This window comes from Sebastes umbrosus, chromosome 6 (genome assembly GCF_015220745.1).
Source record: "Sebastes umbrosus isolate fSebUmb1 chromosome 6, fSebUmb1.pri, whole genome shotgun sequence".
In the NCBI taxonomy this organism is placed as follows: domain Eukaryota; kingdom Metazoa; phylum Chordata; class Actinopteri; order Perciformes; family Sebastidae; genus Sebastes; species Sebastes umbrosus.
In genome coordinates this window covers 30,383,630-30,455,422 of record NC_051274.1, presented here as the reverse complement: position 1 = coordinate 30,455,422, position 71,793 = coordinate 30,383,630, and the positions used below count along the sequence as shown (strand labels likewise).

The 71,793-nt window shown below is 39.9% G+C and overlaps 5 protein-coding genes across 8 annotated transcripts in view; 1 reads left to right on the top strand and 4 right to left on the bottom strand.

Annotated features, from left to right (window-relative positions):
- The window catches only part of gpr61 (G protein-coupled receptor 61), a 15,064-nt gene extending 14,511 nt beyond the window's left edge, over nucleotides 1–553 (bottom strand). The window contains 1 exon segment of the mRNA XM_037773693.1: nucleotides 374–553. The gene's annotated coding sequence lies outside the window, so the exon portion shown is untranslated.
- A 17,596-nt stretch (nucleotides 554–18,149) lies between these two features.
- Nucleotides 18,150–24,021, top strand: amigo1 (adhesion molecule with Ig-like domain 1). Of its 4 annotated transcripts, none has more exons than XM_037773927.1 (2): nucleotides 18,150–18,419; nucleotides 21,132–24,021. In XM_037773927.1, the coding sequence occupies exon 2, from the start codon at nucleotides 21,236–21,238 to the stop codon at nucleotides 22,763–22,765; it is 1,530 nt and encodes a 509-aa protein (XP_037629855.1). In that variant the 5' UTR covers nucleotides 18,150–18,419; nucleotides 21,132–21,235; the 3' UTR covers nucleotides 22,766–24,021. The 4 variants fall into 4 exon arrangements, with proteins under 4 accessions (XP_037629855.1, XP_037629854.1, XP_037629853.1 ...); XM_037773926.1 differs by having other exon boundaries at nucleotides 18,150–18,636; XM_037773925.1 differs by having other exon boundaries at nucleotides 18,150–18,853.
- Nucleotides 24,022–30,371: 6,350 nt separating this feature from the next.
- atxn7l2b (ataxin 7-like 2b) lies at nucleotides 30,372–39,254 on the bottom strand. The gene is made up of 10 exons (XM_037773883.1): nucleotides 39,097–39,254; nucleotides 37,329–37,394; nucleotides 36,924–37,236; nucleotides 36,244–36,488; nucleotides 35,907–35,989; nucleotides 35,504–35,712; nucleotides 34,571–34,751; nucleotides 34,220–34,341; nucleotides 31,839–32,498; nucleotides 30,372–30,693 (listed from the first exon to the last, which is right to left on the bottom strand). Exons 1-10 carry the CDS (start codon nucleotides 39,191–39,193, stop codon nucleotides 30,687–30,689), a joined length of 1,983 nt encoding a protein of 660 aa, XP_037629811.1. The 5' UTR covers nucleotides 39,194–39,254; the 3' UTR covers nucleotides 30,372–30,686.
- Nucleotides 39,255–40,640: 1,386 nt separating this feature from the next.
- sypl2b (synaptophysin-like 2b) lies at nucleotides 40,641–47,357 on the bottom strand. Its single transcript, XM_037771501.1, has 6 exons — nucleotides 47,144–47,357; nucleotides 46,945–47,022; nucleotides 44,745–44,863; nucleotides 44,429–44,636; nucleotides 42,917–43,108; nucleotides 40,641–41,938 (listed from the first exon to the last, which is right to left on the bottom strand). Exons 1-6 carry the CDS (start codon nucleotides 47,159–47,161, stop codon nucleotides 41,813–41,815), a joined length of 741 nt encoding a protein of 246 aa, XP_037627429.1. The 5' UTR covers nucleotides 47,162–47,357; the 3' UTR covers nucleotides 40,641–41,812.
- A 2,772-nt stretch (nucleotides 47,358–50,129) lies between these two features.
- si:ch211-180f4.1 (uncharacterized protein LOC100144405 homolog) lies at nucleotides 50,130–65,030 on the bottom strand. The gene is made up of 13 exons (XM_037771498.1): nucleotides 64,895–65,030; nucleotides 59,628–59,802; nucleotides 59,392–59,537; nucleotides 58,529–58,630; nucleotides 58,171–58,355; nucleotides 56,948–57,190; nucleotides 56,748–56,870; nucleotides 55,690–55,812; nucleotides 54,865–55,294; nucleotides 54,511–54,640; nucleotides 54,204–54,394; nucleotides 53,857–54,015; nucleotides 50,130–53,140 (listed from the first exon to the last, which is right to left on the bottom strand). The coding sequence occupies exons 2-13, from the start codon at nucleotides 59,707–59,709 to the stop codon at nucleotides 52,640–52,642; spliced, it is 2,415 nt and encodes an 804-aa protein (XP_037627426.1). The 5' UTR covers nucleotides 59,710–59,802; nucleotides 64,895–65,030; the 3' UTR covers nucleotides 50,130–52,639.
- Nucleotides 65,031–71,793: the final 6,763 nt, after the last annotated feature.

Here is a 71,793-nt window from a genome sequence, read left to right as displayed (position 1 = left end):
ATGAAAGTACACTTTGATATTTGAGGTGTGTTATAAACAATCAAGGTTTCAAAACATGTTTGGAAACCAGAAAAATTATCTCAGGTGACTAACAAGTTAAAACATCTTAATTTAAACATGTCCAGAAACCAATATATTTTGATTTAAAAGCAAGTCTTCATCTGCCTGTTTAGAAATAATAAAAGTTGAGTCAATTTGGAGAAAATATACATAATATAGCCAGCAGCTGGTTGGCTTAGCTTAGCATAAAGACTGGGGGAAAAAAGTATATAAACATTGAGCTTTAGGTGTTTACGGGGATAAGAAGACTCTGACCCAGACGCAGGTAATGATGAGGAGATGGCAGCAATGATTTTAATGAGGAAAAACTTACGGGAAACAAAACAAATGCAGCCGATCCAGGCAAGTACAAAAGCCAATCCACCCGGTACGGTACAAAAGCTATCTAGGAATACAAAACACTTGAAAACAGACTCTCTAGGGTGAAAAATCACACTCAAGGAGCACCGCCAAACTGAAGAAACAGGGGGAACACAGAGACTAAATACACACCAGGAGAACAGGCTGATTGAACACAGGTGGAACAAATCAGGGCGGGGCAGACAATCACAAAAGGCGGGAAACAAAAAAGACAGGAAGTAAAACCAGACAAGACACAAGAGGAGTGAACTTATCAAAATAAAACAGGAAACACTAGAATGAATGAAAATAACAGAAGATTATACACGCTGTACAGAGCCAGAAACAGGTTGAAAAATGGGTGAAAATTGGGAGAAAAATGGATGAATTATGACCCCGGGAGGAAACCGGGAGGAAACCGGGAGAGGGCGATGAAAAACGGGAGTCTCCCGGGAAGATGGTAGGTGGATTTAGTCACTCACATATGATTAAAGATACAAACAGCAAACTCGAAGGATCTCTCATAGCTTGCTGTGTAATTTTCATAGAAACCAATCAGTGCAGTCAGTCAGTTGATTAACGGCCGTCTCATCATCATGAAGCAGAACAAGGCCGAGGCCTTCACATCCCCTCCCCTCCTCTCCTCTCCGGAGGTTACCCATCATCATACATCACGCGTCTCTTCTCCGCTGATGAAGACGCCATATTTGCGTTTACACTCTCTTTCCCTTCCTCAGCAGCATTAGCTGTAACATCAATATCCACCATGAATGTGAGCACTAAGTGCATTTACTGTCAGTGAGCATCAGTGCAGTTGAGCCCAGATGTGTCTTCACCTAGCCCACCTTTCAGTTTTTGATATATGGGAGTGGGTGTAATCTTTTTTATTTTTCATAAGAGGATTATTGTCTTTCTCTCTTCAGAGAAAAATGTATAGTTACATAACAAATGAACTCATTCTTTAAAAAACAACAACCATAAATCCCCTTATTTTTTATAAGATTATTTTATTATTTGTTCTGTAAACAGTAACCTGGAACATTATTTAAAAGAGCAGATGGCAATCCAAAACATTTCCATCCCCTTAGCAACGCTGCCAGCAAATAAAGTTTAAAATCTCAAGAGAAAAATATTTCAAAACATTTCCATTACAATTCCTTTCTTGCAAACATCTGTGAGACTGCCTTGACAACAACTGGAATTACACTATTTCACTCTGTGTCACATTTTTCACTTGTTCTGAAGAAAATAAAACTGCTAATGAGGAGTTTTTGCTAAAACAGGCAGATGGTGACAGGAAGTGACAATGTAAATTACTGCTCAGTGTGTCCGAAAAGACACATATTACTGTTTATTCACACAAAAGTATGTTGAACAAGAGTACATATATTGAGTATGAACTTTTGCCCAATGATGCCAAAAATGTTAAACGTTACGTGACAAAAACTACTTAGTTAGGTTTAGGAAAAGATCATGGTTTGGGTTAAAATAAGTCTGGAAGTGGCATAACGTAAGTACAGAAGTTATGTGACAAATAAATCAATGTTGACTTCTGGTTTCACACGGGGTACAAACGCTGGTCTACTGAGCAAAACCAAGCCCCCAGGAAGAACACCGGTCGTCGATCCGGACTTTCGTAGTGGCCAAACGGCGGTACTACAACTTCTGTGTCCGTCACGTGATGCCATTGGGCCCAAAAATACTTTTTCCCATAGACTTACATTGGGAAAGAGACGTCTGTAATTCAGCAGATATTTTTTGTTTGAGGTGAATAAACTTCCCAGTACGAACACTTGAATAGCCCTAATTTAAATCATAAGGTCCTAAAAGTTGTGAAACTGTAAAACTGTAAAACTGTGCGCTGAATCCAGAGTTATTTTCCTTCCTCTGTTCATGTGAATGAGACCCAGACCGAGGCTGGAGCGAGGGTTGGGAGGCGGAGTTAGCCAGCCGTGACGACAGTGTGACGGCTGTGACCTCGTGACCTCGTGACCGAGCCATGTGACCGAGTGGACGCTACTGCGCCTGCTCCATGGGCCCAATTGATGCGTAAGCTCGCCGGAAGACCCGGTACTTTTCCATTCGGAAGTCGAGCCATTTTGGCTTCATGCGCCACTGAGCAACGTTCATAGGAATGAACGGGGCCCCGCCTCCAACGCTGTATCCAGTTCTCTTAATACATCCATAAGCAAAACCCACACCGACCTCCTCCCTGCACGGCATTTGTCGCTCTTTATACAAATGAATTTTGTGGGATATATATGAATTGCAGTGCATTACTTTACATATGTATATAGGCCTTATCTATGTACGGTGTATGAGAACAGCCTGAACGTGGAAGCATGCAAGAAAAACAAGAATTCAAGGTAACACGGGGTGAGTCATTGATATGCAAATGTTCACTTTGGAGGTGAATCACTCCTTTAACGACATGATAAAACTGAATTTTATATGGTGATATATTTTCATGCAAGGACGTCGGTTTTCAAACCAGCTTAAAGGCCACAGAGTGATGAGTGAACTAAAGAGTTATTGTGTGTTAACATCACACTGGCTCACAAAACAAGCTGATGAAAACGCATTACTCACTCTAACTGTCCAAATGAACATTAGGTGACAGAAATAGTCATGACATACATATTTATGAGAACATTACAAATGCCGCAGGTCAGTCTGCAAAAAGTGAAACACTGACGCAACAACTTGTCTTTAGTACAGTTTGCTTTTCACATCAAATCAGATGCAGCTCTATCAGTGTGGTGTTTCCTCTAGAAACCAACAGCACCAGACTGCAGTCAAACACCAGAGCAGTATATACAGTAGCTTTTTTACTCTCCACTGCCATCTTGCTCATGTCTCCTGTCCTCATTAGAGCCAGAGAGAGCTGAGTCCTGCAGGCGGGATGTTGTGAAAACCAGACAGATGCTGCACAGTTAATAATGCAAGCCAGCTGTCAGCGTTCACAAGGGTGAGAAACTGGAAATCAGCCAAGCAGCCTTCAAGCTGGTCGGACACTCAGACACAGCGGTTCAACATCCTAAAACACATTTTGACTTCTGCCACAGCAGCACAAGCTTTCATGCCAAGAGTTAGATGAAAAGATTGATAGCCTTCCGCTCTAATGTTGGTCTGTTAAATAAGCCTGTCGCACAACGTTATTGACGTTTGTGATGTGACATTTTTTCCGCACTTAAGTTACGTTGTTTTCGTACGTATTGTACTTGTGCTGTTTTCGAAACCGCATACTATACTGGGGTACGAACGGATTTGGCCAAAATGTAGCATGTAGTATGCGAACAAAAGCAAAATCTACAGTATGGCAAAAATACCCGGATGTCGTACTGATTTGGAAAAAATCTCCAGTATGCATCGGACCAGTCTACCATTGCCTACTGTATCCCACAATGCAAAGCGCTGGAACGGAACAGGCTACGGTTACAACAACAACAACAACAGCCAAACACGGCTCATTTTTTAATATTTTTTGTAGCTATTTTATCACCAAATTCACTTCTGAACGTTTTTGAGGCGAGAAATCAACTGTGTAGATTTTGAATGTTTACAGGTTTACTCCAACGTTTTCAGAGTTTAGAAGCACCACAAACTGCAGTGACAGCTCGCTAGCCCCTGCCAGGGTCGCTACCTCGCCAGCCGGGCAGTCACGCTCACAGACCGCTATGAGCTGGCTGGAGCTCTCTCTAGAGACCGGGCTGTTATTTCCTTGTTGACGGACAGTTTGTTTAAATATTGCAAGACAAATGTCCATAATAAATTAACGGGAACCTTGTTTATCTGCTTTTTTGGAGTGTGAAAAGCTCCACAATCGCCAGCCGGGCAGTGACGCTCACAGACCGTCTACAGAGCAGCAGAGTGGTGAGGGAAGAGGAGAGGGAAAGGCCTCTGACGGGGCAGAGAGATACCTGCTGAGTCAACATGACCCTTTTTAACATTTCTCTAATCTCTGGAGGGAGATCAGTCCACTGTTTAGTTGCTGTAACTGAAAAAGCAGTTTGAGTAACGTAAATTTTGTCGAGCAATGTTTTATATTTCCCGTCTCCCCTCGTTGATGATCCTGTGTGTCTCACTTCACTATGAGCTGTTAGAATAAATAGTTTAAACCTGCAGTATCTTATAAAGTAAACAAACAACATAAATGACATGTATTTTTGTATTTTTCCATAATATTGCGATAATGGTACGAGTTATTTTTTTATTTTTGTCCAGTGCTTTAAGAGCTGCATGGTTACTCTACTGCTACTATACGTTTGTCAGTAGTATGCAGTAGGCTGTTTTGAATACAGCCTTAGTTTACGTACTTATTTTAAGCCCAACCATGATGCTTTGCCTAATCCAAAGTGGTTTTGTTGTCTAAACATAACTGCGGACATTACCGTAGTTTTGTTGCATGGCGTAGGATACAAATGACACGTGAAAATCCTAAAATGCGTCCTCCAGACACGTGGAATGTCGTGCTATTTTGCCAATACGCCTTCCCATGAGGCGGGGTTGTACAGCCGGTAAGCTTAGCTTAGCACAAAGACTGGAAACGGGGAAACGCTGTGCTCACAGCTCTGCGGTTTGTCGGCGAACTGTCGGTTTTTGTACAGATCAAACAAATGAGATATAACTCATAAGTCAATAGGAGCTTAACCCAAAGCCTTTCGAATTACAAAATAATAATACCGTAATACAGTATTAGAGAAAATAAACGTGTAGATTTGTGTGTTAATCAGGGGGGAAGGCAGATTAGACAAAAGGATAAATCTTTTAGGACTTCTATTTCTGACACACAAGCGAACTAAAGGGATCTTTCTTTCTGTGTTTACAGCCGAATCAGATGTTAAAATAAACTCATGAGTGGAAATCCATTAACGAGGTTACAGAGCGGACAGGGAAGTGCTCGAAGGCACCGTATCGTCTAAGAATCACAATGTTTTCACTGTAAGAGGAAGAGTTTTATTTGTGCTTGTCTCCAGCTCACAGCGCTGTGGTAATGACAGCAGAAAACAGGATGGAGTTGTAATAATGACCCTGCATTAAACCCCTTGTTTCCCAGAAAACGTCCTCACACTACAGGGAACAGAGGGCTGTGATTAATTGAGGCAACAGCAAGAGAAGTAGAGCCTTTTAAATCCCTTAAAGCTCGCCACAGGGCTGTTCTGAAGATTATTACAGAGTGACAAATCTGTTTAATTGACAATAGCCGTCTCTCTCTCGTGATCTCCAGAGCACCGGGCCTTTTCTCTTGATTGTGGTTTTGGTTGCAGTGTGTAGGACGCCCCTGGATCCTGGATAGCCATTATCATGACACGGATGTCAGACACCAGATCTGATGGTGTAGTTGCATTGTAGCTTTCCAAATGAGTCACCCGATGCCTCTGAAAGCTAAAGAAACCATCATTTAATCACTGGGAAAAGTAAAAAAAGAGTGGAACAAAAGGAACAAGCCATAGAAGTATTCAGAGAAGTATAATTAGCGATACTACAGTGTAAAAATATCCTGTTACAAGCAAAAAGTCCTCCATTCAAAATATGAGTTGCTGCTCTAATCGATTTTAAATCTGGATCAAATGACCACACGAAAGGCGTCGCTCATCAACCCGATATCACGCCAAAGCGAGTAATAGACCCGCCAATCCACCAGAGGATAGCGTGTCAGTGTCTCGTTTTGAATATTACACGTGTATGAAGGTGCAGTACCAGCAGGGGGAAACAAAACCACTCACTTAGGTTTAGGAAAGAATTGCATGGTTGGCCTTAAAATAAGTAAGTAAACTAAGTAAAAGATGTACGGAAACAACGTAATATCATTACAGAAAAAACGTCACAAATGTCACTAAAAACCATGTGACACTCGGGCCACACAGGGAACGTCAGCAGAAAGTGTTTTATTTCAGCGTCCATCTTAACAAGTTAGAGCAGCCACACTGCTCGCGCGGCTCAGCTGCGTTTCTTCTAGAGATTCGAGAAGTCTTGCCGATTTTGACGTGGTTCACAGCAACAACAGACAGTGAAAGTGATCGTTTGACAGTATATTGACATCATACCGGCATACCTGCAGAAGACGGCACATAGGAGAGCACCCAAGGGCGAGCCTGCACCTAAATAATAGATTCATCCTCCAGCACCAAAGTAACTGACTCACTCGCTCCCTCATCATACAGTGTCATCAACATCAGCAGCCGTTATATAACTACTGCAAAGGCCAGTTCCAGCTTAACAGGGTCTGTCTGTCTGTCTGTCTGTCTGTGTGTCTGTCTGACTGTCTGTCTGTCTGTCTGTCTGGAGCTGCTGCTGAATTGGCTTTTTGGGCCGACTTCCCTCTGATGCATCCTAAGATTGAACAAACCACACGCCAGCAGGATAGACAGAGCTGTGAATGACGTACATTAGATTGGGGGAAAGTTTATTACACTGTTTATAAAATCCTCTTACTCGTATTAGAGTCAGTGCAGTGCATTCATGCGTGAGGGGTGTCTCTTATGCAATCAGGGCAGTCTGCTTTTGTTTTGGCTGGCACTGGGAAGGCCAGAGGTCAGGGGGGAATGAGAGGAAGTATATCAGATAATAGTCAGCCAGCTAATGATGGGAATCGAGAAGGTGCGAGCGCGCCTGAGCACTTTGAGCATGATGACTAAATTTAGAAGCAGCAGAGAGCATCGACGCGTCCGTTAATTGAAGAGAAGAGCACCCAAACAGACACACATACGGGCAAAAATAGAGAATTGATTCCCCTCAGCCTTCTGTGTCTTCACCTCCGCTGACAGGGAGTGTGTGCTCCATTATTCACAGCCCAGAGCTGAATAAATAAAGGCGCGCGGTAAACACGGCTGATCTAATGATGCAACGGGACACTTGTTTTAGATTCAGTACAACTATTTCTCGCTCTGCCACCCTCCCTTTCTTCTCCCATCAACGATCTCCCCTTTCAGCCCCGTGCGTCGCCTCTCCTGCTCCATCAAGGCCTTGTGAACGCCTCCCTCCGTCCTCCTCGTGATCCCGCTGCTTGCTTTGCGGTTTGGAGGACATTTCATCAGCATTTCACACGAAGGTGATTTATGTTTTCGGGCTCCTTAATCTCTTCTGGGTTATGACTTCTGAGGTAAAGCCACTCAGCCTCTCAATTACACTCCCTTCCTGTATCATATAGCACTCAGCCTACACAATGTAATGTTTCCTTATTTAGTTCCCTGAGGAGAAAATGATCTGCCATTTACAATCTCATTCATGCACATTGTGAAAAAGCATCCTAATTCCATTTGAGTGCTGGTGGGTATTTTTGTAGGCCAACCAAGAAGTTAGTATCGCCCTGGTTCCCTCGATAAAAAGCCAACAGGATTTTTCCACATTTCATCATCTCTTGGTATAAATAGATATTCAGGACTGCACACTGTTACTTATTTGCATGCTTTCCTCTCAGCCTCATTACAGCACTCCACTCCAAAACGCAGATGCAATTTTCTGCCTGCCCCTGGAGCACAATCATTGCCGTTTGACTGGAGAGCTGTTACAGAAGACCTCTTCTCTGCCCGGGCTTGATGTGCCACTAGTGGCCACGGCCACAGGCGCTGAGGAGTGAAAAGTGAGGGGGGGGAACGAAAGCCAAGTGCTCAGCAAACAAGGTCTGCAGGTCAGCGTTTTAACCTGTCCACTCTGGCTTGATGGGCTCTTAGCAAAGACAACAAGAGGGACTCCGGGTAGTGCACAGTCTCAGTCATTCGTGAAGGGATGGGAAGTCTTCTTTGCCGAGTGATGTTGACTGCTGCTGCCAAAATGGCTCCGGAGCAAACTTGCCAACCTTGAGACATTAAAAATAGGGAGGATTTCATAACCACAGCGGGGGGGGGGGGGGTCCTCCCCCAGAAAAAATCGAGTTTCAGAGACTTCGTTCCCTGAATTCTGGTTCGGTGCAACAGAATTTATATGTTAAACTTTTCATTATACCTTTAATTCTCAGGAAAGAAAACTGAATAAAACACATTTTGATCTTTGTCGTGCCTCAAAAACTGATGTGTTATGATCCACTAAAGCCCGATACAAGATGAATAAATCCAAGTTTTTATTATCTTAACCGCCATCTTGACTGTAGGGAGCCAGGAGGGACAATTGAGTAAAATTCAACTCTTCTTTGTTTGGGCACCCCGATTCGACTGTTATCATGCCATTAAATAGCCGTTATCAGTCACTATAAGCACCATACATGTGACTCGTTAGGGTTGCTTTTAAGTTTCACTTTCACTTTTACAACATAGTAGGCCTATGTTGTAAGAGTGAAAGTGAAACTTAAAAGCAACACGGTCATGTTGTAAAACTGAATAAAACCTCACGTTTTGAACACAAACACTTCTAAAACTTCTTTAGGGTTAGGCAACAAAACTACAACTTCTTTAGGTTTAGACAATAAAACTACAACTTCTTTAGGTTTAGACAATAAAACTATAACTTCTTTAGGTTTAGACAACAAAACTACAACTTCTTTAGGTTTAGGCAACAAAACTACAACTTCTTTAGGTTTAGACAATAAAACTATAACTTCTTTAGGTTTAGGCAAAAAAACAAAACACTTGGTTCAGTTTAGGGAAATACATAGTGTTTTGGGTTAAAATAACTACGAACACAAAGACAACTACACAGTGTTGGTTTCACATGGGTGAAAGTCCTGTGTTTTGTACTCTCAATTTCTTTCTCTGTCTCTCACTCACTGAAGGTCCTTTCAGAAACAACATGACAACACCACTGCGCTCTGAAACCCGTTATTTCCAAAGGCTTGCGCCGCGCCACGACACCTTTTCGGTGCAACGAGCAAAGCCCAACTTTGAGCGCTACACGCAGTGATGTGTGCTGAACCCAGCGGCGAGCGCAGCTCAAACATGAGCTCAAACTGCGCTGTGTCGCGAGCATAGACTGCTCTCTATCGCCAAGAAACCACATGTGTTGTAACTCTATTGTCGTCTGTGTGAAAACAGTAGAGCTTATAGATGATGTACAGTGAAACAGGAACATAACAGAACAAAATGGAAAAAAAAAAGTCTGACAATTTGTCGTAAATCGGAAGAAATACAGGAGAATCGTGACCCTGGGAGGAAACCGGGAGAGGGCGATGAAAAACGGGAGAAAAATCGGGAGGGTTGGCAAGTATGCTCCAGAGCAGAGGGAGCTATAAGAGACAAGTCTAAGAGGCTAGTTGTAAGAGACGCTGAGTGAAAAACTGAACATGAGGAGAAAACACAGAAAAAATGAGTGCTAAATACAGGATGTACTGCAGGTGAAAACCAGCAGCACGGACATCCTCATCCCCGATCAACAAGCCATTTCTTGATTCTGACACAGGGAGCCAAACATTTTCAAGGCGGTGAGTCACTGACTATTTAGAGTCTTTTCCTGCCTTCTCCAGGGGACCTCGTCTTATTGGCCGAGTGCAGGGGCACGGCTCTTATTGCAAAGACAGCGGATCGGCGTTGTTTTCCCACATAGTTAATTAGTAAGGAATCATCTGTTTCCTTTGGGAGCAGCTAGCATGCATCAACTCCTTTATCTTTTCCCTGGAGGAAGGGATTAACGGGTATTAGAGACACAGACTGGGAAATGCCTCGTCGTCATTCTGAACAGAACTAAATTACATCCTCTGTTTTGTGCGTCTCTACAGTACACAGATTTAATATTTCCCCCAGCTATAAATAGATCCATAATGGGTCCTCGGCTTGACAGTTTCACCTGACAGATAATTATGGCCAGTTATTACAGCAAAGCTTGTAACTGCATTAGTGACAGCGTTAATTAGTGAGTGAAAACAATGTGTGCCCTGCCTCTTGATTATACCCATTGTTAATGCTCACAGTGTAGGCTGACACCTGCAGCCCGTTCTCCGTGATTTAAGAGTCGGGGGTCTCCGGCGTCGCCACAGCGGGGCCTACGGCCTGTTGCTAAGCGATGGGAGAATAAGACGTGCCAAGATTACAAACAGCTTTGCTTTTATTGAAGCATGTGGCGTCCATGTGGGCTTCTTCTCTGAGATATGATTGTTGAGTGACCTTGTTTCATCCCTGTACTTCTGATCAAACACAAAACTGAAAGTGTTGCCATGGAAACCAAGAGCAGTCCAGACGCAGGCTATTTTACGATTAAATTTTTTGTGTTTGCTCTTTATTCCCCTCGAAACCATTCCTGCATCCACATGTCTCAGATATCTTTTTTTCAAGCCAGAGGGAAGTGATACTGACCCCTGATGAGCTAAACACCTCACTTAGCTACAGTTACCTGCGTCAGACACAACTACAACTGGACTGATTTATTCAGAACTAATACATTATTAACAACGTCTGTCCTAGTGTTTACCTGCACGCTCAAATCAGTTGTAAAAGAATCACACTCGAGCCAATTAGCATCTTTAAATGAACCATAAATGTGTAGTATCATCATCAAGTGTTCTTACAAACCATTCGGCATTTTACATTTCAATTACTTGAACTAAGGTGAGTTGGCGTAAAGTGGGACACCTAAGCTCTAGTGGGTTTAGGTCTTCCTCAAACAAATAAAGGTTTTAGGCAACAAAACTACAACTTCTTTAGGTTTAGGCAAAAAAAAAACACTGAGTTAAGTTTAGGGAAAAACATTGTGTTTTGGTTTAAAATAACTATGAACACAAAGACAACTACACATTGTTGGTTTCAAACTTAAGAGCAACACGTTCTAACGCGTTGTAAAACTGCAAGAAACGTCACGTTTTGAACACAAACAAAAATACTATATAAAAAACTAATAAATCTATAACTTCTTCAGGTTTAGGCAACAAAACTACAACTTGGTTAAGTTTAGGGAAATACATAGTGTTTTGGGTTAAAATAACTATGAACACAAGGACAACTACACATTGTTGGTTTCACACAGGTGAAAGTCCTGTGTTTTGTACTCTCAATTTCTTTCTCTGTCTCTCACTCACTGAAGGTCCTTTCAGAAACAACGTGACAACGGCACCACTGCGCTCTTAAACCCGTTATTTCCAATGACTTGCACAGACAAAAAGGTTAGGTTTAGACAACAAATCTATAACTTCTTTAGGTTTAGGCAACAAATGTATAACTTCTTTAGGTTTAGCCAAAAATAAAACCAGTTAGGTTAAGGCAATAAAACTACAACTTCTTGGGTTTAGGCAAAAAAAAAAAAAAAGTTAGGTTTAGGCAATAAAACCACAACTTTATTTAGGTTTAGGCAATAAAACTAAAACTGCTTTAGGTTTAGGCAATAAAACTACAACTTCTTTAGGTAGGGCAATAAAAGTTAGGTTTAGGCAATAAAACTAAAACTGCTTTAGTTTTAGGCAATAAAATACAATTTGCCTGGAAACTTCATAGTGATTTGCTGAGTGAGGTGGTGAGACAGAAAGTTTAGTTTTTACTCGCTGTTAAGTTAAATGTCTGTGGAGAAGAAGATCATTGTTTTAGTTTCTAAGATCCTTCTTTTGTATGTATTGCATCCAAGATTGCATATACAGACCAAACAAAGTGCTGCTTGGCACAAAGACACACACATTGTTCGAAAGTGTTGTTGTTTCTTTTGCAAACAAGCAGGCTACCTGCTACCTTGCAAGCATTCACACGTCCACAACAACGAGCGAGAAGTGTCTGGCGCGCGATTTGTTTGCTTCCAGTTGGTATTCACCGTTACTGAGGGTTATAGCGAGATTCACAGCGTCTTTTTCACCGCAGCAGAAGATGGTAGGGACCAAAAACAGCCTAACATTTGCCAGGTGGTCAGAAACACAACTCTAAATGAGTTATAATGTTGCTTTGTATCGGCTGGATGCACAAATTCATCATATCAACTCAAAAAGTGATGATACAAATGTTATTGCAGGTTTAAAACTTTTTAGCTATTTTGTGCCATGTTGTGGATGCAGCTGCAGGTCTATAACGTGGGCAGCCTGCAGCATGGAGTGTAGTTGCATCCAGTTGTGTAGGTTATGTTGCTGTCGGTGGGTGTTTACCATGTCAGCAGAGACGCCAGGTGGAGCACAGAGAGAGCCTGCTGTATGTAAACATCATTTACATCGATGTGATCAGGAGGTTGTGCTGATAATCCTCTCAGGCCGTAGAGTGAGGTTAACGGCTTTCAGAATGCAGTTTCCATATGTGAAATATGATCGGGTTACAAGAGCTATGGCCACTTAACAATGCTGCAACCACTTAATGATTAATAGGTGGTGGAGTCGGAGATTTCTACTGGCCTTGACTAACGGCCTTGCAGAGAAACACAAAGGTTGTAACGACTATTAAAGAGCCGCTAAGAGGCTGAAGTCGGCTCTTGACTGTGACTCGTTCTAAAAAGTCCAGATGCGTTTTACTGTTTATTAAATGAAAGGAATTACAAACAATAAGGCTAACTGGAATAACTAAAGTATGTAACGTGAAGTCCCGCGGTCCAAGTGAGCAGTTTTAGTGGGCTCAGTTTTAAAACTACAGCGAAGATACTGGCATCATGAAACTAGAAAAACCTAAGGAATCTATTGGTACCAACCATGTCATACTAGCTTGTTGGAAATAACGCTCCGAAGTAATGGTACATTTTTGCGAGGAAAAACTGGCATTGCCATTTTCAAAGGGGTCCCTTGACCTCTGACCTCAAGATATGTGAATGTAAATGGGTTCTGTGGGTACCCACAAGTCTCCCCTTTACAGACATGCCCACTTTATGATAATCACATGCAGTTTGGGGCAAGTCATAGTCAAGTTAGCACACTGACACACTGACAGCTGTTGTTGCCTGTTGGGCTGCAGTTTGCCATGTTATGATTTGAGCATATTGTTTTATGCTAAATGCAGTACCTGTGAGGGTTTCTGGACAATATCTGTCATTGTTCTGTGTTGTTAATTGATTTCCAATAATAAATATATACATACATTTGCATAAAGCAGCATATTAGCCCACTCCCATGTTGATAAGAGTATTAAATATTTGACAAATCTCCCTTTAAGGTACATTTTGAAGAGATAGAAAAAAATGTGTGATTAATTTGCGATTAATCACGATTAACTATGGACAATCATGCAATTAATTGTGATTAAATATTTCAATTGATTGACAGCCCTAATGATTACATATGACATATCATTCACAATATTTATTTGAATAGAGGAAGTCAGATTTTGCAATCGACACCAACTCTGGGGACGGTTGCAACGTGTTAAAAATACAGAGAATTTCACAAATTCACTTTTGCTTTTTGTCTCAATGAGCATATAGTAGTCTGAAAATATGTATTGATTTACAATAATATTATGGTATTACTTACTTATACCATAATATTATAGTATTATTTATTTGTACAATAATATTATATAATAATAAAAAATATAATAATAATAATAATAATATATCAATCATAATAATATTAAAAAACTAAAATATATATACAAATATATAATATTGTACATTTGCATAAAGCAGCATATTTGTCCACTCCCATGGTGATAAGAGTATTAAATACTTGACAAATCTCCCTTTAAGGTACATTTAATTAATTTGCAATTAATCACGATTAAATATTTTAATGGATTGACAGCTGTACTCTGTCTTCATGAAGAGACTACTCTTTTTTTGTTTACAGAGATTGAGTCATCGATCTGTGCTGGAAACCCCATCTGAGCAGGTACACAGAAATAAACAAGAGAAGGAAGGCCATCTCAGATTTGCCACGGAGCCAAAACAGTCAACGAAAGGCCGCAGGCAGTTGCCAGGCAACACTATCCCTATCACAGCAGGAAGTGGAGTCGAACATTAATCACTTTCAGCTCCATCTCACAGGAGTCACGGCGCTAGAGTGCTCCGGTCAGACAGAGGTTTCTCACTCCGTCCAGTCACACTGGTTCACCTGTATTTACTGCCATTTTACTGGAGGCCAGCAGGTATATTTATTAATGGAAAATATATCTGACGATTAAAGCTGCAGTGGGTAGAAATGGAGCAAATAAAAAAAAGTTATTTTTATAAAACGTTTGCTATATCCTGACAGTAGTGCATGAGACAGGCAATCTGAAAAAAATCATGCGCCTCTGTGTCCTCCGGTGCTCCTAACGGCATCTGCAAGATTTCGCAGAGGAGGAAAACAAGCAGTAAGAGCTGATCTGGAGTCTACCGTCTCTGAACAGCTTTCAATCACTCGCCAACTCTGATCAAACGGTCAAACTAGGCAGCGCTGATCAAATATGAATCGATATTCTGATAGTGTAATGCCTATTTCTCTCCTCAAATGTTCTCAGAAACATCTTGTAGTGTACTGTTTAGCTGTAAAATGAGAAAGTTTGTGACGCGGCACCCATGTTGAGATCAGTTGAGGAAATACCAAGCACTGCCCAGCAGCTGGAGCACAGCCAATAGGAACGCTCTCTCTCTCTCTGAAATGACCTGTGATTGGTCAAAATCTCCCGTCACAGGCTAGATTTTTTTAAAGCCTGAAAACAGAGCCATGAGGAGGAGCAGAAGTCTAGTTATCTCTCAGAACACTTGAATTACAATATGCTGAAAGGTTATTATGGAATTTTTGCCCAATGATGCCAAACATATACTGCCCACTGAAGCTTTAATATCATATCAGTCCATTTTTGTCCCACTTTATATTCGAACTCAAGTCTGAGTCCAGCATATGAGGAAGTTTACATTCTATTTGTTTTCAGAGGGGAAACAAGTTAAATCCGTTTAAAATGATTTATCTAGCGCTTGGAGGATTTATCTGGCACCGAATTTCCTTGAAACAAATCATGAGGGACGTCCGCCTGCAGCTCAGTCTGCTTCAAATCTGTTTGTTTCACCTGCCAAAGCACATCTTTTCAAGGCAACTCCAGCTCCGACTGAGTTTCTGAAATTATATCTACTCTGCCATGCTTGTCTGTCTGTCTCACAAGGGTTGGATCCAGCCTTGCACCGAGACAAAAAAACAAACATGATCCTAATGTCTGCAAAACGGGTGAAATCCAAGTGTCATTTGAAGCAGAATATAAGGCATAATAGTATCCTATGTGGTCTACTTTTTCTCTGCTCTTGGTCAAACGAGTCTGAACTTGGGATCAAGTCAGCGAAAAGACAGTGACATCGTTTTCGGTCTGACTAATATTGATAAAAATCCCAGGGGTGTGCGTTATCCTGATAAATCTCTATCTAATTTCTCAGAAGAGGGTCACACACACATTCATCTTATAATGAGGTAATAATAATTCATATGACATTAAAATGATCCCCTGTTGATGTAATATTCATTTATTAAATGATTTCTGGTGGCAGTTTGAGTGGGAGGCTACATCAGTGTAGCAGCTTATTGGCAATGCACAGGTTCTCACAGCGCTGCCAGAGCCAGGCTCGCTGCAGCAGACCTGTGAATCGAGGAAAACCCGAAAAAATCTCGAGAGGCAGCATGTGGGCGGATTCCCTTGAGTAAAAAAAAAAAAACGACAAGGTTTTCCCCGCTCAGTCGGCGCTCATAAACAGACCTAATCAAATATATAAAGAGCACATTGAGCGAGAATGGAAGGAGCAATGTGGGGAAATCATAAAGCTGGACAGGATGATCTCATCCATAAAATAACGTACTGATGTAAACAGTAAAGCCAGTCTATGTTACCCGGGCTAATCAACAACTAAATACCCACAGAAATAGTATAATTTAACCCTCTGAGACCAGCAGGTTCAGTTTTAGAGCTAGAGTGAAGCTACAGATATCATATGAAACTAGAAACCCTGAGTAATCCATCGGTCATGCTAGCTTGTCAGAAAGGAAGTTAAATGACGCTCCGAAGTAGGGGTAAATTTTGGCGGGGAAAAATTGTCATGGCCATTTCCAAAGAGGTCCCTTGACCTCTGACCTCAAGATATGTGAGTGAAAATGTGTTCTATGGGTACCCACGAGTCTCCCCTTTAGACATGACCACTTTATGATAATCACATGCAGTTTTTTGCATGCAGTATAAATGTATTATTTTCTCCTATTCTAAAATGGTGTTTGAATATTTCTGCATACTGGGGTCCCTAAACAGTCTTGAATTACATACATTGTGTATCACTGTAAAGCTGAGACTCTGGTGGATCCAATGAGCCCAACTGTATTCATGTGTGATGATGTTAGTCCCCATAGGAGACATTTCATTGTAGTGAGACCATTTTTTTTAAACTTGACCTCACTGTATAAAATGACCTGTGGTGACCCACATATATGGTGACAAAACAAAAATAGTGTCAGTAGTCAGAATATGTAGTGGTTGCTAACATAGTTAGCTGTCAGATGACGGAGAGAAAAATGTCAAAAATGTGGGACAGTTGCAACGTGTTAAAAATACATGGAATTTCACAAATTAACTTTTGCTTTTTGTCTCAATGAGCATATAGTATTCTGAAAATATGTATTGGTTTACAATAATATTATGGTATTAGTTATTTATACAATAATATTATAATTGATTTATTATACAATAATATTATAGTATGATTTGTTTATACAATAATATTACAGTATTATTTAATAATACATTAATGTTATAGTATTATTTATTTAAGCAATAATATTACCGTAGGATTTATTTATACAATAATATTAAAGTATAATTTATTTATACAATAATATTATATTATTAATTTATAAAATATTGTTATTATTTATTTATACAATAATATTATAGTACGATTTATTTATACAATAATATTAAAGTATTATTTATTTATACAATATTATATTATTCATTTTATAAAATAATTATATTATTAATTTATAAAATAATTATATTATTTATTTATACAGTAATGTTATAGTATTATTTATTTATACAATAATATTATAGTAGGCTTTATTTATACAATAATATTAAAGTATTATTAATTTATAAAATAATATTATGGTATTACTTACTTATACAATCATATTGTAGTATGATTTATTTATACAATAATATTATAGTACAGTGTACTTATTTAATATTGCATTTATTTATACAATAATATTATAGAATTATTTATTCATACAATAATATTAAAGTATTATTTATGTATACAATAAAATTATAGTATGATTTATTTATACAATAATATTATAGTATTATTGATTTATTTTTGTAATATTTAACAGTTATTTAGTTTAGTTTGTTTGTGCGTAGGCCTATGCCTTGAGTCAATGTGCAGATGTTACAGATGTTACTCAATTCCTTTATATTTCAGTGTTACAATTTCTACTTTTAGATGATTTATTCACTGTATGTCAAACAATGGCTTATTGTTTGTTATATACAGCCATTATAATGGACAGTGAATAACATTTATATATTTATATATATTATCTATATTCAGTTTTAACAGTTTTCTTCATCTCCTTGTATTTTTTTATCTGGTATATTTTGTTGTACTTTGTACTTTGCACTACTAACTTTTTTACTGCCTTTTTACTAACATGTATTGCACTATGGAACTGTGATGCTGGAAACTTGCATTTCCCTCGGGATCAATAAAGTTACTATCTATTGTAATGGAAAATTACATTGTATGTAATGATGTCTCTTTATGCAACAGCGGAAAGTTACTGTCTTTGTCCTCTTCGTCTCATGTAGTGGGAAAGTACTGAGTGTTTACTTTTACTGGAACACTGTCTGAGTAAAACAACTCCTTTTCTCACATGCAGTCCCTGTTGTAGATTTCTATATAATCACATTGTAATAATCTTCTGCAGACTTTGTGTGACTCTGTATAACCAGTGCCTCTCCTTGCAAGAATAAAATACAACAAAGACATTTCATCTGCTTGAGATCCTTATTTCAACGTCCATTAGGACTCATCTTGGAATATTGACAGAATTTCCATTACACTATCTATCTATCTATTTCCAGCTGTCTCCTGATGGTTTCCAGCGCGTCTCCGCAGCGCATCTTTCAAAGTGCGCCACCTCCAGCAGGTTGGAGCGCAACAACAACGTTTCCTCCGCAGAAAACAGCAGCAGCATCAGGAGACAGCAGACCGACTGCTCCTCCTTAATGATCTCCACTGAGCTGCTGGTGAGACCCGACAGAAACCTGCTCCTCCAAATGCGCCAATGATCCGGATGCTCGTCCGTGTGCGTTGCTATGAGCGACGTTTGAAAGCATCTTCTGTGATTAGTCGCTTTATTGTCAGCAGCTAAAAGGACGTCTGCTCTGCTCTTTACGTAATCCTTCTTTTTTTTTGTGTGCGTAATGTTGCACTGGGTATTTGGATGCCGCGTGGATTATTTTGGTGAGGATCTTCTCTAGTGCTCTCCTCCTCTTCCTCCTCCTCTTCATCCTCCTCCTCTTCCTCCTCCTCTTCCTCATCGCATCCGCTGTTGTCCTCATCGGCAGCAGACACACACAGACTCATTCAGACTGGGGACTATTTGTCTGGAGCGTCGTTGTAATTGTAAACAGACTTGGAGCTTGTGTTTTTAATGAAACATCCCGGTTGAAGGTTGAAGGTTGAAGGTAGGCGGTTTCCTTTCTCTCCATCTCTCTCAGCTCACGTTTCCATGTTTGTGCTCGTTTGTTTTCCAGCAGAATGGTGCAATGCAACGTTTAGCTCTTCTTCCACATAATGCATCAAGACGCATCGGAATATGACATAACGTACATTTTGCATGATTTCACATTTTGATGATATTTGTTTTTGTATGATTTAGTGGAAGGCTATTGCATTTATTTACTGTGTCTCAGAGAGATAATGAGGGAGAGAGGGAGGGAGAGAGAGAGAGGGAGAGATGGGAAGAGGAAGAAAAATCAATGCATGTCTTCCAGCAGTGTGAGTGCACATGGGTTAGTGTTTTAGAGGCAGATTCGTATATTGTGCAAGCAGGGGAAACTTTGCATTGTGCACAGTATGTGCATGAGGAGGCTAGAGAGACATGTTATAGCCTGCATGTCCACATGGGTGCAGAGGTGGGAAGTAACTGAGGACATTTACTCAAGTACCGGGCAGTATGCACACATATAGATATTTTATTTTTAAGTATTTTCCTTTAGGGTGACTTGACATTTTAATACTAATAATAATCCTTATTGTCCACAAATGTGGAAATTTGGCTTCACAGGTTGGTTAAAACACATCAGAGTTAATCACAATAAATAGCACAACATTCACGGTACAGATAACAATAACGGACATGGTCCCGGTGTGAACGGTGTTTATGAATTTAGTTATGCAAAGTTATTGCATTTGGTATGAAAGACTTTTCAGCCGATTAGATTGTTGTCAGGCTATTAAATAGGAGTTATCGGTCACTATAAGCCCCATAGATGTGGGTCAATAGGGGTCTACTACTACACCCACTAATAGGGTTTATCATATATTCAGATGGTAGATCACTGAAAGAAGGTATAAAATAACACAACAGCGACTTCTAGCGACCGTAGTATTTATAACAGGAGAAGAAGCGGATGTCAGGCACTTAAGAAGTTGTAGATTTATCGCTTAAACATAAAGAAGTAATGTATTTATTGCCTAAACCTAAAGAAGCCTTTTTGTTAGTGTTGAAAACATGATGGTTCATTCAGTTTTACGTGTTAGAACGTGTTGCTTTTAAGTTCCGCTTTCACTTTTACAACGTAGTAGGTGTAGTAGGTCCCCAATGACCCACATCTATGGTGTTTATAGCGACTGATAATGGCTATCTAATGGCCTGATAACAGTAGAATCGGGTAGATTTTTTGTAAATGTTCTCGGTTGCTGCGGCGGATCTATAGCGTGGCAGTTTTATAAATTCTTTAAAGTAGAGGATGAATGGGATCAGGCACAATTTGTCTGGCTTTTTGTTTCGCCTGTGTTTGTACACACACCTCCCAGTTGTTTTTTGCTCTTTCCCAATAATTTTACCGGCCGTGTTTGTGATTCTGGATAGTTTCGTTTTGTTCTTAGCCCACAGGTGCCCATATCAAATTTAAGACAATTTCAACAAGACTTTTGTAGACAGTCTCTAAGATGTTCTTGTATGAATCTAATTTCCTGATAATATATTCATGCGCTGTTTTGTTTTTTAACAAATGTATTCTGTGTTGGCTGTAAAATTTAAAGTACAGTTAAAAAAGGTTCCTAAATATTTAAACTCCTCTACCGTTTCAACAGTCTGAGAGAATAATGGCTCACAATAAGCAGCTCCTTATAGTCTCATTTAGAGGGAGAGATTTAGATTCAGAAGGAGTCCATGCTGTGCATTCATTGCAAACTCCTTTATTTGCATATTAAGCTGCAAAATAACGAATAAGCTTCTAAAATGTGATGCTGTTATACCATTTATATCTGGTTAAAAGGGACCATTCTTCTCAATGAATACAATTTCTTTTAAATTAAAAACAGCTATAGTGTGTGTTACTTTGCAGGTATATTATAAGAATGATGTGAAAAATCAGCATTTAGGTTTGTCTCAAGGGATCATAATTGAACATGTTTTATACTTGTGTTTACAGACGTTACTGATGTAAACAAACAGTTAACAGCATCTAAATCAGCAGCGTCAGTTGTTCTTCCTCGTGTTAAAAGACTTGTTCAATGTGGGAGTGACAGCGAGTTCATGTGTTCACTGTTTACATTTGTGTCACAGATTTCCACTGTGGTGATGTTGGGATTTGAATACTTCTCCCTACGTGGCATAAATGTACACCTATCTATCTATCTATCTATCTATCTATCTATCTATCTATCTATCTATCTATCTGTCTAATAATAATATCTGTTTATTGCCTTTTTTTCTGCCTTTTTTCCAGCCTTCCAATCAGCAATGCCTGGGAATCCTCCAGCTGCTCTTCCGTGCTCTTCTCTGAGAATGGGATCGTAGTAAACCTCTCTGGGATTTAGATCAACTGCCAGCATGTTGCAGCCCTCCACCGGAGCAGGTGACGGCCTGTTGAACACGTTACCTCACTGGAGTAAGCGTCCGAAATGGGTCCTCCCCTTCTCCCTCTGCGTGGCTCTCCTCTGGCTTCCAGGGGCAGCGGCGTCTACACTAAACTGCCACAAGACGTGCATCTGCGCCTCCAACATCGTGAGCTGCTCCAAGATGAACCTGACCGTCGTCCCGTCGCGTCTGCCGCTCTACACCGCCGTGCTGGATCTCAGCTACAATGAGATAGAGCGGCTGCGGTCCGAGTGGACCCCGGTCAAACTCACGAAGCTCCATAACCTCCTCCTCAGCCATAATGGTCTCAGCTTCCTGTCTTCGGAAGCGTTCCTCAATGTGAAGCACCTGCGTTACTTGGACCTGTCCTCCAACAACTTGCAACTGCTGGATGAGTTGGTCTTCGACCCTTTGGTCAACCTGGAGGTCCTCTTGCTGTACAATAACCAAATTTCCCAGATTGAGCGCTCAGCCTTTCTCTGCATGGTCAACCTTCAGAAGCTCTACCTTAGCCAGAACCACATTTCCCGCTTCCCCCTGGAGCTGGTCAAGGACAAGTCCCGCCTGGAGAAACTCAGCCTCCTGGATGTGTCCTCCAACAAGATCAAGATGTTACCCATCGATGAGCTGCAGGCGCTGCCTGCGTGGTTAAAAAATGGTCTCTACTTCCACAATAACCCTCTGCTGTGCCACTGTGATCTCTACACGCTCCTCGCCCACTGGTACATTCGAAAGCTCAACTCCGCCGTGGACTTCAGAGACGACTACACGTGCATTCTGCCCGGCCCACAAAAAACCAAAGTGGGTGTTTTTGATCTCAGCGGTGACAACATGAACTGCAGCACATTCAAGGAGGAAGATGAAGAAGCTTTTCTGGATCAGAGGCTGATCCTTGGCTGTGACACCAAACACAGGAACATGTTAAAGACCTGGACGATGCCCGGTAACGTGCCGGTGACGCCTGGAAGCAACCAGACCGCCAAAGTCTTGCAAGATGGAAGTCTGCAGATTAGTCCGGTGAGGACTGAGGACTCTGGGACCTACACCTGCTTCGCGACGAGCGAGGCCTTCAATGAGACGATCTACGTGGTGCTGAAGGTTCACAACTTCACCATGAACGGCGGGGGGGACAGCCTGAACACAGCGTACACCACCTTGGTGGGCTGTCTGGCCAGCGTGGTGCTGGTGCTCATGTATCTTTACTTGACGCCGTGTCGCTGCTTCTGCTGCCCCAGAGGCAAGGCTCGGGGCGAGGACAGCATCCACTCGTCCATGCTCAGCGTGACACCGACCCACGAGGACCCGGCGCTCAAAGCCGAGTTGAACAGGCACGTGGCGTTCATAGACTCTAAGGACTTGCAGGGCCAGAACGGCAAGCTGAACCCCAACGGGGACGAGGACGATCTGGACGCAGAGGCCGGCTCTCTCTTGAAGGGGAAGAGGAAGAAGTCAGTAGCAGAGTCCATCAGCTCCGTCTTCTCAGACACTCCCATGGTGGTCTGAGACTGGCAAAGACCACGCGACTGGATGTAAGCGGTACAACGTGAGCCATGTTTTAGTTAAACTGTGACTGTGACTTTGTGGGAGGAAACGGAGGAAGGATGTTCATCTGTAGCTGCTGGCGGGTGGAAATAAGGATCTCAAAGGGAGTAAAAAAAACTGTCTTGTTGCCGACAAGGACAATAAGCAGGACTTTTTCCAGCATTTTAATCTGTAGCACTTAATATTCATACTGTGAAGGAACGGCAGCGGAAACTACTGAAGTCTTATGAGAGCAAAACGTAGATGATATATTGTTGATATCAGCACTCAGGAAGTGATCCATTAAAATGCTTAAGCGTGGGAAATACACAGGTTGAAATTAGATTTGAAAAAAACGTAGTATATATTGAAACCATGGCTGGCTCATAATTATATTTATTACAAGGACTAGAATAGATCCCATCTGACCTAAACATTAGATACCCCTCCTCTATCAACACAGGGACTTAGATAGACAAGCCGCCGTCACCGGGCTATGATTACATCTGTCATTAACCTTTAGTCATCTATAGAGAAACAGCATGCCATAAACCCACATCATACGAGGCTGAAGGAGAAAATGTGCATTCATCAGACGTTTAGTCATTTATATTGAGAAAGCAGTAGCACATTATATTATATAAAGAGGCCATCGCAGGTAATTTCCATCCTACTTCATACTTAGTTGCGCTCAGATATAGATAATCAGACTGATCTTTATTCATATTCATAGTCATATGTGTAGCGATGTAGGCGAAAGCTATGTTAAGGGATCGATTTAAGTAGATGGTATAAAATAGTTAACCAACTCGAGGCAGATTATTGCTTATGAATTAACTGTATATCAAATTAGTTGCCTCTTAGTTATTGCACATCTACAGTATAACCCAAAAGAAGCTTTATGCAATTAAAAACATGGGACGCCTCTAGCAGATATACACGTAATAGATGCAGGGAATTATTTCGTCTTGACTGATTATCAACATAGTGTCTCAATTCTGTATATGGACAAGGACTATGGTCCTTAAAAAGGAGTAATACGAGCTTCACTCTTCCTCTTGGCCAAGTTATAGCCTTTGTTTTTCTCAGTGACATTAACAGGAAGTTAATTACCAAGTTAAAAACTGCCAGCTTGAGGTTATTTTAATTCCTGTACGTAAAATGTGCACACAATCCAGAATATTTTGATGTACATTGCTAAAAGAAACATAAACCCTGGTGCATTCATATGTCAAAAATGATGTAGTAGATTTTAGTATTTGATCTTGCATTTTGCTCAGATTGGAAAGTTGTTTTGCTAGCCCAACGTAAATGCTAATAGGATCCTTGATGGGGACGCAGCTTCCCACTGATCTCCATGTCTTTGTCTCTCAGAAAGGGAGGGGATAGGTGTGTTATCACGAGTCACAGCAACACAAAGCCATTCTCTCTGGCTCCCCGCTCACTGACAGCCTCAATTCAGCCCAGATGTGTTTGCTCTGTTTGTGTACCTCTGTCGTTACGAGGCCGTGCTCGCTTAAGTTCAATAGCAATCATTCAACCAGGCAATGAATGTGATAGCCTTTAAGTAGTCTCTAATCTGTCTAGGAGGGAAACGCCCGGAGCTTTCATTGAACATTTGCTCTCCCACTGCTCGGAAAGTATAATACAAGAAAGAATAATGTTAAAATGTATTGCTCAATGCTTTTTTAGTTTTCCACTTCAGCGCCACAGCACACATAGGAACAGATAGGTATGTCTTGCAATTAAACATTTCTGAGTGCAATAGGTTTTTACGCAAAATTAATGTTATATTCACAGTTGCAGTGTGCAACGCAGTGTCTTCTGTGAGTGGGTGAGAAAAGGAAGTCACACTTATCAGAGAGGTGGTGTGTGAATCATTCCACTCTCGCACACACACGGTATTCACCAGGTGGAAAAAATAGCAAAAGACGCAAGACGCATTAAAATAAAGCCATATTTAGCACCCAATTCAACTGTGATCAGGCCATTAAATAGGCGTTATTAGTTGCTATAAGCACCATAGAGGTGGGTCATTAGGGGCCTACTACGTTGTAAAAGTGAAAGTGAAACTTAAAAGCAACACGTTCATGTTGTAAAACTGAATGAAACGTCACATTTTGAACACAAACAAAAAGACTTCTTTAGGTTTAGGCAACAAAACTACAACTTCTTTAGGTTTAGGCAACAAAACTACAACTTTAGGTTTATGCAACAAAACTACAGCTTCTTTAGGTTTAGGCAACAGAAATACAACTTTATTAGGTTTATGCAACAAAACTACAGCTTCTTTAGGTTTAGGCAACAGAAATACAACTTTATTAGGTTTAGGCAACAAAACTACAACTTCTTTAGGTTTAGGCAACAAAACTACAACTTAATTAGATTTAGGCAACAAAACTACAACTTCTTTAGGTTTAGGCAAAAAAAACTATAACTTCTTTAGGTTTACTACGGTCACTGTCGTCTTCTTTTATACCTTCTTGCGGTGACCTACCATGTAAATAGATGATAAAACCTACTAATGGGTGTAGTAGCCCCTATTTGCCCACATGTATGGGGCTTATAGCGACTGATAACACCTATTTAATAGCCTGACAACAGTCTAATCGGCTGAGCTCTGCTGCTGAGTGATTGCAATTAGCGAAGAATCTATTTAGTTTTTAGGGATTCAGTCCCAAAGTGTTGACCTATTGAAATTAAATATATGTGCTGTTCACTGCTTTCTCATCATGGGATCGATCTAAAATCCTCTTGGATTTCAAGCCTTGCATGAGAAGTTACTAAATGCCAGTCTCAGAACATATACACAGATATTACGGATGTTGAATAGCCCACATTGAACTGGCAGACCATCAAGGAATAGCATGTGTTTGCCCCGCAGAACCAAGTGTCAATTGAGTTGAATCTGACACGTATAATGGGCGGTCTTCTCTCTGGGTTGTCACTCAAAATACCTGTTGCAGTTCCGTACAGAGAAAAAGTGCTATTGCGAAGGTCCTAACAAAGACGAGAAGAGTGGCTTCAAAGCAAACCTGCCCTCCTATATATATATCTATATATACAGTATATATATATGTATTAAGACTCACTTTTCTGTGTTCAGTATTGATTAGTTGTGTACTGCTATGTTCTACCAGTGTACTGACTGTATTCTCGTATAATCTGATGTTGTTGATCATTTCGTCTGCCGTCGTGCTACTGTTAGTCGTTCCAACATTCAAGTCTTGACCATAAATGTTTATTTTTTAAGCGGGGTTGGGGTTAAGTTTTTTATTGACATGGGACGTATTTTACACCGCTGAACAATATGGTTAAACAGAAAATATATATTGTGGAAAAACTGCATAGAAGGAGTTTTGAAATAGATCCTAACGGGCAGCGAGTATGTAGCCGCCGGTTATATAGTCAGTATCATAAAGCCATAAGGAGTTCAAAGAGGAAGCACAGTGCTTTATCAGATTGGTGGCTATAGAGAGGTTAAATCCCGCCCCCTTCCGGTGGACCGCCATGGGGCGTTATTCTGGAAAAAATATGAAGAGTAGTCAACGGCGAGTGATAAATATTTTGAGTTTGAATTGTGCCATGAATCACACATATGATGTTTGTACAGTTAAAAGATAATTTTTCAAGTGCAGAAAGTCTCAGTTTGTCGTAGTACCATTTAGTTTCATGTGAAACCGCTCAGTGAACTACATCTACATCTCTCGTCCGACAGACCGTGTGTGTGCGTGGCGGCGGTGAGTGTGGGGTTGTCGGTGGCGTTATAGCTGTGAACATAGCAGCGCAGTTTGTGTAGTTTATTTGTCAGTGAATAAATGCTACAACTCCTCAAGACCCAACCCAAACTCCAGTGTCTTGCCAGCCACCAGCTGATTTAAAGTAAAGGCCGTTAGCAACAACTCCAGCTCAGGCTCATTTAAGGTGGGCTGTTAAGGTGGACCAGCTACTCTCCTTAAAGTGACAAGCCGCTCCTCTGAGTTTTGCTCAGCTTTTTAGCTATTTTTTATATTTCTTTTAACCGTTCAACCGATAGCGTTAATCAGTTAAAATTCTTATTGACAGTTAATTAAACGCTTAATTACTAACATCCTTAACTGAAACTTTATTTGACCCGATGTGTTTTATCCAGCGACTCTTGGTCTTTTTATCAGCCGGGAAGGGAAAGAACGAGCAAAACTCGTAGCTCGTGTGAATTCATCCCAGTAGGAAACACACAGGCATCGTAGCTTCAGAGAGAGAGACGTCACTACGCAACTTTTGGGTGTGTCGTCTTTCCAATTACGTATTTTCATAGCCTAATACTTCAACAGTTTTACAACAAACTGAGACTTTCTTGACTTGCAAAATTATGTTTTAAATTGACAAACATCAGATGTGTGATTCATAGCGCAGTTCAAACGGGATCAAAAAATGATTTGTCTCTCGCAGTTGACTACCGTTCATATTTTTGCCAAAATAAGGTCCTATGGTGGTCAACCAGAAGGGGCAGGATTTCGCCTCTCTATGTCTTTACAACAAATTAAGGCAACAACTTTTCTGTCTACAAGAAAAGTCAAAAAATATTTTTTATAAAAGAAGCCAGAGATCTCTCCACCAATGATTTCCTGAAACATAACGGGGTTTTGAATGGATTTGAAGAGAGATGGTAAATAATATTCTCAGGACTATGTCAGTTTTAAGTTGTAATTCGATGCACAAATGTTTTCATATTTGCAGCATCGATGAAATAAAAATCTTTGGTTCGAGATCTGTGCAGTTCACAGGCCCTTTGCTATTTGCAGTGATGGTACATTAACTGGTCAGCTCTCACAGATTATAGGGAGGGGTCTCTGCCCGACACACATCTATCTCCGTTCATCCGACTATGTCGTAGTAATCACAGAAACATCCTTGAGGTGCTGGGGCTAAAAGCTCTCTGCTCTAACAGTGTGCAACTACAAGTGTCCACAAGACAAGAATGGAGCTTTTAACAGCATTAAAAGCACCGAGTTCATCGACCACTGCCTCAAAGATGAGCTGGTTGGTCACTGCCATAAAATCTGAAAGGTCTCGCAGCTAAAGTGGAATGGCTTTGCATGGTTCGCTTAAGAGCTTCTCTGACTGCAGGATAGGTGCAACCTAGTAGGCATTAAAGATAAAGAATACTGATCATTTGACTCAATAAAAAGATCAAGATTTACACTTTTTGCTGACTCAGTTTTTACCGTTGTCTCTTGCTATTTCCAGAAATCATCTGTTCCTGTATTAATTTGCTTCTAAATGTCTGTGGCTGATATCTCGTGGAGTATTTTAAGGACGGAGCGGTGACATTTTGCCAAACTTACTATGACTAATGTGGAGTTGCTAACAAAGTAAATATAGAGAAGCCACTTTGGGAATACTTTCGACACAACACCATGTATTTCCTTGATTAGTAACTGACTGAATTTAAGCTTCACTTCATCAAAGAGCTGTATGGCAAGATTTTTATTAGCTGTCACATAACAACAATTAAACAGACTAACCTCTTTTACTCGATGGACCTGGCACCGGGTTCGGCTGAGCTGCCTTTAAAAACGTCATAAAATGCTGTGGTGGTCTTTTTTTCTGAATAGTTTCTAAAAGACGAGGCTTTAACGCTACTAAAACAACACTCCAAGTGTATTTTGTCCAAACAGTGTTAGTTTGGCAATGATTTCAATATTTTAGTTACAAAATCAACGCATAAGAAATTGTATTTTTACTTTATAATATTTTGTTTTTTTATATTAAATGTACATACTTGACTTTGGATTCTTTTTTATCTTATTTACATTGTTGTTGATTTTATTTATTATTATCTAAGTTTTACTTGATCATATTTCATTATTTTAACAAAACTACTCCATTTGGAGTCAAAATTATACAATTTAGTTGATTTTTAATTGATTTTATACTGTGCACAATGGTAGAATGTGATGATGCACACGGTAAATGTCATGGCCAAAGGCTCCATTGTGTGCACATCGCCTCCTGTAGGGGATATCAGTAGCATTTTAGAGCCAGATTCCCTTTCAAGAGGTAGAAAACCCATTTGGCGCACTAAGTATCCAAGTGTGCCAAATGGTGAGTCCGCCTGGTCCTATTCTCACTAAAACCTTTGTAGAATCTATGTACTTCGTGTTATTTATATCTGCTTTAGCACAGTTGTAGTGAAGGAGTTGCTGAATGAATTCAGTGGCATCTCTGTGCATGGCATCATTGCTATAATGGTGTTATCTACTGTCTAATCTAGAAAACATTTTAGGCAAGGATAAAAATGTTAATTCTTCCTTTGGTTAATCACCATTTACTCAGGCATAGTAACAGTCAAAATGTTACCGACACTGGGGGTGAATTCTCTGAGGTCTTACCTATCCATAGAGACCAAGATCATGCATATAGACCTGGTAGTTGTAGAGCTATTCTTGATTTATTTTGTCTGTCTACGCGAACCACACCTTCCAGCACCCTAGGGCTTGAGAGGCTAAGTAGGTTTATAATATATACAGTGTGTGCTTATATAACTTGGTGGAAATGGCTAAAGGTTCATCATGCTGCTTTTTCTGAGGAGCAACACTGATGTCTGGACACCATCTAGTGGTGAAACTCTGTGGTGCACTACTGTATGTAAACATGATATTTACTGGCCAAATCGAAACCATCAATAATCAAAAGAGGAGTTAACAAATTTAAACAAATTATTTTCCCTGTTTTATATATCTGTACGAATAGTAGACAATTAAAAATTAGGGTCAGGTTTTTCAAAATGTCCATGAAACTACTGTTGATGTAAGAATCTAAACTAGAAACAGAAGCATAATGTTACTGGTTCCCAACCTTTTTCCCTGAAGGGACCCCTTTTTCTATCACTGAGTAAACCAAGTTAATTTCATATTATATTCAATGCATAACAATAACAGTACAGAACAACTTATAAACTGTACAATTATCCCAAATAGAGAATGCATAACTGCAGGAAGTTTGCGCGATTTAGATGAATTTTGAACAGATTTCCTGTGAATATTTCATCAGAGATGAGTTTTCCTGTTATTTTTGGGAACTTTTAATACAATTCTGTCTGTATTATGTATTTTTTCTGTATTTTTAACAATCATACATATTTAATAGACTTCTTTTTTGACAGATTCAGTGTTTTTTTCTCCCTGACACTTATCCATTGTCCTATCAGCTCTTTGGTTGTTTTAACTGTGTACTTTTCTAATGCAGGACGAGGCTGTTTAGCAGAGAGGGAAGGCTCTGGGAATATAATTTGTGTTCAGGTCTTCACCGTTATCGCCCTTATGGCTTCCCTGTGCTGATTAGACTGTTGTCAGGCTATAATTCCCATAGATGTGGGCCAATAGGGGCCTACTACACCCACTAGTAGGTTGTATCATCTATTCGTATGGTAGATCACCGAAAGAAGGTCTAAAAAGAACATGACAGCGACCTCTAGTAGTAATTATGACAGGAGCAGAAGCGGAAGTCAGGCGCTGTAGTAACAAATTTGATTGATTGATTGATTGATTGATTTAATGCTCCATTAGTACAGAACCACAGTAAAATAACAGAGGACAAGGTACTATACAGATTCAAGAATGTTTTTATTGTTTTGCCATGAAATGACGTTTCACTTTAGCAGCATGATGAGTAGATTGAGGTATTTTTTACGTTCTTACAACAGGTAACAAACTGAGACATTTAGACACGTAGAAAAATAGACAGTTTTTCAAAAATACACACGTACGGTAACATGCAGACAGATATTTATTCCTGATGTCTGTGCATAAAAATGTGAAGACAGACATAAACATACAGACATACACATCACATACATTCACACACTCATACTATGCAGGCAACAGCTGCAGGCCTCTTCTCCTTTTTAAGGCTGGCCTCCTTATTGGCTGTGAAGATAAGACGTAAACAACAAATGTCACCTAAAAATGCAGTCATTGTTGTTAAACATTCATGTCAATTTAGGCTTAAAGGTTTAGATCCACATCAAAAAATTGATGATGTGCGACCTAAAATATTCCATGTCTACTATAGCAAGTCGTTTTAACGTTTAATAGCTAGACAGGATATTCATTACAGATATCCACAATGTGAATTATCACTAGTCGAAATTCCAGTTTCAGATATCTACAATTTAATCTAACATTAAATTATGACTAGTCAGAATGACGTTGTAGATATCTCCAACTGGAGTTACGGATAGTCAAAATGTAATTACAGATATCTAGAATTAGAGTTTAGGTGAAATGACGTTGCAGATATCTGTAATTACGTCAGAAGGGAGCGGGAGGGGACGGGAGGCGGAAGCTATTCAAACATACTATGGCCCTGCACTGCAGCCGAATGGGTTTATAAAGTGTGTCTGGAGACAATGAATCTACAATACACTGTAAATTTCTACCACAACTCTCTAGCGAACAAAGCTCTCGTTGGCCACAGATTCCTCGATGATGAGCTCTTTTTCTATTTCATGTCGTTTTCTAACTATCTGATCCACAGCGGTCCCTGATCCACTCGTCTCACAGCCCGCTGCACATAGAGACCGATGTTATGCGTCCAGCACGGAGGACAGCTGATTAAAATTAGGTTATAGCTCGTTGGCTACCTCACTACGGTTAGAAAAAGTCGTCGTTTGTGTTTTAACAACTTATGAGTTATTGATCTGGTAAGTTTAAATCTGTGAATATCTTTCCAACTTTACCGAACTATCCGAGTTAGCAAAAGCTTCTGCTGACACTGTTCAGATGCTTCGTTGGGCCGATATCCAATGAGAAGCCTTGCATGAGCAACGTCATGACAACAACTCTGACTAGTCATAATGACATTTGAGATATCTGTAACTGTTATTTAGGATAGTCAGAACTGAATTACAGACACCTCTAACTGTCGTTTTGACTAGTCAGAATGACGTTATAGTTATCTGGAATATGAATTCTGACTAGTCTAAATGTAATTGTGGAGATCTCTAATGTTAATTCCGGATAATCAAGCTCATCTATTAAATGTTAAAATGGCTCGCCGTATGTCTACTCACTCTTTAGGAGTCGGATCTTTTCTCCAGGCCCAAAGCATGCCCGATATTCTCTCTCCTCTCCGGGAAGGGGATGACAAGCGTTGACACTTTGCTAGCGCGGTGCTAAGGGGCGGTGACTCATTGCTGCCTTTGCGCTTTTGGTCGAGACCCCTGTGGTCGTAGCCCACCACCTTCTGCTGAATCCCTGGCGGCCTCCTCCTTCTGCTGCTGCTGCGGGGGGAGCAGTGGGGAGGAGGGCATGGCTTCTTTCCGTGTGAGAAGGAACCATTTACTGGTCCTTGAGAGGAGGGGACGTGTGGCTGGCCCTTCTCATTGAGGGGGGGGTCCCTGATGTATTTGGAGGATTTGTCCTCACCGCTGTGTGACACCTTGGCAGCTTTCTGCACTGCGCCTGCATCTTGCATAAGCTTGTCCTCGCTCAGCCGAGCGGGGTTGCGCCGTCGGCCAAGCCCGAGTCTCGCAGACGTGGCGGAAGAAGGCGGTTTGATACCGTGACAGTTGAGCTGACTGGTTTTGGTTTCCAGTTGTCCCAGCGAGGTAGACTCTAGGCTGAGGGAGACAGTGGATTTGGGGGGTCTGGCCCCGGTCCTGACAGGTGATCCTACAGTTGGAGGTGTGACATGACATGACCTGAGACCTGATGATACTTGAGGCATTTTCCTGTAAGTTAAAAGGAAAAACATGAAGCTTATTAAGATTTATGTAAATAAAAAAAAAAGCAAAACATCCGAGCACAAGATCCAAGTCAGATAAAGTCAACTATAGCTCAGCGCTTTGGGGCAATGCAGCCCAGAATAAGGCAGCTAGAATGGTCTTGTGGTGCGCATATGACACCCCAGTGACTGAATTACATAGTACTCCAGGGCAGTTGACTGTGAATGACACCATTGACATAAGCCTCTTAAGTTTATGTTATAACGTACATCACACGACGAAACCAAGAGCTATTTAGGAGCGATTCCGTTTGGTGAGAGACATTCTGTCAATACGAGAACAAGGTTTAATGTTGTCTTTGTGATTTAAAGTAGCCCTGTGCACAAGACAAATTTCCCCTCGGGGACAATAAAATCTGTCAATCCAACAACCACAGGCTCGAATTATGTCTCGCTAAAGCCGAAATTGGAGCTCAGTAAAAAAGCATTCACTTATTGGGCTTGTCAAGGTGGAATAAACTCCCTGAAACCACCGGAAATAGTTTTAAAAAATATCTTAAAGGGGACATATCATGGAACACTCACTTTTTCAGTGCTTGTTCTCATATATTTGTGTATCTGGAGTACCTACCAACCCACAAACTGTGAAATAAGACGACCCAGTCAGTTTTTTGTGGGCTGCCGAGATCAGAAAACGTGATTCAACAAGCCATTCAGATTTGGCTCCCCTTCCTATGTCACATTAGAATATATAGAAAATACAAGTACGAACCTGGAAATGAGCACGATGATATGTCCCCTTTAAGTTAATGTATGTGAGACAATAGAAATATGTATTTAATGATGATATAGTTCATTGTATTTAAGGTGGGTTTGCTGGTGTATACGGGGCATCAATTTTATGTTTTTTTGTTATTTTTTTAAAGATTTGTTTTTTGCATTTTCACCTTTATTTGACAGAAAAATGTAGAAATGAGAGAAAGCGAGAGAGAGAGAGAGAGAGAGAGAGAGAGAGAGAGACAGAGATATATGACATGCAACAAAGGTCCCAACGCTGGAATCAAACCCGAGATGTTGTTTGTGTGCTGTGCAACGTGTGGGGCTAATTGTGGGTTTTAAGTGTTTTACATGTATAAATATGATTTGTTTCTGTTTGTATCTATAAAGTGAAGTTTTTTTATGTTTGAGGATCTTGGAGGAATAGCCCAGTTGGGCTAAAAGAGATCCTAATAAAATAATCAAAATATTTTCACTTACCCTGACTGACGTGGTTCTGGTGAATCAGCTGCAGTCTCATTTCGTTATGAGACAAATTATCCAGCGGCTGATCTTCCTAAATGTAAGCTAACATCCCTGTGACTGAGTCTGCACAACAGCCTGCTCAGAATCTGACTCTATTAATACACTCAAAGCAGGCAAATACTCTTGAGTATTTCTTCTTTCTTGATGTCGTGAAGACCAAGCAAAATGGCAAAGCAATCCATCATTTTCATCGTCTTCAGATGTTTAATTTCTGGGATACTTTTACAATTTTTTTTATAAGAGCATCAGGTCAACATCTGTCCTTTTCTCATCAGATAATTAAAAACTATTTAAATGTCAATGCACTATGCTTTGTTTATACTGGATCCTGGCTGAGTGTCTCCCGACCCACTTAGCAACTCTTTTCCTCACCTCGTCATGCTCAAAAAGGGGCACATTTCTATAGTGTAGAGTAGTGAAACTTACTTCCACAAGTGTGTGCTGACATGGCGCTCCAGCATGGCGCTGAGGGCAAACCGCAGGTGGTGCAAACGCCGGTTGAAGGTGAAGATGCTGCAGCCCAACGTGCGGCATCCAAAAGTGCATAGCTGCAGAACAGAAACACTTTTATAAATACAGACACACTCGCGTGTCCTTTTGAGAGGTGAGTTTAAGAATAATTCATAGTCAAATCCACTGAACCCGCTCTTTCCTTTTTTAATTGAGAAAAGGAAACTAAATTAGCTTTACACTCATACATCACAACTGATTAAAATATATTTTTTTCCCTCTATATACAAATCTACTTTTGCACTGTACTACAATTTCTGCACTCACCCCGAGAGGTTTGGGGTGCCAGGGTGTGGCAGGCAGGTCTGTGGCTTCCTCCTGCTCATCGTCTTCACTCTCCTCGCCTGACAGCCTGCTCTGGTTGAAGGGATGTTGAGGATTTGCCTCCACTTCCACAGCGCTGCTGCCTTCCTCCTCTGGAAGGCTTTCTGATGGTTCACCGGACTTGCTGTGAAGGCAAGGGAATATAAAAAAATGAGAGCGATACATTAGTATTGCAGTATTTTCCAAATTGTTTATTTTGTATGCTTGTTATGTTTGCCACTTTCACTATGTGGTGTGTCAACAAAATAAAAAACTTTGTAATAAAGGTATAATTAGAGATTGGTTGAAATCAGGGTCTGAAATGAACTTTTTTCACTTCCTGCCACTGTGGCAGACAAGTATTTTGTTTTGTCTGCCACTCAGAAATTGTATCTGTAATAACATTTTAGATCTGATGTCATTCAATCTTCGATATATTTTACACAAAAAACATTATAGGCATGGTAAATTACAGTGTTCGCATTACACTGTAGCTTCTGGGGCAGCCCTATTTTTCAGGGGTGGGAGGGTACTGTACACATTACTGTACTGTACTGTACTTTGTTATTGTCATCTATAGTGGTTATTTGCATAAAAACACACAATTCAAATGATTATGATTATTTAAATATTTGCTTTGATTTAAAAAATCTTTGCATCAGTAGTTTTAATTATGTATTATAAGCTGCTTAGGGCTAGTGTTAGTGTTAGGAAGTTAAACAGGTCATAATTCCCTCTCTAATATCGATTTTATATTGCTGTGAAAACATCTCCTTCAAACAACTGGACTTCACCTAAAGCAACAACGTGTAATGTTTACTCAAGAGGTATTTTGGTGAATTTAATTAACTTAACTTTTAATGTGCAAAAAAAAAAAAAAAAAAACGCATTTCATACCTGAGAATGTTACAGGAGCTGTTGAAGGTTTTACTGCTCTGAGTTGTTATTTTCTCTTCAAAAGCTTCCAGATGTTGCTCATTGTCTTTTGATTTGACAAGAAGCTGCTCCGTGTCTCGACCTGCGGAGGCTGTTTTCTGCTCCTCTGCCAGCTGATCAAAGGTCTTAGTCCTTCCCGATGATTTCTGCTGCTGGTGGATGGAATCAGTCTGTGTGGAGGAAATAAAGAGGCATTACATCCCATCCCAAACAAACGATAATCAGATAAAATATTCTTCCACATATCTACTGTATCAAATAACAAATACAACCTCTACGACAAAAGACTCATATCTCTGTTAATACTCAACAACAATAAAGATATACTGGTAACAATATTGGACAAAAGGCACTGAGAGTTTACATTGCATATAAGCTCCCGGCTGCACAGCTTCTTCCTCTCTGGATCCAGAACTACGCACTGTTTGTTCGGGTCACATTCTTTCTCTATGGGAAAGAAAGCAAACACAGTAGTCAGTGAGCTACAGCCGGACACAGACAGTCAACATGATCCATGCTGGTGGAGAGATCACAGACCACCATATGGACATTTTTCAAAAAACAAAACATTGGCAACTATTATGCATTAGGGCTGGGACAATACACCTATCTCCCGATTCAATACTATCCGGTACTTGGGTGCCGATTCAAAATGTAATGGGATTTTTAAGTTTTGGGATGGGATTTAACAGCCGACTTACTGTTGATGTTTTTGTAAATCCGGCTGTAGGTTCTCGTCCCTCGCAGAGGACTGTGAGACTCACTGGACTGGCCAGCTGTGGACTTCTCCACTGAGGGTCTCTCTGACGGAGAAGCGGAGGAGGAAGAGTGGCCGGGGGGCAGCGGTCCTGAGTGCCACGGAGGGACCCTGGGGCGAGGCGTGGAGGAGGAGGAGTGGTGTGGAAGGGGAGCGTTCTCCTGAGGGAACTTCTCCACGGGAGGAAAACTGCAGAGATAGTTGGAGAAGTAAACGTCAAAAATAACTTATACAATTCAGGCTTGAAATTTAGATACAATAAGTGACCAAATTCAGGTTTATGCAAGTTCCAAATAATATCAAAACTAAGACAGTTTCTAACTGGAATCAGATTGCAAAGCGTTTTGTATGTTAGGAGTAATTCTTTGTGTACATGGTTTCTTTGATGCTCTTCCAGCTGGGTCAGTAGGGTTGCACAATTAATCGAAGGTTATTGAAATCGCAATATGGCCTACTGAAATTTTGCAGGATGAAGAGGAAATTGCAATACTTGTTAAAGACAAAATGTGAGTCAAAATACTATTTTAAACTAAATATTGTGATGCTGCAGAGATGTCCTGGCCTACATATCATATTTTCATCATTAATATCACTTTTCCTTAAGTAAACAATCTTAAACAATACCTCACTGCCTCCTTCTGGGCCTTGCTAGGCCTGTGCTGGTGTACCGGTGATGCTGAGGAGGGGGCACTGGCTTCCTGACATCTGGCATTTTTCTGCCTCTCTCTAGAGGAGGAATGATTTGAAGTTTGGCGAGAAGGGCGAGGTCGCTGCTGTGGAGCCAAAGTAGAAGACTGTCCACATATCTTAGTGAGAGGACCGTGCCGCCTCTCACAGTGCTTCTCAAAGGCTTGAGGTTTCACCACCTGGCCACAGTGGCCGCACACCACCAGGTAGATCTCGTCGTGTGCTGGGCAGTGGCCAAATGTGTGCATATCTGTAGAGGTAGAGTACAACAATAGTGTTAAAAAAAGTGCATGAGATGTGATGCTGAATGCAATCTCAGAGTGATTGAGTTTCATGGTTCACCTTCTTTCCTGAGGGTCATGGTGCCAGAGCAGTTCCTCCCATTCTTGCTGCCCTCTTCAACATTAGCTGCATGAAAGGCAAAAAAAGGTCAGCATCAAATATTAGGAGTGGATATTCCTGAAGCATCTTCCAAGAAACAGGTTTACGAATAACGAGTAAAACAAAACACCGAAAGCTGTCACCACAGAGAGCCAGCAACACATGAGGTCACCATTTCTGATGACTATCGTCAGAAAATGGGATAAATGAGGCAAATATGTGACAGAAAACACACAAAACTTGGTCCTGGAACAATCTGTAAGCCAAGTTTAAACCTGAGACCCCTAAATGAATTTAAACATATAATAAAGTAAGTGGTTTCTGCTAGCTGCAGTTCAATTAAAAAACAAACACTTGAACACACAAAATGCTGCCTTATTAATGCACTGTATGATGTGTTTTGTCGTACCTATTGTTGCTGTCGTGATTCAATGTTGTCTTTATGTGTTGGATGCTGCTATTTGACCCTGTCTTAGCTAGGTCTCACTTGTAAAAGAGGTTTTAATCTCAATGTGACTTCCTAGTTAAATAAAGGTTATGTATATATATTACTTAAAGGTCCCATATTGTAAAAAGTGAGGTTTTCTTGTCTTTTATATTATAAAGCAGGTTTAAGTGCTTTGTAAATACTGTTTAACTATCAAAACGCTCAATATACGGAGAAATATACACAGCTCGTATTCAGAAATTGTGCGTTTGAAACAAGCCGTTAGGATTTCTGTCCATTTGTGATGTCACAAATATACAACATTTAGACCATTACACGGTTTTAAACGTAAACATTCTAAATGTGTCCCAGTTTGTTTCCTGTTGCAGTGTATGTGAATGACATCAGCTGACAGGAAGTAAACATGGACCCAAACTGTTGCCTAGCAACGCAATTCCGTTGCAATTCCACTGAAATGCACTAAAACGGAGCGTTTCAGACGGAGGGTAAATACAGGTATATTCAGACAGACAATATGAGGAAAATAAATGTTTTTTTTAACGTTACAGCATGTAAACATGTTCTATTAGAAACACAAAATACAAGTATGAACCTGAAAATGAGCACTATATGGGACCTTTAATTGTTTAAAAAAAAACATAAATGTATTTTAATGTTTTTGATTTAAAGATATATTCATAAAACTGTAAAAGAAAAGTAAAAGATAGGTCACATTATCTGAGGTTAGGTGATCTTCTGTCTCTCTGCGGTCAGATTTCAGTGTAACACCGGAACAGCTCGGTCACATCAGCTCGTGTTGTTCCAGATTTTGAGGATGTTTGACCAGATTTTACTCACAAATCTAAAAGTTATCCAGATAAAACTCTTAAAACCTCTCTGTTATAATACACCCCCTGTTTAATATAACTCCTTTGTTGTGTGTCCCAGTCGTCTGGTGAATGTTTCTGTTAGTAAACAGGTCCTCCTTCATGTTGTTGTTGTTTAGGGACATTAGCTGAGAGGCTAACAGGCTAACAGAGCATCTACCTGTCCACAGGTGAACTAGTTCTCTGTCTGCAGCTGCTGTGACATCACTACATTACAAAACAATTAACACACATTTATTGTAATGAGTTTGTGTTGCTTGTTTCCAGTGAACCCTGCTAGTGAACTCTTCTGCGCTAGGACCCAGCGGGTCTATTGTCTGGGTCTCTGTGTGTCGGTTAGAACTAATAAAGAACCGGAACCGGTACCGGGACCCGGAGGGGAGACCAGGTACCGGGGCTAGGGAGCAGGACTCACCGTCAGAGGATGAAACATCCAGCCGGTCGACCCAGCTGCTCCAGTTTAATCCCACAAAATCGTCGAGATTAAGATTCCGCCGATCCAGAGCGGCCATTGCTGCTCTCTGCGCGCTCACGAGCTGATTCCGTCAGTTCACGCGCAGCCGCGGCCGCGTCACTGAAAGCTCGCGGCCGTGACGGTGTGGTCCTGTAAATAAATATAACAATAATAATAATAACGATTTAAAGTCATCCTTTATTACCACGGAGTATTAGGACCATAGTGAGGAAAAAAATAAATCTGAGATCTCGAGAATAAAGTCATAATATTATGAGAATAAAATCATAAATTTGAGAATAAAGTCACAGGTTTACGATAAAAAAGTATTCATTTTGGAATAAAGTCATAATATTATGAGAATAAAGTCGTAATATTATGAGAATAGTCATATGAGAATAATTTCATATTATGAGAATAATGTCATAATATTACAAGAATAAAGTCATAAATTTATTCTCATTTTATTATGAGAATAAAGTCATAATATTATTCTCATTTTATTATGAGAATAAAGTCATAATATTATGAGAATAAAAGTCAACTTTACGAGAAAGAAGTCTGAATATTACAAGAATAAAGTCATAAGTTTAAGAGAAAAAAGTCGGAATATTATGAGAATAAAGTCATATGAGAATAATTTCATAATATTACGAGAATAAAGTCATAATATTATTCTCATTTTATTATGAGAATAAAGTCATAATATTACAAGAATAAAGTCATAATATTATTCTCATTTTATTATGAGAATAAAGTCATAATATTACAAGAAAAAAGTCTTAATATTATGAGGATAATGTAATAATATTACGAGAATAAAGTTATAATATTACGAGAATAAGGTCATTATATTACGAGAATAAAGTCAGAATATTACGAGGATAAAGTCATAATATTACGAGAAAAAAGTCGTTATATAAAATATAAAATAAAATAATAAATAAATCAATAACACTGGATGTATGTAATCATATTTGCTACAATCTCGCCTACTGCTGCTTTAATTAATTAGTCAATTAAATGTAAAAAGATCAGTGAAAATAAAATACCCATCACAATTTCACAAAGCTCAAGGTGATGTTATCAAATTGCTTATTTTGTCTGACCAATCCTGAAGTATTATCAGTGATGGATCAAGCCCTGATACTTTCACATCTGACTCACCAACAGACCGATCACTTGACTGGACTGATGAGGGTCAGGAGGTTCATTTGAAGGCTTGTGTGTGTGTGTGTGTGTGTGTGTCAGCTGATCATTATGCCTGATAGACGCAGCATGTCTGCCACCTAGTGAGTGTCAAACTGTACGGCATGCCACCTTCTTTGCTGAATCAGCACAAATTAATTAAACTCAGGTTTCAGCTCTTCAACGCTTGAGAAACAGGAATTGGGCATGTCTGATTACCGTCTACTTCTGTGTGTGAGAGGTGTACGATCTTATTCACTTGTCAGATAAAAACATTAGTATGAAACAAACAGGTGTAAAATCAGACACATAACAAGTCCAGTTCTTTCTTTTTAATGATGCCACAGCGTTTCATGTCCACGCAGTATCTTCCTGGACTGTAACAGGAATTCCAGTCTCATATATGTGACACTTTAATCAACACGGTGGTCGGTCAAGCTAGAAACTGTGAATCAAGCAAGGCGATATCAAAGTAGGAAATCATAATGATGGCAGTAAGAGCTCGTCTTATAACAAGGTGGAGGTAGAAGCCAGGCAAAAGCAAGAAAAATAATAATTAGTAACAGGTTAGCGATCAGTCAGTTGCTACTAACCACTAGCTAAGGTTATAAAATGTTTAGATCATTAGGTTTAAAGTACCTTGCTGGGGTTTGTTTTTCATTATTTAAACATTATAAACATTCAGGGAAAAGATCGGAAATTCTGCGTTATAAGTGTAACAGTTTTACATGTAAAATTCATAAAGATGCTCTAAATGGATACATCAACTACATTCAACATAATATTCAGCTGAATTTAGCCTTCAATAGCGAGAAAATGAGGCGCAACATAACATAAAAAAAAAGATGCAATAAAATTGCTTTCATCCATTACAAATAATCTCATAATGGCAACTGGATTCATGTTCCAATGAACTACTATTCAACATTAATTCGTTGTAACTACATATTTTTATGCATATTGCATGTTTTAGGATTAGACTGAAATTTTAATCATAAATGCATTTCAAGTATTTAATATTAGCTATTTTGTATTTCATACACTCAACAGCCCTGAGTTTTTTTGTTTTGTTGTTGTTTTTTTAAGAAAATGCTGATGGCAGAAATGATTTATGGTACAGAAATACAGTTGACAAAGTGATGCTTCATTCTGATTTATCACCAACAAGGCTGCACAGTCCACATCTAAAGTACCATTTGAGATAAGGGACACTTTGTTTTGGATACCTGGGTTTGAATATGTTAAAACATGCAAACTGAGTACCGATGAGAACAACATTTTTGACTGCTACAATTTCCTGTATTGATTTGACTGTGAACAAGCTTTAGTTCCTATCCTAAATATAAAAATCAATACTTGGCAAAAAAAAAAGGTGCAGTCAGTTTTGGAAATTTGTAATCTGCTGCATTTTTTCGTAACAATTAGTACCACAATGACTCATTCAATAACACTATATGTTAGACAGTTTTGAAATGAGGAAGCTGTGCAGTTACGATGGCCCGACTCGCCCCTCCACATCTGCAGGCGGCGGGTTGGCTGATTTGTGGAAAGGGGTTTCCTTGTAAATGAACCAGCAGTTGCCGCTCCACAGGATGAGGTTAAGAAAACCAAAAATCTGCCAAAGAATGAGACATAAGTCAAATATCCCAGGCTGTTTAAGGTTTAAAAGGTACAGTGTGTAGGATTTAGAGACATCTCGTGGTGTGGTTGCAGTTTGCATCCAACTGACTATTAGGGATGCTAATTTTGATTTTTTTTTCTAACTGAAAACTGACCCCTCATTAGCGGATTATTAACCGTTAAAAATCAACCAACGCACAAACAGGTTAAATCATCATTTATCACTAGCTGCAATGTATGAGCAAAACAGACAACTGAGTCCTCAGTTCACCCGTCCGGGAGAGTTACTGTAGCAGCCACAACGCTGCGTGTATTGTTCCAGTAAGTCTCCACCACGCTATCTAGTTTAGCTGCGAGGTTGTCAGCTGTGTGCCTGCCTGGCGTAACGATAGCGAGTGTCCAACAGACCGTGTGTGTGATTGTGCTACATTCACAGCTGTAGCGTTGCTGGTGGCTTCGTGCTCGCCGTTGTCACAGACCGTGTGTGTGTCGGCGGTCAGTGTGAGGTTGTCGGTGGCGATATAGCTGTGAACGTAGCAGTGCAGTGTGTGCAAAGTTTATTTGTCGGTGAATAAATGCTACAACACTCCTCCAAGCCAACTTCCTGTATCCTGCAACTCCGTCTCAGACTCCCTCAAGATGGGCTGTTAAGCTGGACCAGCTATTGTCCTTTAAGTGAGAAGCCGCTCCTCTGAGTTTTGCTCTGCTTTTTAGCTATTTTTTAATCTTTCTTTTAACCATTTAACCGATAACATTAATTGGTTAAAATCCTTAATGTCGGTTAAACGGTTAATTATTAACATCACTATGTAGATATGAAAGACTCATTCTAAGCTAACGAAAACACAACGATTCTTAGTTTCAGGTGATTATACACTAAAGAAAACATAGTTTCTGCTAATAGTACACCTCTAAATGTTACACACTGTTCCTTTAAGCAAGTCTGAAAAAGGCTAATTTGCGTACAACTTACCACAGAGGCGTTTAGTCGGCCCATGTGAGGCAGAGCACCTGGAGAGCACGTGTTTTTGGCGTCCTTGCAAACCTCAAGAAATTTGACAATGGTTTCAGGACTGGTGGCCCACTTCACATCAGACAAGCCTTTAGCCCAAGCAGAGGACGACGCCAACCACATGAAGGCCAAGGCCGCAGTCACCAACAGGTCCTTGGAGAAGAAAAATGATCAGTTCAATACCATTAAAGCCCCCCCCCCCCTCCAGCCAGTTTTACTTCCTGTTTCTGGTTAACGTTCTTTCTCAAACAGAGAATGGGGGTGTGGTTAATAGTCAGACGTATTTCATCACCATGGCAACCAGATTGCATCGTTTTTCAACCCAATTTAGATGAAATCAGCTCAGATAAAATTTACTGTTTATCAGACCACAAATGAGACAAGAATTATCTCAACACACCGACTCTCTCTCACTCGCTCTCTTCTTCACCGTCTCCTCCTGGAGAAAGCCGTCTGGCTGCTGCTGCACCGAGGAGCCGCACGCCGCCCACAGCGCACCGGAGGACGGATAGACATGTTGCCGAGGTCTAACGGGACTTTCCTCTTGTTTTCTTTCGGGCTGAAAGTTTTGCACTTCCCGTCATTCTGACCTGTTAGAGGCCCGCAAACCTCCGGTATCGGCTGCTTTCCATTAATTTATCTCCAGCAGGAGGAGATGGTAAAGAAGAGAGCAAGTGAGAGAGACAGTCAGGGTGTTGTGTCCATTCTGCCAGTTTTGCACACACAAAAGCCATTGTGCAAAAACACACTAAACAAAAGTGGAGGAAAATAAAAATAAAATGAAAAACCTCAGTTAGCTAATGCAACAAGCTGGGCTAGCTAACTACACCTGACTAGCCAACTAACTAGAAAGACAAACTGACTGCTCAGATGCAAACGAGCATGAGTGCTCCTGCAGCTTGGAGGATGACCTTTGACCTGCAGCTTCTACTATAGTCAGATGTCATATTCGCATTTTAACAACAACTTTCTTTTTTTTTTTTTTTTTTACTTTGAGCACAAAATTAAGTTATTTGTCAATTTTTTTTGGCAAACTTAGTCAGGAGATGACACAAATAAATATGAAATATCATAGAAATGTCAAAACACACTGGAGGGGGACTTTAAACCGACTCATGTTTATTAGCAGCTTGGGAACCACACCCTTCCCTCTGTTTCATTTACACAGCTCTGTTAAATGCACTCCTCTGACCTCCGGTTGGATTCCAGGATGAAGTGGACTCATTGAAATCCAGCAGCTGACGTCAGATGCAAAAAAAAAATTGACACACAAAGCAATATAAATACTGCCTGCAAAGATAAAACTACACGATAAAACTGCTCAAGTAAACACATGCAACACAAGATCTTGTAAGTCCACACCGTGTCATCTCAGTCCATTTCTATGCTATTTATACACGGAGAGGAGGACCTGGCTGAGCACAAGCATTCCCCAGAACAACTGCAAAACATGGAGAATCCAGACAAACATACCAGAGTGGGGCCACGATTAGATTCTCTGTAGAAATTCTGGTAGCCCAGGTAGAGGACGAGTGTGGCAGTGGTGTAGAGGAAGGCCAGCACTCCGATGCAGACGTAAAACTGAGCCGAGGATGCGTGATCTCCGGTCAGGTAGTACGGCGTGGTGGTGTCAGTTTGGTTGATTTTGCAGTCAGGAACATTATAAGGATTCTGCATCAACCTGTGTAAACACAGATATGTGTATTGTTAAATATGACAATCCTAAAAGTAAACACACTTTGCAGGAAACTGGTTCCTCACTGTGAAGGAGTGTGTTTGTGCAAAACACCTGAACGGGTAGCTAAAGTCTGCCTTTATTTCATGACTGGCGCTCCCGTGGCACACGACGTTGATGCTGGTTGTGCCGCTGTAACCTGCAGTCGTAGCGAAGGCAAATATGGAGAACACCTGCAGCCGCAGACACAAGATATGAGGAGACACATTAGCATGCAACTGCTGATCAAACTGTCACACACACACACTTCCCTTTATTATTATGCAACACGCTTTTGACAGGAAGTCCTCTTAATCACCGGATGCCAACAGCGTGAGTGGTGGTCACAGTTCACAGCACTTAAATTTAAAAGAACAAGGAATCCTTCCACTGGTCGTTGAAGTCGGTAGATTTAAAAACATCCAGGAGGACACAACAGGTTATGCAAAGTTAGGAGATCACATTTCCTTCTGTATTATCCAAACTATGATGAGTTTCTATTTTAGATGAAATGTCTGTTCAAAATCCAGAAATGTTTTGGTGCTCGGATGATGACAAACGGGGACTATTTAAGGATGGTTATATATTTTTTTGTATTATTTGTAATTCATACTGCTACTCTGGTTTCTGCCTTTGTCTTTTTCTTTATTTTCTAAATAATGGTGTCTTGTAAGCCTGTTTGGGCTGGGCATATTATTTATGCATGACACAATAATGATAAAATCAATATATATCGATATACTGAGATGAGTTAATTCTCGCGAAGTTCCACAATCCATTCCACAAGTGTAAATTTACCAAAAAAAAGCCTAACTTCTTTGTATTTATGAAAGAATTGGATCTATATCTGTCAACAATTTCTTCCTCACGAACCAAAAAAACAATGAAAACAATGAATGTATGCAATATCTTTAAAGTTTTTAAGTGAAATTATTGTCATACTCTCGTGTGTTCTTTTTTTTTTAATTTTATGTTGGTTTTGTTTCATTTCTGTTGTCCTTTTATGTTTGGCATAGCTCTTTGTTTATGTTTTCACTTAGCTTCTTCTGTTTGTAAATGATTTTAATGTTTTCTGCTGTTACTATGTATACTGTCATTTTGAAATAAAAATTAAAAATTAAAAAAAAGATATACTGAGATGTTTTATCTGATAGTGGAAGCACACAAAACAATACCAAACTACCTGCTTGTAGTCAAATGTAGTCAACTTTAGCTTCTACTAACCAAATAAAGTATTTTTCTATATAACAAGTTCCATAAAAGTGCTGTATTGAACATGCTGACACGCATTAGCTGTCAGTTTGTGCCACATAGCTTGTGTACATTTATACACATTTATGTATATATACTGTATATTTGTTTTATCGACTTGTCCTACCATTTTACCACTTCTATTATTATTATTGATATGTTCTGTGATGTTCTGTTTGAGCAGTTACCATATTTTTTTACTTTATTTATCTGCTTTTATTGTCTTGGGAAGCATTTTGTAACATCTGTTTTGAGAAGTGCTATATAAATAAATGTAATATTATTATTATTATTATACTGAGATGTTTTATCTGATAGTGGAAGCACACAAAACAATACCAAACTACCTGCTTGTAGTCAAATGTTGTCAACTTTAGCTTTTACTAACCACATAAAGTATTTTTCTATATAACAAGTTGCATAAAAGTGCTGTATTGAACATGCTGACACACATTAGCTGTCAGTTTGTGCCACATAGCTTGTGATTTACAGACATGTAGCTGATCTAGATACTGATATAGCTCTGCAGCCCCTGAACTAGCCTTTGCACTATCCCCTTTGCTGCTGTACACTACACATGTCCCCACTGCAAGACTAATAAAGGAATATCTGATCTGATCTTATCTTGACCTGCTTGTAATAGCTAATGGCTGAAAATGTAGTCAACCTTAGCTTTTACTAACCACATAAAGTATTTTTCTATATAACAAGTTGCATAAAAGTGCTGTATTGAACATGCACACACACATTAGCTGTCAGTTTGTGCAACATATCTTGTGTTTCACAGACATGTAGCTGATCTAGATCCTGATATAGCTGGACAGCCTGATTAGAAACGGTGTTGCAGCTCAAAGGATGAGAGTCAGAGCTCCTCCAGGCTGCTCTGGGTCACAAGACAACACGACATAATCAATTCTGTCAGCTATTTGTGCGACCAGAGATGGACAGCTCTTCATCTGGCAGCAGGCTGTGAGACACTCCCGCCATTGGGCCGTATGGTAACAACATGATTAAACTTTCTAACCCATTCCAGCAGACGGATGAAGGCCAGAGGTTCTTTCAGAGGTCCGAAGTCCAGACTGAATCCAGAAGTCAGAACTTTCTGGAAAGAAATAAACACACAATGTGACAGAGCTGAAGACAGATAGGTGTGTTCGGTATTCATAAAAAAAAAAAATAGAATGCGCCATTAACGGTTTTAACGGTTGATTGAGAGCTGTTACCTGGGCGACGGATTCCATCGTGTGATCAGAGATGAAGAACTGTTGGTTTAATCGATGATGTGTCTCTTTTCCTGGATGTTTAGCAGCTCTCTTTCTGTCTTTCTCTCTCTCGCTCTCTCTCTCTCTCTCTCTCTCGGTGTTCAGGCTTGTCAAACTTTTTCTCCAACTTCAGCGACTCTTAGTAGATAACGTGGTCAGTGACGTCATTACGTCGACCAGGAGCCAAACCCAAGTGAAGAGCGCTGCTCGGTGAGAACAGGTTCATAGTGGCCAAATGGTGTTACTACAACTATTTATTTTAAAGTAAATAAACTTCCCAGTACGAACACTTGAATAGCCATTATTTAAATCAATAGATCCTAAAAATTGTAAAATACACTAATAACCGAATACAGAGTTACATTTTTTTCAGATTTTTTTTCAAACATTTTTCTAAAGATTTTCTGAAATTTTTTTGCAGTTTCTGGGCTTTTTTCACTCGTTTGTCAGACATTTTTCTGACATTTTTCTGACATTGGTTGAAATTATTATGAACATTTTTGGACATTTTCTTGACTTTTTTACTTGAATTTTTTTAAACATTTTTCTGAAATTTTTTCAAACATTTTTCTGAAATCTTTTCAAACATTTTTCAGAAATTTTTTCAAACATTTTTCAGATTTTTTTTCAAACATTTTTCAGATTTTTTTTCAAAATTTTTCTGATTTTCTTTCAAACATTTTTCTGAAATTTTTTCAAACATTTTTCTGAAATTTTTTCAAACATTTTTCTGAAATTTTTCAAACATTTTTTTGAAATTTTTTTGCAGTTTCTGGGCTTTTTTCAGACGTTTGTCAGACATTTTTCGGACATTTTTCGAACATTTGTTGAAATTCTTATAAACATTTTTGGACACTTTCTTGACTTTTTTTTCTGACTTTTTTTCAAACATTTTTCTGACTTTATTTCAAAAATGTTCTGATTTATTTTTCAAAAATTTTCTGATTTTTTTTCAAACATTTTTCTGAAATTTTTTCAAACATTTTTCTGAAATATTTTCAAACATTTTTTTGAAATTCTTATGAACATTTTTGGAAATTTGCTTTACCTTTTTTTTCTGACTTTTTTTCAAACATTTTTCTGACTTTTTTTCAAAAAAAAATTCTGAAATGGTTTCAAACATTTTTCTGAAAATTTTTGAAACATATTTCTGAACTTTTTTCAAATATTTTTCTGAAATTTTTCAAACATTTTTTTGAAATTTTTTGCAGTTTCTGGGCTTTTTTCAGACGTTTGTCAGACATTTTTCGAACATTGGTTGAAATTCTTATGAACATTTTTGGACACTTTCTTGACTTTTTTTTCTGACTTTTTTTCAAACATTTTTCTGACTTTTTTTCAAAAAATTTCTGATTTTTTTTCAAAAACTCTGATTTTTTTTTCAAATATTTTCTGATTTTTTTTCAAAGATTTTCTGATTTTTTTTCAAAAAAAGTTCTAAAATTTTTCAAACATTTTTCTGAAATTTTTTCAAATATTTTTCAGATTTTTTTTCAAACATTTTTCAGATTTTTTTTCAAACATTTTTCTGAAATGTTTTCAAACGTTTTTCTGAAATTTTTTCAAACATTTTTCGGAAATCTTTTTGTAGTTTTTTGGGCTTTTTTCAGACCCTTTTTCAAACATTATTCTGAAATTTCTGGTCTTTTTTCAGGCGTTTGTCAGACATTTTTCGGACATTTTTCGGACATTGGTTGAAATTATTATGAACATTTTGGATGTGGATTATGGATATTTTTTGAGTTTTCTTTCAGACTTTTTAAAAAAAATTTCTGACTTTTTTTCAAACATTTGTCTGAAATTTTTTCAAATGTTTCTGATTTTTTTCAAACATTTTTCTGATTTTTTTCAAACATTTTTCTGACTTTTTTTCAAAAAATTTCTGATTTTTTTTCAAAAAAAATCTGATTTTCTTTTCAAAAATGTTCAGATTTTTTTTCAAAGATTTTCTGAAATTTTTTCAAAAAAAGTCCTAAAATATTTCAAACATTTTTCTGAATTTTTTTCAAATATTTTTCAAACATTTTTCAGATTTTTTTTCAAATATCTTTCTGACTTTTTTTCAAACATTTTTCTGACTTTTTTTCAAACGTTTTTCTGAAATTTTTTCTAACGTTTTTCTGAATTTTTTTGCAGTTTCTGGGCTTTTTCAGACGTTTGTCAGACAGTTTTCGGACATTGGTTGAAATTCTTATGAACATTTTTTGACATTTTCTTGACTTTTTTTTCTGACTTTTTCTTCAAAATTTTTCTGACTTTTTTTCAAACATTTTTCTTAAATTTGTTTTTACATTTGTCGAATATTTTTTTGCAGTTTCTGGGCTTTTTCCGATTTTTTTTGACATATTTGGAATTCTTTTGGGGGAAATTAGTCACACACTTTTCTGACAAATTTGGACATTTTTCGAACATTTATTTGGTCATTTGTTGACATTTTTTTCAACATTTTTGGACATTTTCTTCACTTTTTTCAGGCTTTTTTTTACCTTTTTCCGGACTGTTGTCAAACATTTTTTAGACTTTTTTTTCGTATTTGTCAGACATTTTTTTTACTTTTTCTTTGGATATTTGTTGAACATTTTTCGTACTTAAATATATATTATAACAAATAATATACATGAGTCAGTAATCAATCAGACACCAGGCTGTGGAGTGACAAAGTGTGTATTTATATTATCTTCCCCTCTCACACACATACACACACACACACACACACACACACACACACACACACACACACACACACACACACACACACACACACTCACTCACTCACACATACACATATCTTTAGTTACAGTTGGTGCTCAGTGTTGAGTAATAATAATAATAATAATAATAATAATATTAATAATAATATAAGCAACAGTTGTCTTCAAATATAGAGTGATACACTTTATACAAAATACCCTGCATATTACTGTCAAGTTTAATTTGAAATAGTGTGATGTCATTGTGGTTGTTCACTCTGATCGCTGCCGGAGGGTGCCGCTCTGTTTTCACACTGAACTCTGAAGGTTTGAAGGTCCAAACTGATGATCACTGTTTATCAGTTCATCTCCACATTATTTTAATTTCTCCAGAGTGACGTCTTCCAATGTCTCATTTTGTTTGACCAACAGAGAGTCAGTTTACTAAGACAAAACAGAGAAGCTCCTCACAACAACCAGAGAAACATCTTTAGAACAGCATGTAAATATATACAGAATATATTCTCTAAAATGCCCAGTGCATCCTTTGGGTGTTTGTTCCTGAAGTGTTTTGGTTGACAGACAGTTGAGGGAATATTTGGCTGAAAGTCTGAATGACAAACCTGCAAACTGACGAATCAACATACGTCAATAAATCTGAATCTGGAGCTCATATTCAGAAACCTTCTTTCTATTAAAAATCTGACTTCCTGTTGACACAAACTCCATTCACCAAAGAAAACAAAACCTGCAGATATCTCAGGCTATTGTTTTCTGTGTCTATTCATTATTTTTCAGATTAATCAATTAGTGGTTTGATCCATTAAAACATTCTTGTTTGTATTGCCAGTCTGATGTATATCTTCCTGATTGAACCGAACAGTTTGCAGGTCGTCACACAGACGTGGTTTTATACAAACAGTCCTAAATATGAGTGCAAAGGCATGCAGCACCACCTCCACCTCCACCTCCCAGTGCAACGTCTAAAAACCCAAAAGAAGTCAGTGTTACAGGATATAAAACAGTGATTATAACTCTGCATTAGTGAGCGAACACAAGTCCAACGTGGTCCCTGTTAGTGTCCGTGCAGAGGGTATTGATAAAGTTCTTCACATGGACCTAACAGTGGCGTCAGTGGGACTGTAGCAGGATGACTACCGTCACCGTGACAGCCACTGTGTGTACTCCTGATGCAGAACAAATAGAATAAAATAGAACAGTGATGCATTCATGCTGCGTCAAGTAAAGTGAAGTTTCTGGAGGATTAAAGGTCCCGAAATCAGACGGGAAGTTTGTTTGTTGGTTCGAAGCTGAATGGAAAGTGACTGAATGTGCAGACTGAAAACAGGAAGGGTCGTCAACAGAGGAAACTGTTTTTTTCTATTTCCTGTGATGTGAATACAGAGATTGAAGTTGTCTAGTCTCTTGTCATACATGACTATCGTAGAAAATATGTCCACTTTGCTGATGTCACTGTATCTCTTATAATAACAATGTTACCAGATTAGCCGACCCCTACGCCGCTGGCAGACTACTTCAGGAGGAGTAGACGGCAAAATTAAAATGATTGAGGGTATATAAATCTTTGGATGCCTATAGTTAACCATCCTTCAGTAAAGTCTGTCAAAAAGAAAGTTGTATAATATTGGTGAAGCATTTCAGAGATGGAGAGAAAGGGTTGCTAATAACCCTCTGCTAATCATAGCCAATAGGTCACGGCTGCGGTTAGCAGAAGGCTAAATATTAGCAACATTTACTCTCCATCTCGGAAACGTTTCGCCGATATTGTAGCTCGCTAGAGCCTCGAATCACAGTTTAACGTCTCAAATGTTTGTGATATCTTGATTCTAGCACCCAACAACACAACAATATGACATTTTAGATGTGTAACTTTAGCCCACTGCTAGTGTTAGCCTCCAGTCATTCCTTTGTTTTGCCTCCAGCTAACAACGTGACGTCATCATGACGTCGACACAAAAAGGGTCTATAAAACATGTGATTTATGTTGTAAATATTTACCTATAACTCTGCTCCTGGCAGTGCTCACTACATTAAATGTGTTGTTGTAAAAATAATATATGTATATAAGATGTGTGTTTAAATTTCTATCTGTACAATAACATGTCATCTGCATACAGTTTGACGTTGTGTTTGAGGTTTGTATTACTCGGATGTTTGAGCTGCAGCTGATATAAACACGGAGGGAATTTTGATTCAACATTATTTTCTATAAATAGCTTTGAAATGTTTGAAGACGGGACCTTTAAGTGCCACTCTGACAACCTCTAAGGTGAAATATTCCACATGGCTGCCTGTGCTGAGTGTTAGTGCTGCATTCATGTTCATCAGATGAACTAAATTACAATAATTCGATTTTTTTTTTTTTAACAGTACAGTTACTGTCAGTGTGCTTGACAGAGGCAGAGGGAAGAGGAGAGAAGAGAGAATGAAAAGAGAAAGAGAGGAAGAGTAGAAAACATTTAGACTCACAGATCAACAGTTCATCTGCTGCTGGAAGGACAACCGCCCCGTTTAAACCAGCTGACACGGCCCATTAACCGGCCCGGACCCACAGTTTGAGAAACACATCTGCACATCTCAGCAGCCAGGTGTGTTTGTTATCGACATCGTGGACGTTTTTCTACCCATCAGGCTACTCGTTGAGTCATGTGACCTCTCCCTTTGCTGGTCATCCAGTTCCTCTTCGCCCCCCCTGTGAACCCTCCGGTGTCTTTCAGCTGGTTAAAACCTCTCCCGTCTCCTCCGGCTACCACATGTACGTCTTTGTGGTGTCGATCTGACTCCCCCCCGCCTCCTCCACCCTCTCCTCCTCCTTGTCCTCCTTGTCCTTCTCGACCTCGCTCTCCCACAGCGTGATGAGCGGCGGGTACAGCTCGTTCAGAGGGATGGAGGTGGCGTGCTGCATGTACTTCTTCAGCGAGTGTCCACAGGACTTGTGCTGCTGCACGCGGCGGCCCATGTAGACCACCAGCAGCGCCATGATTGACAGGGCGAACATGGAGCCCATGACGGCCGCCAATGCCACGCTGCTGCGCCGCGAAGCCACCAGCTCCACCGAGAAACCCTTCTCCTTAGTGGTGACGTTCAAACAGGAGGTGTGGACGGGGGAGGAGGAGGAGGACGGGGAGGGAGAGGAGCTGGGTGAGGAGGAGGGGAAGGGAGCAGAGGAGTAGACGGTGAGGCAGACGTGGTACTCCGTGGCGGGAAGGAGGTGAGTCAGATTATACTCCTGAACATCTACTGGAACCTGGAAAGAGACGGAGAGAGAGGTTATTACAGACACTCTACTGTCCTGCTGTTATTACAGACAACTGAACTCACCACAGACACTCTACTGTCCTGTTATTATTACAGACAACTGAACTCACCACAGACACTCTACTGTCCTGTTATTATTACAGACAACTGAACTCACCACAGACACTCTACTGTCCTGCTGTTATTACAAACACCTGAACTCACCACAGACACTCTACTGTCCTGCTGTTATTACAGACACCTGAACTCACCACAGACACTCTACTGTCCTGCTGTTATTACAGACACCTGAACTCATCACAGACGCTCCACTGTCCTGCTGTTATTACAGACACCTGAACTCACCATAGACACTCTACTGTCCTGCGTTTATTACAGACACCTGAACTCATCACAGACGCTCCACTGTCCTGCTGTTATTACAGACACCTGAACTCATCACAGACACTCTACTGTCCTTCTGTTATTACGGACACCTGAACTCATCACTACTGTCCTGCTATTACAGACACCTGAACTCACCACAGACACTCTACTGTCCTGCTGTTATTACAGACACCTGAACTAACCACAGACACTCTACTGTCCTGCTGTTATTACAGACACTGAACTCACCACAGACATTCTACTGTCCTGCTGTTATTACAGACACCTGAACTAACCACAGACAGGTGTATTGTAGCAGTAGAGGGAGGGTGTGTTCACCTCGGCAGTGTAGCTGATCTGAGGGTTGTCAATGTGCACGGTGGCGCTGGTCCAGCGGGTCAGAGGAAGGGGGGCGTCCTGCTGGTTCTGACCCACAGACGAAGCTCCGCTGCTGGGATACAGTTTCCACTCCAACACCACCGACTGGGCGTGCACCACCTGCGCAGGAAACAACAGTAAATCTCCTGTTTCATGACAACCAGTATTTTGATAATAGTAATAATAAGGAATATATTTACACACGTTTATATCATTATCTACAGAACAACGAGAATGTGCTTCATAAAAGATGTACAATACACATAAAAATACTTTTATTAGATTAATATTAGAAAGAAAGCCGATACCTTCGCCAGCACCACCAGAGAGGCTGCAGCGCTGGACGAGTTCCACAGCCAGGGCTGCTCTCTGCTGGGCTCACCGCCCCACCGGATCCCCCTGAGCGACCACGAGCCCACAGATCCCTGAGAGTCCACAAACACTGAGATGCTCTTGGTGTCTGCGCCCTCCATGTTCCACGCTACACAGGTATACACACCTGAGAGAGAGAGAGAGGAGAGAGCATAAGACCAGGCCCTGTACCAGGTCTGGACCAGTCCTGGACCAGGCAGCGCCCCCCTGCAGGCTGGATGTGAACCAGCAGCTCAGACTAACCTGCGTCTGACGGCTCGGCGTGTTCGATGACCAGCGCTCCGGGCTCTGACACGCGATGCTTCTTCTTCCTCCTGCTCAGGCCACGCCCCTCCTCTGATATGATTGGCGCAGCCACCGCCTCCGAGCTCACCTGGCCAGGTGAGGAAGAAACAGAGGCCTCGTCAATCTTTCCTCATAATATTATTAGATATTTACAGTATTTTATGACCACTTTATCTTTTTAATTGTTCATAATGGTTTTATATTTAATAATCAAATTATGTCTGATGATGTAATATGAAATATAGGAGATTTAACTCCTATTTTAAATAAATAAACTAAAGGATATCAACACACACACTTGACCCCGCCCACCTTGTCTCCAGTGGGCGTCACCCAGTAGAACTGAGGGGCGGGGTCAGCATCCGCCCAGCACTCCAGTGTGATTGGCTGCCCGGCGCTGACGTTCATGGCCGGTGGGAAGGCGTGAGGAGAGATGTGAGGCAGGCAGCTGTTGGCCCCGCCCCCACCGCCACCGACCCCGCCCCAGCCGACCCCCACCACCTCCTGAAGCTTCCGGCCAATCATGTGAGACGGGGAGGAGCAGAGGGTGATGGAGGAATCCAGCATCTTGAGGTGCGACTGTTTGCCGAGGTGAGGACCCCAGGAGGAGAGACAGTCGCAGCGCAGCGGGTTGGAGTGAAGAGACACCTCCTCCAGGGACGGGAGGGAGGACAGGAGGTCTCCAGAGAGGAGGCTCAGCTGGTTACTGTGGAGGAGGAGAGTACGCAGGGAGGACAGCTCACTGAGGAGAGGAGAGGAAACAAATAGAGGAGGAGAGGAGAGGAGACCAGAGGAAAGGAAATAAAGAGAAAAGAGGATAAGAGAGGAGGACAGGAGAGGAGAGGGGACAAATGGAGGGGAGGAAACAAGGAAGGGAGGAGAAATGAAACGATGGAAGATGAAGGAAAGAAGAGGAGGGAAGGAGGAAAAGGAGGAAGGAGGTGGATGAGAAAGAGAAGAGAAAAAGGTCGACTTTAGACTCTTCATCTTGTTTTATTTCATTCAGAAAGACAGAAACCACGTTTACACCGCAGGAACTAAGAACCTTCTAGTTCCTAAAAAGACTAAAAGTACCAGGAACCCGACTAGACAGACAGACAGTCAGACAGACAGACAGACAGTCAGACAGACAGATACCTGAAGGCCTGCGGGTCGATGTACGACAGGCGTGAGTTGCTGCAGAGTTCCAGTTTGGCGATTTCTGGAAGGTTCTGAAAAGCTGCTCGCTCCACCATCAGCAGCTCGTCCATGTTGTTCAGACTGAAACACAACGAACGTTTAGTATTATTATAACATAATACAGTGAAATAAAGAGTGTTTAATGTATTTCATGGACAACAATCATTCCTTCTGTTACAATAACTGATGACTGAATACAGCAGCTCTGTGTTGTGTTCACTGACGGCTGGTTTAAAGCCATTCAGAGCTTTTTATAATCGAAATTATTTAGAGAAACAAGTCATTAATAACGTCTTTCTTTACCTGAAAACATCAGAAATATCACATACTTGTTTTAAGCGCCTTCTGACTGCTTATTTATATCAACATGAAACATTCATTATTTAATTAAACTCGTCTATTGTCGGTTTGTGTGTCTGCACTCATCAAAGATTGTTTATGAGGTAGAAGAGGCATCACTCTGTAACACTACTGTACAACCGCAGTACAGAGTGAGACGTCTTCTCATTAAATACCAGATCGATAATTTAAGATGATCAAGTTAAGACTTTTGAATCAGGATTTTCAGTATTTGGATCAAGTAGCTCATGAAAAAAGATGTGTCAGATTTATTATGTACAACTGTTATTTTATTCTGTCAGATACATATTTAATCAATATTTAGGTTAATATTTGTATCAATAAGTAAGGGATAATGTACAGCGAGCCGGTCATTGTTGTGAAAGAAACAACGACAGGGCGGTCTCTCATCGCCCTGAAGGGGTTTATTTCACAACAATAACCCGCTAGCTGTACATTATCACGCTTATTACACGGCTACTTACTTAAGAAATCAATATTTTGACACAAAAACGGTCCTCCAGAGTCCGACATCAGAACTATGCCTGTAGCAACGGTCTGTTATAAAGAATTATTACACGGCTGTGTTGAATACTCAATTCTGATTGGTCAATCACAGCATTCTAAGGTCTGTTATTTCTTTATAGCAGACAGTAGCAGACTTCTTTTTGACTGACCTGAGCTCCTCCAGGTGCTGGAGGTTCTGGAAATCTCCCTGCTGGACTCGGCTGATCGGGTTCCTGTTCAGGTCCAGGAACTTCAGGTTAGGGAGCACGCTCAGAGCGTCCCGAGGAACAGACCTGCCAGGAGAACAGCAGTCCCGTCAGCCAGCGGTTACAGAGAGAGACGGTTACAGTTCACCGAACCAGCAACTCACCTGAGCCGGTTGTCGTAGAAGGAGAGGCTCTCCAGGTAGTCGAGGCCCAGGAAGGCGGCGGCGGGGACGGAGGCCAGACCCATCCCAGCCAGCACGAGACTGTGGAGGCGGGACAGTGGCAGGAAGTTCTTCTCCTCCAGACCTAGGATGGGGTTCTCCCCGATCATCAGGATCTCCAGGGACGGTAGGGACTCGAACCAGCGGCTGTCGATGGCCACCAGTCGGTTGGAGTTCAGGTGGAGCCTACAGGACCGAGGACACTGTTATTCCTTCAGGTCAGTGGTTCCCAACCTGAGGTCTGGGCCCCCCTTAGGGGGACGCCAAAGATCACAGGGGGTGCGCCAGAATTTATCTATTCTGAGGTTGTCAAAATGATATCATAATAAAGAAAGATGTAATAATTTCCATGTTTTTATCTAATGAAATATTCTGCTTCTGTCCATATTTGTTGCCGTTTAGCCTTTCAAAAACAACTTTTTCACTTTTATAGCGAATTAATACCAAAATAGGTTGGGTACCACTGCTTTAGGTTGTGCTCGTGATCACTGAAGAGGTTCTAGTGGTGCTTTTGGGGGGTTCTAGTGATCATTCAGGAGGTTCTATATGACCTTAACGTAATCCTTTTGGTCACTGAGGAAGTTCTAGGGGTCCTGTAAGAGGTTGGTCATTATGGTGGATCTAAGATTTAGGTTGTTCTAGTATACGTTTAGGTGGTTTTAATAGCCTTTCAGGTGGTTCTAGTTGTCACTGAGGGGGTTCTAGTGGTGATTCAGGTAGTTCTAGTGCTATTTTAAGATGTCTTGTGGTCATGAGAACCTCTAGAGTTCCTTTAGGTGGTGAATGTAGTCATTGTGAAGGGTTTAGTGGTCGTTTAGGAGGTTCTATAGATCCTTTAAATGGTTCTGATGGTACTTTAGGAGGTCCTAGTGGTCCTTGAGGAAGTTGTAGGGGTTCTGTTTGTGGTACTTGTGGTCCTTTGCTAGGTTTAGGTGGTTTTAATGGTCTTTCAGGAGATTCTAAGGGTCCCTTAGTTGTTATATTTGTGGTCACTGTGGTGGTTCTAGGGATCATTTAGGTGGTTATAATGGTCTTTCTACTTATCACTTAGGAAGTTCTACATGTCCATTAGGTAATTTTAGTTTAATATTATAGGAGGTCATCAGAACATCTAGAGGTCCTGGAGGTGGTCCAGAAGAAGAAGAAGAAGAAGAAGAGGTAGTTACCGCAGCAGGTTGGTGAGTCCGGCGAAGGCTTTGGGTCCGATGGAGGAGATGCGGTTGTGGTTCATGTAGAGCTCCTCCAGACTGGACAGGTTCCTCAGACTGAAGTCCTCCAACTCCTCAATGCGGTTCTCCTCCAGGTACAGAGTCACCAACCGGCTCAGAGAGGACAGACCCATAGAGCTCACCTGGACACAGAGAGAAAGAGAGACACCACACACATAGAATCACAAACACAAACTGGCCTCAACAAAGACAAGAACAATTAAGATGGAGGAGACCATGGAGGAGACCATGGAGGTGAACGTGGAGGAGAACATGGAGGAGACCATGGAGGAGAACGTGGAGGAGAGCGTGTTACCTGTGTGAAGTGGTTCGCTGACAGGTCCAGTTCTGTCAGGTTGTTCAGACTCTGCAGTTCAGTAGTGATGGAGGAGATGTTGTTACTCTGCAGCAGCATCACCTGAAACACATCAACACAACGTGCACTCATATAATATAGTTTTACATTATAATAATAAATTAATGTTATATTATTATAATGAACTGTCAATCGATTAAAATATTTAATCGCATTAAATGCAAATTAATCACACATTTTTAAATCTCTTCAAAATGTACCTTAAAGGGAGATTTGTCAAGTATTTAATACTCGTATCAACATGGGAGTGGACAAATATGCTGCTTTATGCAAATGTATGTATATATTTATTATTAGAAATCAATTAACAACACAAAACAATGATAGATATTGTCCAGAAACCCTCACAGGTACTGTTCAGCATAAAAAATATGCTCAAATCATAACATGGCAAACTGCAGCCCAACAGGCAACAACAGCTGTCAGTGTGTCAGTGTGCTGACTTGACTATGACTTGACCCCAAACTGCATGTGATTATCATAAAGTGGGCATGTCTGTAAAGGGGAGACTCGTGGGTACCCATAGAACCCATTTACATTCACATATCTTGAGGTCAGAGGTCAAGGGACCCCTTTGAAAATGGCCATGAAAGTATTTCCTCAACAAATTTAAAGTTTGGAGCGACAAGCGACAAGCTATGACATGGTTGGTACCAATGGATTCTTTAGGTTTCCTAGTTTCATATGTTACCAGTTTCTTCACTCCAGCTTTAAAACTAAACCCGCTACAACCTCCGAAGGATAGATTGCGTTAATGACATTAGTATATATATATAAATGATATACAGTATAATGAGTGTTACCTGTGTGTCAGAGGACACGTTGGCTGGAACTCTGTGCAGATGGAGTTCATTGCAGTCGAGCGTCCTGGCCTGGTGATAGACAGACTGGGGGGTGTACCACGGCCTCGTCTCACACACACACAGCAGAGGACACAGCACAGCGCCACCTACAGGACGGACACAGCACACACACACAGACATCAGGATTCACGTTTATCTTCATGTGTCCGTCTGCCGTCTATAGAACTGCCCTTTACCTTCACTGGCCACGTCCACTCCAACACACACTGATGATGTCACCAGAGAGAGGAGGAGAGCGAAAAGGACTGCAAATCCCATGGTGCACCGGGGGCAGAGCAGAGAGAACGTGCTGGTTAAATTGTGGCGACAACTTCCTCCAGAAGGTCAGAGGAGGACGGGTCTCATCTACAGCTGTATGGAAACACACAGGAAGTAATGTCATTCACTAATTACAATCTGTCAACACAGAATAGATCATGTTTAATTATGTTTATGTTTAATCTTTATAGACTTGCTGGATGAATTCAGAAATTTTCGGATCAATTTCAGATGATTCAGCAGCATTTTGTTCTGAATATAATAAAACATGTCTCCATAGAAACAGCTGACAAGGCTCATGGGTACTGTAGTATTTAGAGATACTGCATACTAAACTATCATTTAGTGTATTTCCTAAAATGTTTCATTCAAAAAGAAACTTTATGTGACCATCACAAACACACACACACACACACACACACACACACACACACACACACACACACAGCGAGGCAGGAAACGGGGAATCCTTGCCTCTGCTGCCATGGCAACCAGCCAGGAAGTGACATAGGAGGAGAGAGGAGGGAAGGCATTTTATTAATGGCATTAGAAATTATATATATTATATAGATATTTTTAAAACCTTTTATTCTGAATATAATAATAATAATAATAATATTCAAAATAAAAGGTTTTAAAAATATCTGAACATCGGTCAGACTGAATCGGAGCTGCTGCAGCTGCAGATCAGAGGCCGGTCAGAGGGAAATAATCTACCTGCTGTTCTCCCCTGAAGGAGCGTGCTCGTGTCCACCTTCGTGCACATGATTTCAGACAAACACAGCGAGCTTCACCCAGAGAGCATCATGGGAAACTTTCAGTGTCTAACGGCAGCTAGTGAGCTATTAGCTATATTAATATTAATATTATTCAGCTGACTAAAGTCCCAATCGACCAACATGTAGTCTGTTAACAGGAAGCTAAATCACACTGATGAAATCTCTTCAAAGTTTCTATAAAACGTTGCGTTGTTGATCTAACATCTAAAACCAATCAGCTCAGGGAAGAGACAAGCGTTTCCCATGATGCACTGGGGTCCTTGATCTTGTGAGGTCATCTCTAACAAGCCAAACGGGGGAATCATTAAATTCTCATTTCTGTTTCATCATCACACCAACGCTGAATGAGAAACAGAGGCCGACTACAGACTACATCAGCTCTCTGGATGTTACATTTGGAGTTTCTACTTCCCAGATTGACCCTGAACGCAGCTCAGCGACAGAAGCTCTGACAGATTGTTCAAACATGTGAACCTCCTTCTTGTTGTTAACGACAGACTGAAGGAGGTTCATCTCTCTGCTCTGACATCTCAACACATCTCCTCCTCCTCCTCCTCCTCCTCCTTCTGCTGCTGCTGAGCAGATGGAATATTGATGAGGTGATATTAATTATTTAACGAGCTGTGAGCGCCTAGTTAAGTGTCCCACTGAAGAGGCTGTGATTGGAGGAAAGATGGTTAATTAACTGTGAGCGGTCGGTCAGACACACACACACACACACACACACACACACACACACACACACACACACACACACACACACACACACACACACACACACACACACACACACACACACACACACACACACACACACACACACACACACACAGAGATGGGAGGGGACATAAATATAGAACAAACACACACACTGCTAATGAACTCTCTGCAGTCACAATAACAACATGCTCACAGCCAGAGGTGGAAGAAGTACTCTTATCTTTTACTACAGTAAAAGTACTAATACCACGGTGTAGAAATACTCTGTTACAAGTAAAAGTCCTGCATTTAAAAATGTACATAAAAATATAAAAGTATCAGCATCAAAATATACCTAAAGTACCTGCAGAATAATCCTTATTATATTATACTATTCTAATGATTGATGCATTAATGTGTTCATCACTTTAATGATGCAGCTGGTAAAGGTGGAGCTGCTTTTAATTACTTTTTTGGATATTTTACGAATATTTTTCACCTATTTTACTCATTTTTGTCTGATAATGTATTAATATCCTGATATTTTACTAATATTTTAAGGATATTTGGCAAAAATTTTGTTTTTACGATATTTCACTTATTTTAATAATACATCATCGTTTATCATTTTATACTGCTGTCTGTCTCTACCTGTTTCTCTACCTGTCTGTCTCTACCTGTCTGTCTCTACCTGTCTGTCTGTCTCTGTGACTCTCTACCTGTCTCTCTACCTGTCTTTCTCTATCTGTCTCTCTCTACCTGTCTGTCTCTATCTGTCTGTCTCTGTCTCTCTCTTCCTGTCTGTCTCTACCTGTCTCACTCTACCTGTCTCTCTCTACCTGTCTGTCTCTGTCTACCTGTCTGTCTCTACCTGTCTCTCTCTACCTGTCTGTCTCTATCTGTCTGTCTGTCTCTACCTGTCTCTCTCTACCTGTCTGTCTCTCTCTATCTGTCTGTCTCTACCTGTCTCTCTCTACCTGTCTGTCTCTATCTGTCTGTCTCTGTCTCTCTCTTCCTGTCTCTCTCTACCTGTCTCTCTACCTGTCTGTCTCTATCTGTCTGTCTCTGTCTCTCTCTTCCTGTCTGTCTCTACCTGTCTCTCTCTACCTGTCTGTCTCTATCTGTCTGTCGCTGTCTCTCTCTACCTGTCTGTCTCTACCTGTCTCTCTCTACCTGTCTCTCTGTACCTGTCTCTCTCTATCTGTCTCTCTCTATCTGTCTCTCTCCATCTGTCTCTCTACCTGTCTGTCTCTATCTGTCTGTCTCTGTCTCTCTCTTCCTGTCTGTCTCTACCTGTCTCTCTGTACCTGTCTCTCTCTACCTGTCTGTCTCTATCTGTCTGTCGCTGTCTCTCTCTACCTGTCTGTCTCTACCTGTCTCTCTCTACCTGTCTCTCTCTACCTGTCTCTCTCTATCTGTCTCTCTCTATCTGTCTCTCTCCATCTGTCTCTCTCTACCTGTCTCTCTCTCATTGGTCGGGATGTCTTTATGTTGTGATTCATCTTTTCATGACATTAATAACATCATAATCTCTCCCTAATAGTCCCGCCTCTGGTTTGTCCTGCGCTCTGATTGGATACTGCCCTGCGCTCTGATTGGACGCTGCTCTTTCCTCGTCTCAGTCTCGTTTCCAGGTGACAGACTAGTTTTCAACACCTGGCCTACTGGAAGCAGACAGTCTGAAACAGTGTCTTCATGTCCCCCTGAGAGGACAGGTGAGGGTTAACTGAGAGGTGAAGAGGTGAAGAAAAGGAGGGATTACATAAAGCAGAGTGGTTGTTGCCGTGGAAACCTCCTGAATGTGAAACAAACTCCAGTGAACTGAAGAAACTCTGTGACCTACTTTCACCAAGAGTTTCACATTTATTACACAACAACGCCACCGTCTTCATCTCACTGTCTCTGAGGAGAGGAGACAAGGAGAGAGGAGAGGAGACGAGCCGAGATAGGAGACGAGAGAGGAGAGGAGAAGAGGAGAGATGAGAGGAAGGAGGAGAGGAGATGAGATAGGAGACGAGAGAGGAGAGGAGAAGAGGAGAGATGAGAGGAGGGAGGAGAGGAGATGAGATAGGAGACGAGGGAGGAGACAAGAGAGGAGAGAGGAGAGGAGACGAGAGACAAGACAGGAGAGAGGAGACAAGAGAGGTGAGAGGAGAGGAGATGAGGAGAGGAGACAAGAGAGGAGAGGAAACAAGGAGAGGAAAGAGAAGAGGTGACAAGAGAGGAGATAAAAGGATACAAGAGGAGACACCACTAGCCCAAAATCTAAAACCACTAGCCTGAAAACTGAAACCACTAGCCCAAAAACTGAAACCATTAGCTCATAAACTAAAACCACCAGCCCCAAAACTAAAACCACTAGCCCCAAAACTAAAACCACTAGCCCAAAAACTGAAACCACTAGCCCAAAACTAAAACCATTAGCCCAAAAACTAATACCACAAGCCTGTATACTAAAACCACTAGCCCAAAACTAAAACCATTAGCCCAAAAACTAAAACCACAAGCCTGTATACTAAAACCACTAGCCCAAAAACTAAAGCCAGAGCCAGGCTAGCCGTTTCCCCCTGCTTAACTAGATTTACCAGTTTCAATAAGAGTACTGAATATTACAATAGTGACTGTTTATGACAATCAATAAACACTAAATAACCTAATAAACTTTGTGCTATTTATGTCGTAAATATCCCATAATATTACAATAAACACTAAAACCTGCTGGATGAAAAGAGACAAGGAGAGGAGACGAGAGGAGAGAGGAGAGGAGAGGAGAGAGGAGAGGAGACAAGAGAGGAGATGAGAGAGGAGAGGCGACGAGAGAGGAGAGAGGAGACGAGGAGAGAAGCAAGAGAAGAGAGAGGAGAGGAGAAAAAAACTGAAACCACTAGCCCAAAAACGAAAACCACTGGCCCAAAACTAAAAACGCTAGCCTAAAAAAACTAAAACCACTAGCCCAAAAACCTGAAACCACTAGCCCCAAAAAACTAAAACCACTAGCCAAAAAAACTAAAACCACTAGCCCAAAAACCTGAAACCACTAGCCCAAAAAACTAAAACCACCAGCCAAAAAAACTAAAACCACTAGCCCAAAAACCTGAAACCACTAGCCCAAAACCTGAAACCACTAGCCCAAAAACTGAAACCACTAGCCCAAAAACTGAAACCAGAGCCAGGCTAGCTAGAGGTAACCCGTTACAGAGAGAAGAGCCTTCATTATACTGGTGATATACTGGTATATCAACCAATAATAAGACATGATTTAAATAGATTTACCAGTTCAGTGAGAGTTCAATGAGAGTACTGAAATATTACAATAATCAATCAATAAACACTAAATAACCTAATACACTTTAATCTATTTCTGTCCTATTATAATTATCCCATTATATTACAATAAACACTAAATAACCTAATAAACTTTGTCCTAAATTATCCCATAATATTACAATAAACACTGAAACCTGCTGGATGATGCGTTTAAGGACAGTCGTAAAGTAGCATGTTCATATCCTGAGAATCAGCAGCTCACAGCGACCTCAAACTGTTTTCAAACTGGCGTTTTTTAACACTAACACAACTACTAATAATAGTAATAATAATAACAACTGTAATCATCTCATTATTAGCAGGTTAATCATCTCTAATCATCTTCCTGCAGAGCACCGTGCGGTCCCGTGTTGCTGGAGGACAGACGCCCATCTCCTCACCTCGCTGCTCGGGTTGCAGCTCCGAGCCGCAGCGGGTCCTCAGGCCGGGCAGGGTCGCACCGAGCCGGGCAGAGTCCGGTAGAGAGAGACGGTGGTCCCGGTGGAAGACAACCAGAGTCCGGTAAGAAGCTGAAGGTCTCTGGTTTATTGAGGTTTCTGTGGATCCAGATGAGTCCCCCTGCTGATGCTTTTATGTACCTTTCTCTCTCCTGTCCTCTATCAGGTCCGCAGCAGCTGACTCCAGATCAGCCAATCAGGTTTATAGGCCACCTGGTGATGGACCAATCAGAGAGCCCAGATGCTGCACAGAGGTGATGGAGAGGAGGGGGGATGACGTAATGCTCCAGATTCTCCTAATGACTGTCAGTGAGTCTGCGATTCTCTCGTTAGATCTGTTTCTACTTCACTTCTTCTCTCATCATGTCTCCTTCCATCCGATCACTCTGCTCACTACTGTAGTCCAGTACACTGTATAACTATAAACACTATAAACTCCAGTCTAGTACACTGTAAAACTATTAAAACTATAAACACTATAGACTCACGTCACACATGTAGCCAACACTGTACAAACTAGAAAACTAAAAAACTGTAAAACTAGAAAAATTAAAACTAGAAAACTCTAAAGATTGTAAAAACTATGAAACTGTAAAAACTATAAAACTATTAACTGTAAAAACTATAAAACTATAAAAACTATAAAGCTGTAAAAACAAAAACTATAAAACCTTTAACTGTAAAAACTATAAAAACTACAAAAATTGTAAAACTATAAAACTTTCAAAACTAAAAAATATAAAACTGTAAAATTGTGAAGACTATAAAACTATAAACACCATAAAACAGTAAAAACTAAAACTATAAAACTGTGAAAAATATGAAAATTGTAAAACCCATAAACTGTAAAAACTAAAACTATAAAACTGTATAAACTATGAAAACTGTAAAAAACTATAAAACTATAGAAACTAAAACTATAAAACTGAAAAATATAAAAATTGTAAAAAACTATAAAACTATAAAAACTAAAACTATAAAACTGTAAAAACTATAAAACTTTAAAAACTATAAAAACTAAAAAAATTAAAACTATAAAACTATAACAACTATAAAAACTATAAAACTATAACAACTATAAAAACTGTAAAACTATATAAAAAACAAACACCAACATATATTCTTTGGCGTGATTGAGGACGAGTTGTTAAAACTTTAGGAAATAAAACTGAAGATATGAAAACAAACTCAGGTTCATGTCCTGGATAATATTGTCTGTTCATCACATGATGTTTTTAAATCATTTGAACTTTAACAGCGTCCGGTTGGTGTCTGTTTGGGGTCGTGAATCTGGACTTCAGGTCTGTCGAGGAGTCATATCTGTCAACACCATTAAATATTAAAGAGGAACCAGACGAGGCAACTTTGACTAGAAATCAGCCGACAGTTTGGATTTCAGTTACTTTAACCTGAATTAACAGAAGTCTAAATTAAAACAAGTTACTCTTAAACGTCGAAGGTAAAACCTGCAAAATCACTGACTGTTGTTGACATCATTGTAAACATAGAGACTGTGTGTGTGTGTGTGTGTGTGTGTGGGTGTGTGCGTGTGTGTGTGTGTAATGTGAGACAGCTGCTGACAACATCTGTGATGTCACAGTGATCCAGTAAATCTTCAGTTTGAGTCAGCGTTACTGTACGAGTGATGAAGACGAGGATGACATCACTGAGGAGAGCAGCAGGCAGGAGTGATGAAGATGATGAAGATGTTATTGCTGCTCCTGGAGCCACTACTAAAGTAGTTATACTTTATATACAGTGAGCTAGTTTAGTCCAGTGGGTTCCAACCTAGGGGTCGGGCCCCTCCAGAGGGTCACCAGATAAATCTGAGGGGTCGTCAGATGATTAATGGGAGAGAAGAAGAAGTTCTGATACACTATAACAAGCTGCTTTAATATTTAATAGCTAAGCAGGAGATTCATTAGAGATATCTGCAGCGTCATTTTGCCTCGTCAAAACTCTAATTCAAGATATCCATAATCCTATTTTGACGAGGCAATGATGGATAAGAGACAATGACGAATACAGACTACCGCCGCCTGCTGGTGTGGAGAGTTATTTCATCTCACGCAGGCCCACATCACAACACGTCTTTGTGGTGTGTTCGCGTGCAACTTTTTGGCCAAGACAAAGGCGACGTGAGGCGACGCAACTGGTGGCCTCCATCGCCGCTAGTTCTCTGATGTCGGCTTGATTTGTCCGGGCCTTAAGATCAACGAGCGACTCCCACAATGCAACGCTGTTTTCCTGCCAACCTGTTTTATCTGTAAATGTATGTCAGCCTGTTCTCTGAGCCGGTGTGAGTGCGGCTTTAGTCCCAGATGATAAAACACACAAACACATGTACTTTCTCTCTCTGTCTGTGTGTGTAACCTGGTTTCTGTCTGTTTTTGGTTTTTATTCATTCACAAAGTTTGTTTATTAAATATTTGACAGGTGGCGCTGCAGTAGGTTTGGATAATTACAAGAATAATTGTCTTATAATAAAATGTTATATTAATGAGCATATATATTTATTTATAGTAGAAAACTTCTGCTTTCAATAGGTGGAAAATATTATTTTATGATTTATATTATTTTAGATTTGGTTTATTGACTACCAGAGGTTACCTGAAGCTCTCTCACTGCTGCTCACACACACATACACGCGCACGCACACACACACATACACACAGTGAACTCCCGCTGAGTGAAAACAATCCTGCTGCCTCTGAAATCCAGCTTAGTTTGGATTAACACTGAAGTAAACATTAATTCCCATCAGGAGTGTGTTTATGTGGGGGGGTGACATCACTGTGACATCACAGACATAATAAAAAAAAAACTCTGCATTGTGGGGTCATTTCAGCTCAGTTGTCTCTCTCTCTCTGCTCTACCAGGGCCCTTGAACTACACACCAGCTGTTGACATCATTAAACCAAAGAGTATAGAACCGAAGAGATGAATCTCCGGTGTGTTTTTGACAACAGACACCATTTTGGACTGAAAACGTTTATTATATTTATAATATTTTATTGTTCAACACAGGTCATTTTGGTAAACTTTAACCAGAAGACTGGTGTTGGGATTGTTATGTTAGTGACGTGTTTTCCGTACTTATGTCGCGTTGTTTACGTACCTATTTTACGCACTCATTTTATATGGAGGATGGAACCTGCCAAAATAAAAAAATAAATGAATAAATAGAAATTGGTTAAATAAATAGATGTCATTAAATGTAGCAAAAATAGTATTAAAAAGGAATTTAGCCATTAATTAATTGATAAAATGTGACATAAATTGATATTTTTGTTTTAATTTGCTTCTTCATTTATTTATCTCTGTATTAATTCCCCTATTAATTTACTCTTCTGTTTAATTTTCTCTTTTATTTATTTATGTATTTATTGTTTATTCTTTTTTATATTTATTTATTTAATTTTGCATTCATTTTATTATTAATAATTAATTTATTAATTTAGTTAGTTCTTTTTTTATTGATTTAGTTTTGCATTTATTTTTTATGCGCCCTGACCCAATGATGACACACATTTACATAATGAGGCAGAAATGCATAAAGAAATGTATAAAGAAATAAATAAGTTTGAGGATATAAATAAGGGGTGACATGCAAAGGGAAAATCATGCAGAAATAAATAAATGCAAATACATAAATAAATACACACATTCAAAAATAAATATAAAATAAATTAATAAAAAAAAATGCAAAAAAATATAAAGAAATACATTTACGTATCCCCTGCTTTAGGATCTATTTGACTCTAAATGGGACCATAATATACTAAATGGACATCATGGTGTATTGAAGGAGACTTGAAACTAGCGATTGAGACCTTAAACTCATGTTTACAATGTTTTACTGACTTAATAAATCAAGTGAGAAGTAGGCTCATTTTCTCATAGACTTTTATACAATCAGACTTCTATACAACCAGAGGAGTCGCCCCCTGCTGGCTGTTAGAAAGAATGCAGGTTTAAGGCACTTCAGCATTGGCTGAATATTAAAATGAAATGGTAAAAATATCTGTTAAATACATATCCGTATACGTGTAGACCTCAGCTGTGACGCTGTTCTGAGCGGAGGCTTCACGTCTTTTCTTCAGCCAACCGGCAGCACGTTTGTTTCTTACGACTTTACTGAGTTACTTTGACTTAGCAGGATGTTGTGGTGAAGGTGTCGTCTCTCTTCCCACAATGCATCACGGCCGTGTGAACAGAAAACATAGAAAACTGTTAATTTTTACATAAACATCAATGTGAATAGAGAATCCCTTAACCAGTGGTGGAGGAAGTACTCAGATCCTTCACTGCAGTAAAAGTACCACACGGTAGAAATACTCTCTCTGTGTGTGTGTGAAAACAACATTTACACCAACACAGACTAAAGTCATGTCCATAAAAAATAGCTTTCCTTTTTAATATTGTTTTTCCAGTAAATGACACGTGGAACACGTAGAACTCTGTCTCAGAAAAATAAAAGCAGGCCCCGCCCCCTTACATCAATAAACCCCTCGGCCAATCACAGCCGAAGAGGGGCGGGGCCACGCAAGATCTGACAGCGACGATAGGCCACAGAAACAACACGTCATCAACACTCCTCAGCCGTACAGAATATAGAGATTATATATATTTAGATTTCATTTATGTACAGAAACATCCGATAGAAAACTGTAAGATCTTAGCTCTTATAATCATCTGCTTCCCAGAGCTTTCTGTCTGACTTCTTCCTGCTGCAAAGGATCATGGGACAGTTTTCAAGTCTTTTTACGTAGTGTATGTGGTCAATCTTTCATCTATTTTGTTTTTGGGGGGAAATCAAAAATGGAAAATGACTTCATGTGTTCCTGTTTACTTGTTGAAGTAAGAAATCAAATTAATAATCTACGTTTACATGCACACTAATATTCCACTATTATTCTGAATATGAAAATATAGTGAACGTGATAAAGGTCATGTAAACAGCCGTTATTGTGAATTAGGCCTCATTCTGAATGCAGCATTTTCAGATTAAGACGTGTGATAAACTGATATGGGACATTCACAATATGAGTCTCAATCAGGGTTTTTACTGCAGTTTGTGACAAACTGCCTCTTATCTGTTTACGGCGTCGGAGTCTGTTCTTGTGCATCGCCGAAAAACTACAAGCTTTAAGAACACAGTTTGGTGACAGCGAGGGTTCAACACCACAGAGCAACATGACTGCAGCTAGAAGAGGAGGGAAATTAAAGTTATTTAAAGGACGTCGCCGCAGGATGTATTCTCTGAAGTTAGTTATAAATTTGCTAGGAAAAAAACTTGGAAATTCTCTCAGATTAAAGTCGTAAATTTACGAGGAAAAAACTCAGATATTCTATGAGATAAAAGTGGTAAATTTACAAGTAAAACGTTGGCAATGCTCTGCAATGCAAAACTCTGACATTTTCTGAGATTAAAGTCGTACATTTACGAGAACAAAACTCAGATATTTTCTGAGATTAAAGTCGTAAATTTACGAGAAAAGAATTCAGAGGTTAAAGCCGTACATTTACGAGAAAAAAACTCAGATATTCTCTGAGATTAGAGTCGTAAATTTACGAGAACATTTTTTAATATTTTCTGAGATTAAAGTCGTAAATTTACGGAAAAAAAAATTGGAAATTAAAGATTAAAGTGTAAAAAAACACAGTAAATGACAGCGAGGGTTTAACACTAGAAGAGGAGGGAAATTAAAGTTATTTAAAGGACGTCGCCGCAGGACGTACATCATGGGGGCGTTTTATGTTAATCATTGTATGAACGGCTGCTTGTGAACTGGAATATAAGTGGAATATTCATTTTCATTAGCCACGAAAACAGCTTAGTAGGAATCTTAACTTAAAAAATAAATAAAATAAAAAACTGAATATTTTGTGCATGTAAACGTAGTCAGTGAATACACTTTATGTTCTTTGAGAAGTGATAACCCTGTCCACATACTTTAGTTTATCTCAGGTCTTCCATGAGAGGTCAAAGGTCACTGACTGTGTCCTAGACGTGTGAGAACGGTCCAATCAGAGAGCTTCACTGATCAGACAGAAAGCTCCAGATGAACTCAGATGTTCCCAAAGATCTTCTTTTACAATGTAAAGAACCTTTAGAGAATGAAACCAACATCACAACAGAACATCTCACTCTGTTAATGAAACGTGATGCTGCAAACATTTATAAGCAGCGCCCTTCCTCTCTTCACTGGATTATTAGACGCCTGTGAAAAATAATGTGCCAGTTTTAATAATGAGGAACTTCTGATGTCAGTTTCACATTCATCCAAGAACAGATCAATAAACTCGAGACTTCATTTTCACTATACGAGTCTGTCACTGCTTTGAACTTCTCGCTTGATTCATTTTTGTGATTTTAGTGCTGAATTTATTGACAGAAAATCAACTGAATCTAGCTAAATATGACAGGAAGTCTTTGAGGTTTTGGACATATTGAGATTTTATTTACTTTATTCCCACGTCGTTTGGACCAAAAAAGTAATCAATGAATGCAGAAAATAAGATGAATTGATAATGAGAATAACTGTTAATTGTTCATAATACAACGAGACTATATAAATCTGTTTATAACGCAGACCGTCCCTTTAATATCTCAGTGATCAATCAATGCACTGACTGATGGAAAATTATGGACTTTTATATTGTTTTGAACATGTTGGAATACCTAAAATCATTATTAATTACATCTATTAAATAGATTTTAATTATATCATAATATATATCTTGATATTGGAATATACCCTTCTCAATATTAGTGATCATGTTTTTAGTCAGACCTTTTAATATTTTGTTATTTACAGTATTTACAACATCACTCCTGC

Bases quoted from the DNA above. Each gene is read 5' to 3' on its own strand.
- amigo1 (XM_037773927.1), top strand. From the start codon at position 21,236: ATGTTGCAGCCCTCCACCGGAGCAGGTGACGGCCTGTTGAACACGTTA.
- sypl2b (XM_037771501.1), bottom strand. The intron at 44,637-44,744 runs GTGTTTTGCACA...GTGTTTACACAG, and splicing joins GACTTTAGCTACCCGTTCAG to GTTGATGCAGAATCCTTATA. The intron at 41,939-42,916 runs GTAAGTTGTACG...ATTCTTTGGCAG, and splicing joins GCCGACTAAACGCCTCTGTG to ATTTTTGGTTTTCTTAACCT.
- si:ch211-180f4.1 (XM_037771498.1), bottom strand. From the start codon at position 59,709: ATGGGATTTGCAGTCCTTTTCGCTCTCCTCCTCTCTCTGGTGACATCA. The intron at 54,016-54,203 runs GTATCGGCTTTC...TTTCCTGCGCAG, and splicing joins CTCTGGTGGTGCTGGCGAAG to GTGGTGCACGCCCAGTCGGT. The intron at 53,141-53,856 runs GTGAACACACCC...GTCTCTTTCCAG, and splicing joins AGATCAGCTACACTGCCGAG to GTTCCAGTAGATGTTCAGGA.
- atxn7l2b (XM_037773883.1), bottom strand. From the start codon at position 39,193: ATGGCCGCTCTGGATCGGCGGAATCTTAATCTCGACGATTTTGTGGGA. The intron at 37,395-39,096 runs GTGAGTCCTGCT...CCTTTCATGCAG, and splicing joins GGATGTTTCATCCTCTGACG to CTAATGTTGAAGAGGGCAGC. The intron at 36,489-36,923 runs GTATTGTTTAAG...CTATCTCTGCAG, and splicing joins GCCCAGAAGGAGGCAGTGAG to TTTTCCTCCCGTGGAGAAGT.